The sequence below is a fragment of the Pleurodeles waltl genome, chromosome 1_1, assembly GCF_031143425.1.
Source record: "Pleurodeles waltl isolate 20211129_DDA chromosome 1_1, aPleWal1.hap1.20221129, whole genome shotgun sequence".
In the NCBI taxonomy this organism is placed as follows: domain Eukaryota; kingdom Metazoa; phylum Chordata; class Amphibia; order Caudata; family Salamandridae; genus Pleurodeles; species Pleurodeles waltl.
The window spans coordinates 116,593,616-116,665,704 of record NC_090436.1 but is presented as its reverse complement, the minus strand read 5'-3'; positions in this window follow the sequence as shown (position 1 = coordinate 116,665,704).

Genomic DNA, 72,089 nt, shown 5'->3' with positions numbered 1-72,089 from the left:
GGGCTTTTTGCCACCCCGGGTGGAAAGATTAGGGGCTATTGCACCCATCTGCCCCCCAGGCAGGGTAGAAATGCTGTGCTGCTTTTTGGGAGGTGTGGGGTCATTACAATGCCCATTTAGTGCAGCCCTCACTCCTAGATGTATGTAAAAAATAAATCCCTTGTTTCTGTTGGGCTTTCTGTCCCCCAGTGGGGAGATCAGGGGTTCCTGCCCCTATCTTCCCCCTGGGGGGAAGAACGACTAAATATGCCCAAAATACACAGGAGGAACAAACACCCTTGCCCAGGGGGCCACTCCCTGATGACTAGTCGGTGGATCCCTGCTTGGGGATTGCCTTCCTGTGGCACTCTACCCCACTAGGGGTACCATTGGAGAGAGGAGATTCCCCCCTTTCCAATGATACCTCTTCCATCTGCCTCTGTGCTTGGGGGGCTGAGATAGCCCCCTGCCCACTGAAGAAGTGAAAGCAAAATTAGCTAATCGGCTCATTTTACTTTCAGTTTTAGTGAAATTACGTAATTGCACAGCATGTGCTGATCATCATTTCACTGAAACAAAAGAAACAGCCTCAGGAGCTGGGGAGGCTCTCCCCATCTCCTTAGACTGTTTCTTTCTAAAAGAAATCCTTCTGTTGCCCACACCAGAGGGATTTTAGGTGCCATGTGCACTGACGCTGTAAATCAACCGACGCATGTGAACACTATAGTGTTGGATGGCTCCTTGCCATCTGACGCACCAAAGTAGTTAATCAAGTCATGAGAAGTTTTTTGGGCAACCCTGAACTGGGCCAGATCATCTTTTTTGGAGGTCAGACACCTAGACTGACTGTCTGGGTGAATTTACATTGTGGTCAGTTGGTGAGTGTTGTTGTAAGGTGTGACATCTCTTTCTGAGAGGGCAATGTTACTTAAGGCTATTGGTGAGTAAATGGTGTGAGCAACTGGTTTTGCTATGGATTGGTGCTGATGTAAGCATGTGGGTGAATGGTGCTGCTAAGTTTCATTGTGAGTAATTGATGGAGTCATTGGCGGATGACTTATGGCACAGACATCTGTAAGTAAATAGGTGGTGTCAAAAGAGGGTGAGTGGTGTTATGGTGTAGAGAATGATGTGGCAGTTCAGTGTCAGATTGTGAGTAGTAATCAAATGGTGTTAAGTAGTATCATGAGTTCATAATAGCATTATATATTTCTCCAAGTTTTACTTTTAGCCACTATGTGCATCTAAACATCACTTCCCAATGAACCATCCAGATATGAGAGCGGGGAATAATGTTTATGGAGATGTTGTGTTCATGGACAGTATTTTCAGGTGAGATTTGTTAAGAGAATGATGCACAGACTGTTGTGTAGGAAGGACACCTGATACCAGGAGGTGAGTCTCCTTACTGGGTTGAGGTGACTGCTGCAGCAGCACCACAAACAAAGTGTTAATCTGGCAGGCATGCTGTTCACAAGATTAAAATGCTATTTGTCAAACAACTTCCATGTACACATGCAAGGAATCTTATCCAAACTGTGGTTAAACATACTTTGGAAAACAGGGCTTTCTCTTTAAGAATATGCTCATTCTCCTTCAATTCATATTAAAATGTACAGATAATACCATGAAGCTACAACTGGTGCTGAGCCCTTTAACAACAGATTCACACAATACTGGATTCAAGCTCCTCTACATTTATGTTGAGTTCCTCCAGCAGTTTGGAGGAGTAAATTAACAAATTGTAGTGCAAAAGTGGAATTAATTGAGTAATATTACTAATTTCAGATTACTATTCAAACTGACCCCCAATATGGTTTACGTACTAACGGTGTCTACAATACGAGTAAGAAGGAATTGTTGAAGCAAAATAGAAGAAAGTGGGTTATTGGTTGAGGAGGTTGGAGAACCCACTGAGGCAACAATCACAATTGTTATTGTGGTGATCCACAAAAGTCACTAAATTAACTGTGCTTAATCCTCTGGTAGCTTGGCACAAAAGCAATCAGGCTTCATTTAGGGGCAAACTGTAAAGTATTTATGCACCACACAAACAGTAATATAGTGAAACCATAGCAATAAAAAACTCAAACCAATTAAGAAAAATATAATGAGCCCAGTATTAACATTTCAAAGTTTTAGGTAAGTATAGCACCTAAAAGCAGCAAGAGCTACTCACAGTCATCTGGTCATGCTAGACCAGGGGAAAGTCACAAGTTCAGGCCAACCATGTTGGAATACACGGAAAGGGGTTATTCCCACTGGAAAATTTACCTTCTCAAAGTTCAGCACAAAGACTCCACCTCATGTTTGGGGAGGCAGCTAGGAACAGGGAGAGCATTGCCCATAGTCATCGCTGTAGTGTGAAGATCCGATTGGGCATTGCAGACGGCGGTTGCTGAAGCTTGAAGTCGGCAACCATAATGGGTTATTGTTGCTGTAGCATGAAGTGCAAAGATAGCATTGCTGGCCATTGCTGGCAGTCGCAGCAGCAAAAAGAGTTGGATTCACCGGACCTTTGTCTTGGCAGTCATCATGAGCAACAGAGTCTGAGTGTGAACAGGCCTGTTCTCGAAGCCCAAAACTTCAGAAGTTCTCCTTTTCCTCCAGAGGAGTTTACTCTGCTGCAGCGAAAGGGTTCAGGACCTGGGGAGGCACCTCTTGAGTATTAGAAAAGCACTTTAGCCAAGGTCAGCAGGGCTCAGGCAAGTCCAGTTACATGTCCAGGTAGGTCTGTAGGTCCAGGTTTGTTGTGTGTCCCTGTAGCTCAGAACAGTTTAGTCAACTGAGCTGGAGTCACTCGGGGCAGCCTGAGATGATCCAATCTTTCTTCTCAGACAGCAGGGCAGGCCTCACGCAGCAGGATAGCCCTCCGGGTAACAAGGTAGGCCTCTGTGATAGAAGGGCTGTCTTCTAGGGATCAGGGCAGGCCTCAATCAGCAGGGTAGTCTTCTGGGGAACAAAGCAGTCTTCTTTAATGTTTACAGGTCTGGAAGTATACTAATGAGTGGCCCGGGGTGTCCAATATATATACCTGGTGCCAGTCTTTGGAATAAGGGGATTTGCTATGCAAACACACATCAGGTTCTGGAAAGTGCTTTCTTCCCCTGTCAAGACACAAAGAAGTCTGTGGTGGCAAAAGACTAGTGTCAGATTCCTTTGTATGTGGTGGAGGCAAGCTCTTTAAAATGTAAAGAGGATTTTAAACTACAATCTATTTGAGTGTAAACACCATATTTCTATCCATTCCCAATCAAAAGTTATCAAGGGTTTTCCACTACCAGGATATGATATATACAACTTATACCCACATGTCCCACTTTGTAAACACAATGCACCCTGTCCTATTAGCCTTTAGAGTCTACCCTAGGGGTGACATATATTTTGAAAAGGAAGGTTTGGGCCTGTCAGAAGGAATATTTTGCCAGATCGTAACATCAGCTTGAAACTGCACACAGGCTTCAGTGGCAAGCCTGAGACATGTTTTAAAATGCTACTTTAGCAGGTGGCTCAATAACTGCTGCAGGCCCACTAGCGGCTTTAACTTACAGCCGCTGGGTACATGTAGTGCCATATACTAGGGACTAGTAAATGAATTGTGCCAACTCAGTGTAGTACAGTTTCACATAATAAAATAGAACTACACCTAATTGGCACAAATCAAACACAAAAAAACAAATTCAGTAAACAGGAGGAGTGAAGACAAAAGGTTTGGGAGAATACAGCACCAATGATGTCAGATCTAACATGTGCCCTACGGCCAAGTTGAAAACAGGGAGGATTACTCACCCTCATGGGCGTTCTCATGACTAAGGGAGAAAAACCTGGAAAGACCATCAGCATGGTGTTGTTAGTTCCAGGGAGATGTTCCACCATAGGGTCCATTTACTATCGGGAAATGGACACCTCATTCTCACATCTAATCTGCTTTAGCCTCGTGTGGGGTCTTTGGTCTGTCTGAACACAGATGAGAATCCAAGCTAACTTGGTGTCCCTAGTAGATCAATGTACCCTGCCCTATTTGGCACTTACTGGCCTTGATAATCAAGCCTTAAGATTGGTCTAAAACACATGATATATTTGATGTGTGAAGCACCTTAATGGTATTTGTGTGGAATGAGTTAACTTGTGTTCTTCTTTTGTATGTCTGCCATCTACCCTGTGCACCATGCCCTGTCTCCACACTTGAATAGAAGAGAACCAGATGCTACCTATGCATGGGCGAAGTGTTGTGGTACTGATCAGCTTGCTGAGGATTGTGACACTTTCTCCCAGCCCTACTTTACAAGACTGAGAAGCCTTCTGACAGGGTGGCCTTAGAGGAGTTCAAAGAGACTGAACCCAGCTCCCATCTGTGGCACCCCCATGTATGCAAAGTCCATGGTAAGTGAATGTCCAATGTATGCCTTATGGAATCTTACAGACCCATAATCATGCCTTTGTGGGGTTATTGTTGAATCGTTCAACAGGCCTGTTGGGCTTGGGATGATAGCGTATGGAGTACTTGTAACTTACTCCACACTTATCTGATATGGGCTTCATGTACATTGACAAGACATTGGCACCCCAGTAAGATACTGCCTCCTTCAGAGTTAATATCACAATCAATGCCCTGTCCACTGCAGGTTCAGTCACTGTCCTCATGTACATAGCCTCTGGGTACCAGGTGGGACAGTCCTAAAAAAACTGGATGAATCTGTTACCTAGGTCAGTCTTGGAGTTTAGGGTCCCAACAATGACAGGAAGTGGAGGCAGGGGAGCCTTCTGCTTTCCCTCTGACTTCCCACTGGCTTGGAAGATTGGACAAGAAGACCTGAAGAATGCAGCTGGGCTCACTCTAATCCAGGGCCATTAAAAGTGGGTGATAATCCTGGCAAAGGTCTTGTCTTGCCCCATATGGCCTGCTAGGAGTATATCATAAGGCAGGTCTATAGCATTGGGGACCATCAACACATGGGTTATACCAGGCTCAGGAACCTTAGGCTCACTGTCCAAGAGGTCATTCTCCCAGTAAATCAGGACATCACCAGAGGTGTTGTCAGCTTCCTGGGCCTCAGCCTACCACCATAGGCCCTCATGAGTGGACCACACTTTCTGGGCTTGGCAGAATTCCTCCCTGGAGTACTCCCTTTCTACTTGCCAGACGGTCAGCTCAGGTTGGTCCTCTAAAGCAGCAATGCCTTCCCCAAAAGGCTCCTGAGAGTTTCCCAGAGACCTCCACTTGCACAGTGGGAGTTTAAGAAGCATGTTTTACGGCCCTTCCTCTTTTTGACAGGTACCTGGCCTGTTCTTCTAGGCTCCAAGCCCTCTTGACTCCTTTCATGTGCTGCCATGGACCCTGTGGTCAGGCATACCTACTCAGGCAATTCTAACATCTCCCGGTGAGACTGGAGCTCCACCTCCTTCCAAATTGTATGCTCCAAGTTTTTGCCAAGCAAACAATCCACAGACATGGCTAGTCTTACAGCTACCCTTAAGGACCCCATTCAAAGGGCACCATAGCCAAGGGATAATGGCTGTCATGGTTATCTGTTATCACAATTTTGTGGAATTTTTTAGGGATTACCTCTTCTGAGGACAACTGAATAGAAAAAAGAATAGATAATAGACAGAATGTGGAATAATGTCAAACATTCATTCCAGTCACAGATCTGTGCCTAAATTCATCATTATTTTGCTCACCATACCATTCCAGTTTGGACCCAACCACATGCAAATAGGTCTTGACCCTGCTCCCCAGTCAAACGATCCAGTCTGAACTACCAGACCAGATCCTCTCTTGACTGGAAACAAGCATCCTGCGATCGGTTTTGGGTTATCACTCCTCATCAGTCAGCCTAGTTTGAATCTGGTGGCATGGTGAGCACGGGACCCATGTGTGAGCATTCCCTTCCACTAAGGGCGACAAATGCAAAAAGAACAGATGATGCACAGAATGCGGAAAAATGTCAAAAATTCATCACCAGTCACAGATCTGGGCATACATATATTTCTTTTTTGTTTGCCACGTCATATGTAAATCAGTCTTGACCCTGCCCTCCATGGGAACATGGTTTGCACCCCGTCCAAGTAGGGGCCCTTACCATAGTCAGGGTAAGGAAGTTAAACAGCTCAGATAACCCTTGCTCACCCCCTTGGTAGCTTGGCTCAAGCAGTCAGGCTTAGCCGAGAAGCATTGTGTAAAGTCTTTGAACGCACTTACAGTAGCACTGTGAAAACTCCACAAAACTACTCCACACCAGCTTAGGAAAATAGCCAATAATCAACTGGGTAAAACAAGACCAAAACAAAACAAATCCAGCACACACAAGTATGGATACCACCTCTTCCAAAAGTGGAAATGATTCTGAATTCCTAGGACTCAAAGATCATATCATTTTAGCAGAAAGTACCTGGGATGCATCAAAAACAAGGACGATGTGGGCCACAGGGAAGGTGAGAAGCCAAAAACCAAAGAGTAAACAAACACAAATGATGGACAGAATGCGGAACCAATCAAACATTCACCCCAGTCACAGATCTGGGTTTAATCCATCAATTGGTTTGCTCACCATGCTACCCCAGTTTGGACCCAACCATATGCAAATCAGTCTTGACCATGTTCCCCATGGGATCAGTCCAGCCCAAACTGCCAGGCCAAGTCCTCCCTGGATGTGAAACAAGCATCCTGGGACCGATTTCAGGGTAGCCTCCTTCATCAGCCAGGCTAGTTTGAATCCAGTGGCATAGTGAGCACAGGACCCACGTCTATGCATTCCCAACGCACTTAGGGTGACAAAAGCAGACAAACACAAATGATGGATGGAATACAGAACCAATCAAACATTCACCCCCAGTCACAGATCTGGGTTTAATCCATCAATTCTTTTGCTCACCATGCCACCCAAGTCTGGACCCAGCCATATGCAAATCAGTCTTGGTGCTGTTCCCCATGGGAACAGTCCAGCCCGAACTGCCAGGCCAAGTCCTCCCTGGACCGGTAACAAGCATCCTGTGACCTGTTTCAGGGTATCACCCTTCATTAGCCAGGCTAGCTTGAATCCAGTGGCATAGTGAGCCCAGGACCCACGTCTGGGCATACCTGGCTCACTTAAGTCCATCATGTGTTGTTTTTGAAAACCAAAGAGATGCAATGGTTCTTTACTGAACAGGGGAGGTTATGTGTTGATTCTTTCCTCACAGGAGAGGTGATGCGTCAGTTCCTTAATGCCAGGGGAGGTGATGCATTGATTTTTTCCTCACAGTAGATGCAATGAATAGGTGTGTGCGGGAAGCTCCACTCCACTGGAAGAGCTAACTGAGCTTCTGGAACTCTGCGCTCCACTTGGGTCGCAGAGTTATCCAAAAAACTCCGCTAGCCCTGCCAGTGGAGCGGAGCTCACACGGTGTGCCCTGCAGATCAGTACGGGCTGCACCGGGCAAGGTCAGACAGTCTGTGCTTGTGCTGTAAAGCCCATCACTATGCTGTAATGTGCACTAGAGCAGACCCAGAGGGAGGCAGCTGCTGAAGATACGTCACTGTCAGAAGACAAGGAGAGGAGGACCCTCGGGAAGACCCAGGTAAGTCCTTGTCTCTTTCTTTTGTTGTCGTTGTTTGTGCACAGTACTGCACAAACAATAATTGAATTGGCAGCTTTTGCTGCCTATGGCCCTGTCCTGAATTCTGGCTAGGGCAGGCAGTAAAAGCTGCTGTTTCAGGCCTCTTATGCACCAGCCTGTCCAGTGTGCGCTGCACATGGGGTAGTCCAGTGCACAACAGGCCTGGCAGCTTTTGCTGCCTACTGCCCTGGCCTGAGTTCGGGCCAGGCCCACAGGCAGCAAAGAAAGCTGCCTTTTTAGGCCTCTTGTGCGCCCACCTGTCCCGTGTACACTGCATACAGGACAGGCAGGTGCATAAGAGGTCTGAAATGGCAGCTTTCACTGCCCATGGCCCTCCTGATTGCTCCTGATCTCAAAAATGATAAGCAGGGTCAGGCCTGGCTGGTCAGTCCCGACCCTGCTTAGCACTTCCAAGATCAGGCGCATTCAGGACTCCGCAGGTCACAGAACTCTGCCACTACGGAATTAAACTCCACAGAATTCCACTGAGTCGGACTCCGTCAATTCTGCCCGGGCTAAGCAATCAATCAATTTCCAGACACACAGCCTTGGTTCCTTACTGCATGCGGAGTCAATGAGATGCAGGGACGATGCATGGAAAATTAAGACATGGTATGTTGATGGAGCTGTGGAGAGACAGGCACTGCATCGAATCTGCAGCCACGAGACAGACACTGCATTGATTTTTCAGCTGCATGACAGGTGCTTCATTGATTCTTATGCTGCAGCGCATTGGTGCATGAATTTTCACCAGTTTACACTTCCATGGGCCCAGGGACTGGAGTTGGCAGGGGAGTTTATGCTTTGGTTCTTTTTTCCTCACTGGAGAGGTGATGCATCAACTTCTAAACCCGCAGCCTTGGTTCCCTACTGTGGTGCAGGGTCGATGAGAAATTGACACCCACGGGACGATGCGTGGAAAATCCAGACCTGCCGTGGGGAAACAAGTGCTGCATTGATTCTGCAGCTACGAGACAGGTGTTGCATCGATTCTATAGCTGTAGGTCAGGCGTTGCGTCAATTGTTCTGCTGTGGCGCATTGGTGCATGTGTTTTCTCCTTCAGGTCACCAGTTTACACTTACATAGCCAAAGACTGGATTTGGCAAGGTAAGACTCTCAGCAGAAGAGCCCATGCACTGGCAGATGAAGTATTTGATGTCCCTAAGACTTCTTAATAGGAGGCAAGCTCAGGTCAAGCCCTCTTCGAACCTTGGAAAGCAAAATGTAGAAAACATAGTCCAGTCCTTCACTCACAGAACGGAAGCACAAGCAGCAGGCCAGCACAACAAAGTAAAAGGCAGAGTGTCAGTCCCTCCAGTGGCATCTAGCTCTTCTTCTAGGCAAAATGTCCTCAGTCCAGAATTGTTCTAAAGTTGTGGTCTCAGAGGCAAACTTTAATTGAAAATCTTTGTAGAGCACAAGATCCTGCCTTTCCTACCCTGGCCCTAGACATACTGCAGGGGGTTGGAGACTGCTTTGTGTAAGGAGAGGTACAGCTCTGTTCAAGTCAGCCCCACCCAGAACTCTAGCCCAAAAAGACTCGTTAGGATATGTAGGGCATACCTTAGCTCCCTTTGTGTGACCGTTTAGAGTGAATTCACAGCCCAACTGTCATCCTTACCCAGACATGTATTCCACATCCAGGAAGAGTCACAAAATAGTTAAGCAAGACAATGTACCACTTTATAAGAGCAGCATTTTCAAACTTACAAATAAAAAAATAACTTCACCAAAAGATGCATTTTTAAATTGTGAGTTCAGGGGCCCCAAACTCCATATCTCCATTTGCTCCCAATGGGAAATTACATTTGAAAGATATTTCAAGGCAATCCCTAGGTTAACCTATGGGAGGGATAGGCCTTCCAATAGTGAAAACAAATTTAGCAGTATTTCACTATCAGGATACGTAAAACACACCAGTACATCCTACCTGTTAAATACACTACTCTGATGACACTGCCTTGGGCCTACCTTAAGGGTGACTTACTTGTAGTAAAAGGAAAGATTTGGGCCTGACAAGTGGGTGCACTTGCCAAGTTGAAATGGCAGTTTGAAACTGCTCACACAGACACTGTGTGGCAGGTCTGAGACATGTTTACAAGGCTACTCATGTGGTTGGCCCAATCAGTGCGGCATGCCCACTAGTAGCAATTGATTTACACACCCTGGGAACACACGGTGCACTGTACAAGGGACTAACTAGTAAATCAAATATGTCAATCATAAATGAACTAATCACCAATACTATTTACACACAGAGCACTTGCACTTTAGCACTGGTCAGGATTGGTAAAGTACCCAGCAAAAACAAAATTGAGCACAGGATCAAAACAAGAGGGCAGAAGCCAAAAAGTCAGGATAAACCGCACCAAGGCCTGCCAGGTCTAACATCTTACTACTTAGGACTAGGTCTTAGGAGAGTGGGCAGAGTTGCACTATGTGGAACTCCTCAAAGTAGCAAAAAAACTCTGCTACGCTATGTGGAGTTCCAGGGTCAGACTGAGTTCCCTGTCACATCCATTTGCATTGCATTTACATCAAATGCAATGCGAAGTACGTTCTTATATTCAAAATTGCACACAAATGGCACCACATGGTTGGAATGGGTGCGGCCATCTTGTTTTCCACTCTGTTTATGGTGCTGGATCTCTTTTTTCATCCTTTGCTATTCTTTTCAATACTCCACCCTTCTAATTATTCTACCCCTCTTTTTTATTGTATTACTGTGTCTTTTTGTGGCAGACTAGTTTAATGTATTTTTTCCCAGTTTTTTTTACTTTTGTTATTTTGTTTATTTTCCCATTATTTTCTTTCTTCCTTCTCCTCCTGTTTCTTTTCTTCTTCACCCCACCATCCAGCACCATAGCATGCACTGCAGCGCAGGTGAACAGGGGAGTGCCAGCGCCAGCTCCCCTCCAGTCTGCCAGCAGCAGATGTCTTACTTGTGGGCATCGGCACTGCCAAGGGGTGCACTCTGAGACCATCTTTAGTGAGGAGAAGGTAGCAGCACCACCTCCCCTCCATGCTGGCAGCAAGTGGCAGGCCTAGAAGCAGTTACCCCCAATGCTAACATTTTTTTCTGAATAGCATGCTGCTTACAGTCAGAGGTAAACATTTAGTTACGTTAAAAATATTATGTGATCCAGTTTGAGCTCGGCAGGTGCTTGGTGCTACCTAATCATACTCGTCTTTGCTCACTTTGGCTGATTATTTGAGAAACCATTGTAATGCAAACTCCTCTGTCCTCTGGTTACCATGGTGAATTAGTGATATCAGTGAGTTAGCATTCCCTTTGACATTCTTTATCTAGCTCATACAGTCCCAAGTAATTTCACAGCGATGTGTAGTACTAGTATGCATCTATGCATTGCAGAAAAGGGGGACTAAGTTGGTCCATCATGGCGGTTGAGAAATTAGAATAGAATCAAAAATCATTCATTGCAATGCATTAGCCCTGAATGTAGTTTTTGTTAAGGAAATTTGGAATAGGGATTTTAGGATTATAGCCAACGCAACAATAGCTGATCATTCTAGCACCATAGGCGATCTGATTTAGTTAAGTACAATGTTACTGCGTTTGCCTGTTATAATAATTTTGTGGAGATTAACTGTACCACTAATCCATTTGCTTGATCTTCTTTATCTTTTACATCAGCACCCAAGGACATGAAGAGGGGCACCAAAGAGGTGCGTACAGCAGGAGCTGGTGAGGTGCTGACCACCAGCGCAAATGCTGTAGACTTTGCTCATCTCAGTAAGTCCTATTATTTAATGTCATTATTATTTCCCTAACTTTTACTTCTGACCACTATTATACTACTTTTTATTTTGCATTGTTTACTTTTTTAATTTTGTCTCCTTTTTTCCAATTCTCCAATCCAATTTTTGTTAAATTCATGTTATCTCTTCATTATCATTTGTTTTGTCCTTGATTGACAACTTATTCAACACCTTTATTGTGCTTCGATTATTCATCATAAAATTCTATAGTTCTGGCCCTCCATTATGCAAAGTTTTTGGTTTGCTTGACTACCTGGCTTTTCTAACATTATGATCTAAAAAAATGTCCAGAGTGATATTTTGGGTTGAAGATACTACAATGTTGAGCGAACTGTAACAATGTAATGTGGTTGCATTTTTTTGATCTAAAAAATTAAGGGGAGGTGTACCTTGTATCTAAAAACTGTATAATTTTTTTTTTTCTAACCACATTGACCACCAGTGTAGCCGGCTCACATTCCACTGCAAGACCAGATGAGGCAGGACAAGAAGCGGCAGCAGGGATGTGTGGTGGTAAGTCACAATGCTTGCTTATTGACAATTACTATTACTCATTAGCTAAAAGGGAGTCGTTGTGATTGTGAACTCCTTGTGTTACAGTTGCAGCAGTGGTTGGGTTGCTTATGGCCTCTTCTATTTGCAAGTCAGCAAAAGCAAACATAATGTACGCTAAAAATGATGGCTTGATGAAAACGGGAAAGAACAAAAGGATAAGGAAACGGATTAGTGAAATGAGCGAAAGGGAAGGATACGTGGGTGGGTAAATGGATGCTTGGGTAAGTAATGGCAAATGGATGGATGGTGAAAGGATGATTGAAGGAAAGGGTGGACAGTGGATATGAAATGGATGGATAATTGATTGTGAATTTTGGTGAAACACTTGATCATGGTGTCTCTAGGTGAATATAGGAGAAAGAATGTTAAGGATGATTGAGTAATTGCTTGGATAAATGAACAAGGGAGCTCTTCTGTAGAGGGGCATGCTGCTCACCTATTTTATGGTTTATCGAAGCTATGGTTCAAAGTGCTGGGTATTTTAATTTGTGTTCTATCCCTTGGCTCATTGTATTTGTAAAACAAGGCAGATATGTATCCTACCTATCATCATCATTTATGACCCCCCTCCCTGCCCATAGCATTTCACCATCTATGACCGAAAAAAGTGCAGTATAGCCTGCAGTGTTGGCTATGCATTGTGCGTCTGCTTCCGTTAATGCAGCCTTTACAAAGTTTTGAATGTATTCCAAACCAAACACATAAGGGGTGGTGTTTTCCCTTTGCCCACTCAGTCACCTCTTGGTACTTCACTCCTTAAGTCTTTCCTAAGTTCTTCCATTCCAGCCTGCCAAATACATTTAAAAATCCATTTTTAGCATGTGCCACTTTTATATGGCTAGGTGAAGTGTTTCCAACGTATATTTCATGGTTTCCCATAACAGATTTATATTACACAACTCTTCAGATTTTTCCCTTTATACTTTCATTTGCAAAGTGACTGAATACACCAAAGCTTAGGCACATGATAAATCGGTGATCATTGACACCCCTCTCTTCTACAGCAAAAGCTCTACCTACCCACGTAAGCCCTCTGCCTTACTCTGCGGTAGAGTAAGCCAAGCTTCCATCTCCTTACTGCCCAACAAATTAATTTGTTGGAAAGAATTTGTGGTCGTGGGTGAGGCCAGCAAGTAATGCAGTACTAGTGAGTGCCTGATTTGATTTTAAGTTTGGCATAAGGGATTCTCTGTGACGAAGATGCCAAATGCAATCTATATAGCCCATTCCTTTACCTGTAGGTCAGTGCATTGTTTTCCCCACTGTCAATTTACGGCAGATATGATATATAATATATTGGCATTGTATAAATGACATGTGTGTATCTTATTTATTCATTGACCTCTAAGTGTAGGGCAGGGTTCTGCAAAGTCAGTCCTGGAGAGCCAGGTCCATGCCAGATTTTTAGCATATCCACATTTAGAAAAAAGATGTTTCAGAAATCTACAGTTTTCTAAATGTGGATATGCTAAAAACCTGGCATGGACCCAGCTCTCCAGGACCGACTTTGCAGAACCCTGGTGTAGGGCATTTTGAGAAGAGCAGAGCTATTGGAATTAAAGATAATTGCCAACTACAGCTGCCCTAGATGCATACAGAAGCAAAGTACTCGAAGCAATGGCTAGCATGCCTCCATTGATTAGGTACAAAAACTTGTACTCCAAAGTGCATAATGCCTTACTCATAAATGAGAGGTGATTCATTTTTATTTTTCCACTAAAAGTGTTTGTTTAGTTACTATAAAAGCCTTTAAAAGAAAAAAATTAAATCACTGCTTTTTTGATCTGGTGTTATTCTGCCTTAATTCTTTTCTACCAGGGAGTCAGTGCTTTTTATGTGAGGCATGTATAAAATTGACCCTGTGACTCTCCTAATCACATCAAAATCCAATGTCCCTAGGACACCAGCAATGTAGTGCTACTGTGCCACCCACTACCTACATTTGTAGAAGTGTTTGTTCAGAGCATTGTTTACAATTTTTATTTTTTTTATTTTTGTTCTTCTCGTTATGGACACTCCTGCTGGATGACCAACAACCAGGCAGGAGATATCGGCTCCTCTGCGGTGGCAGAGGGTGGATGACATCTAGGCACAGTACCTGTAGCTGGCGGTCCTGGATGAGGAAGAAGCTTAAATATCTGCCTTGGACCGAGGACCCATTCCAGCAGCACTCCAGTGCAAGCCTCCAGCCTCCTGGCCACTACATCATCGGTTCCGCCACCAGCAGTCAGGGTCCCTGAATTCCTCTGTTATCACTCCTCCCCGTCAGGAAGGCTAGCTATGAAAGCCGGCTAGGGAGCATAGAGCAGAGCCTGGGCCAGCTCTAGACCCGCATGGACAATACCTTCTTCTAATCTTTTTTTTTTTATTTAGTGGGAGGGACTTGTTGTGGGTGGGGAGGAAGTTGGGACCGGACTTCTCACTGAAGAGTTCTTCCCAAGGTGGCATCTTAAGGGTGTGGTAGGTAGTAGGAGTAGTAGTAGGACTGCACATTGAAAAAAAAAAAACGGTATTGCAGAGTAATGGAGAAGGACAAAAGGAAGCAAGGTAACCTTCATGAGGAGTCAGGAGTGTACCAACAAGACACTGAGGCATAGCAAGGACATAAGAGGAGTTTGATGTTCGAGCTAACTATGCAGCAAACACATACTCAGTAGCATTTCCCAACAACACACACTTCTCCAGTCCACAGATGAGTAGGTACTGGGCCTCAGAGTATTTGCCATTATCATGGTTTCTCTTTGAAGTTGGTAACTTTCTAGCTGTTGAGTTAGTCCTGCCATGAGTCCTTCTATCCTCCTCCTTCTGATTCAGAGGAACTCAGTCCCTGTCTCAAGCCGAGCGAGTTGGGCCTTTGTAGTCAAGTGCACTACTGCTGTTGAATAACAATGAGAGAAATACAACTGGAGTATTTTGTGTAGATTTGTGTTTGGTAACTTAAGTGACTGGTCTGGCCTGTGGATCCAGAACAAAAGAAGTGAACCCTGCAGGTAAATTTCACTAAGTTTGAAAAACCAATCACTTTCTGGAAAAATATATCACCAATCAGCCCCAAACAATGCAAATCATCAGAATAAAGTTTACTCATTTGTTAAACTCCTTCCCTCACTGTCAGCCAGCACATTCATCATCACTCATCTCTCACAATCACTCAATGTTTCAAAACTCATTGGTGCAGTAGTTAGTAGTTACTTCTTCCAACTCAAGCATGTGGTTGAACAAAATATTATCTCCTCCAATGGTAGCATGTAGCAACACTTGGGAATTTGGCATTGGCAAAGGAATTAAAGAGGAAAGATTTTTGTTGTAATGTGGATTAAGTAGTGTGACACAAATGTAGTCTTTAGATGATATAATGTCATTGTGCAGCCTTTCATTACAAGTCAAGTGATAGCTTAGGCTCTCAACTAAGGCATGCGCTTATGGGTTTTCTTTCACACCTCTGAGTGCAAAACCTTCAGATACCTTCTTTAGTTGGTCCTGTAGCAGATGCAAAAACAGGCCATCTCACTGTCATCCTTGCTAACCTCCTGTGAGAAAACCTCAAAAAGGAGCAGCATCTGTGTCAGGCATTTGACTAGGCCCCATTTCTCCGCATCCATGCTCATAGCTTTCCCAATTACACTCCCTCCCCTTAAAATTACATAGGCGGTCATTCTGACCGCGGCGGTCGGCGGTCGCCGCCCACCAAGCGGTTCCCGCCGAAAGACCGCTCCGCGGTCAAAAGACTGCGGCGGCCATTCCGGCTTTCCCGCTGGGCCTGCGGGCGACCACCAGAAGACCGCCGGCCGGCCCAGCGGGACAGCCCCTTCAACAATGAAGCCGGCTCGGAATGGAGCCGGCGGAGTTGAAGGGGTGCGACGGGTGCAGTGGCACCAGTCGCGATTTTCACTGTCTGCACAGCAGACAGTGAAAATCTTTGTGGGGCCCTGTTAGGGCTGCCCATGCCAGTGGCATGGGCAGTGCAGGGGCCCCCAGGGGCCCCACGGCAGCCGTTCCCACCATCCTGGTTCCGGCGGTGGACACCGCCAGAAACAGGCTGGCGGGAAGGCGCTCGGAATCCTCATGGCGGTGCTGCAAGCAGCGCCGCCATGGCAGATTCCCTGGGCCAGCGGGAAACTGGCGGGAAACCACCAGCTCCCCTTTTCTGACCGCGGCTTTACCGCTGCAGTCAGAATCGCCCAGGAAGCACCGCCAGCCTGTTGGCGGTGCTTCCGCCGCCCTCCGCCATGGCGGTCATGGACCGCCAAGGTCAGAATGACCCCCATAGTCATTAATCTGTCTGTACTGCTCAAACAGGCGTTGCAACATATAATAGGTTGAGTGCCAATGTGTTGGCGCCTCCCGTATCAGGGCTTTAACTGGTACTCTGTTACCTCGCTTAATAATCTACAAATGTTTCCAGGCTTTAAAAGAATGACTGAAATGAGTGCAGATGTGTCTGCAGGTGGTTAGTATGTTGCTGACTATTGCCCTCATTATGACAATGGCGGTAAATGCCGCTTACTGCCACGCTGATAGCCACCATCATACCGCCACTGTGGCGGAAATCTGTTCTCCATATTATGATACACACATAGAGCAATCAGACAGAATACTGCCACACACACAAATCCGGCAACCGAAAAGTCAGTGATAAAGTGTCGGTACCAACACCCGTACCGTTACGCGAGCAAAAAAACGCCCACCAAATAATGACACACGAATCATCCCGGCAGACATTCAATGGCGCTAAACCATTGGCGGTACATACCAACGCGCTCAGAATGGACACCCACAAACAAAACAACACTACATTGGCCAATACTAAAAACACACACCTGACATTCAGACACACACCACACCCACACACCCACACCACTATAAAACACACACCCACATTACCCACAACCCTTTGCCAACACCGAAAGACTGCAAGAGTTAGCCACGGACATCACAGAGACAACTACACACGCCACTTTCACCCATACATCCCTCACGCACCCCACATCACACACCCCACCACATTACTCAACACACTCTCACCAACACACAACATACAACACCCATGGCACCACAAAGGCACCCCTGTTTCACTGAGGAGGAGTTAAGGGTCATGGTGGAGGAAATTGTCAGGGTAGAGCCACAGCTCTTTGGAGCACAGGTACAGCTGATTTCCATTGCCCGGAAGATGGAGCTATGGTGGAGAATCGTGGACAGGGTGAACGCCGTGGGACAGCGCCCAAGAATAAGGGACCACATCAGGAAGAGGTGAAACGACCTACGGGGAAGTTATGTTCCATAGCACCAAGACACCAGCTTGCTATACAGAGTACTGGCAGTGGACCCCAACCTCCTCCCCCACAGCTCACAGCATGGGAGGAGCAAGTATTGGCATTACTGCATCCTGAGGGACTTGCTGGAGTAGCCAGAGGACTGGACACTGGTAAGTCAACATTTACTACCTATCACCCCTCAATACCTGCATGCCATCTCACACCCTCACCCTCACTCCCATCACTCCACTCCATCCCACGCACTGCACCTACACATATGACTAACCCCAATGCCAACCCCTTCATGCTATACCAGTGCATGGACAGCCCTCCCAGCCCTGCATTTACACCCATCACCAAAGCATGCACAGCATAGGAAAACTAACAATCGCACAATGCATCACCATACACAAACAAAAGGTGCCAGGGCAACAGCAACCATAGAGGGGAAGCCAGGGATGTACAATATATCATACACGTGAAGCATCATACATCACTTACATCCCCACAGGTACCCCAGCCAATGTCAGTGCACAGGAGGTGACATGGCTATCCAGTCCCCCAACATAAGATGCCCCCAGTGATGACTGTAACTTTGGACTTCTGGATCTGGATGACCTACCTGGCCCATCAGGGACCACTGGACAGCCGGTCACCCAAGCCCACCCACAAACCACCACAGAGCCTCCCCCATCAGGATCCAACAGCACAGCACCCACCCAAAGTCCCCACACCTCTGTCCCCAGGACACATCAATCAGCAGTGTACCCACCTGTACAGGGACCCCAGGCCACACCTCGCCCTCCAAGACAGTCAGGGACCTAGGGTCAGTGGTAGTGGGCACACCGTTCAGGGGACAGAGGCACAGGCCAACAGGGACACTGGAAGTACTGCTGTGCACCAGGGGGAGGACAAGAGCAGTGAACCGACTCTCCAGGAGGCACTCTCCGAGTTCCTGGGAGCCTACCAACATTCATAGGCCATGATGGGCCAGATCCTAGACAATGTGTAGGAGAACAGGCGGCTATAGAAGGGACAGTATCAGGGGATCAGGGAGGACTTGCAGGCCATTAACACCACCGTGATCTCCATAGCAGCAGTGCTGGCAGACATGGCCAACATCATGAGGAAGGAATCAGCACATCACCGGGCCCCTACCACTAGCCAGTCTATCGACCAGCCCTCTGCTTCCGCTGCCACTAGTGGGCAGGAGGTCCCACCACAGGACCCACAGACCACCAGCATCCCTCCCCTGCAGAAGGTGAACCACCCCACAAACGTTCCCTGCAAACCAGACAGAAGCCAGAGACACATTCCAAGACCACCACCAGGAAATGAGACTCTCCTGATTGTTCCCCTTGAGTCTCACCCTGTCACCTTGTCTACTTTGAACTGCCGTTGCTGCCCTTCCTACGGCCCCTTGGACACTGGACCTGTATGATAAACAGACTGGAACAATACCCTGGACTTTCCTCCATCATCATCCCATTCCATTGCAGTTTCCCCTCAATTTCTTAGCACTACAATAAACACCCTTAGACAAAATTTAACTACGTGTATGTCATGTGTTGAAAATGTGTATTCAAGGAAACAGTTTTATCTATTTCAAATGTACTGTTCATTGTGAGAGCATAGAAATAATGACCTGTAGCTGGCTGTAGTCAGCACATCTGTACACAGTTGTTATATTACCAACATCTTTAAAATGACAAACCATAGTTGACAGTAAGTAAAGGTAAAAGGAAGTGAATGTCATCATGCCACAGCCACACAGAATACACCAACAGTCATAGAAATGTTACAATAACCACGGCAGCGTTATCAGGCGCTGCGCATGATCGTGCTGTTTGGAATTTCCCGTCCCTGAGTCTGGACGTTCTTATACACAGACTTAGGATCACATCTGAGTTATTACAGAAGCATTTAAGTACTGATTCTCTCTCTAACTTCTATTGTTGAGCCTTGAAAAAGTCAGAGAGGATGAAACACGTGTTGGCTGTTTTCTGTTTTCTTATATACCCGCTTCTGCTACATGGACAATAATTATACTTTCGTTTGAATTTCTCGTCTTCCAGTTTATAGAGGATTAAAACATCTTCTGCAACTTGGCTTTCATGGACTCTTTGCATTTGTTTGGGAGTGCCCTGGTTTGCTCTTTTTTTGCAGGTTGTTATCCACAGCACATGACATAGGTTTTTCCGTCTGTCACACCTGTGTTTGTGTGTACTTTTAAAACCCTTGGTAGTTGGGTTTCCGTACCAGGTTGGCACCCTGTATATTACTCTACAGATGAGACATTACTTCTATGTACTATTTTTTCAGATGTGCAGCTATTAGCATCAACTACCACCTCTTCTTTTTGAGTCATAGAAATGTTAATATGCAGTCTCACCTGTGTGTCATTGGAAGTACTGACAGATAACTGATGGTCTGTTGTCCTCATCCTCAGCCTCTTCATCCTCACTGTCAGCAGGGTCTACTGCTGCCACAGGGGCATCTCCAGTCCCTTCCTCCTGCAGAAAAGGTACATGGCATCTGAGGGCCAGGTTGTGCAACATGTAGCATGCCACAACTATCTGGCAGACCTTCTTGAGTGAGTAGCACAGGAATCCACCTGTCAGGCACCTGAACCTGGCCTTCAGGAGGCCGAAGGTCCTCACGATGATCCATCTGGTTCGTCCATGTGCCTCATTATAATGTTCTTCAGCCCTTGTCCTGGGATTCCTCAAAGGGGTCAGCAGCCACAATAGGTTTGGGCAACCAGAGTCACCTGCAATAATTGAAGGACAACATTTAGCCACACACAATCCTATGGGGTTGACACCAAAGGCATACACTAACATACAGTGGGTGGGGACCAAGGCTCACCAATTAGCCACACCCTGTGCCTCTGTAGTTAGCCCATCACATTTGGGATGCTGCTATTCCTCATAACAAAGGCATCATACACCGACCCAGGATACTTAGCATTGACGAGGGAGATGTACTGGTCCGCTAGGCACACCATCTGCACATTCATTGAGTGGAAACTCTTACAATTCCTGAACACCTGTTCATTCTGTCAGGGGTACAAACGCAATATGTGTCCTGTCAATCGCCTCAATAATATTGGGGCTATGTCCCATTGCATAGAATCCAACATTCACAGTGGCCAAATCTTTCACGTGTGGGAAAGCTATATAACTGCACATGTGTTTTACCAGGGCAGACAAAACTCTTGCCAGCACGATTGAAAACATTGGCTGTGACATTCCTGCTGCCAAGCCCACTGTCATTTGGAAAGAACCAGTTGCCAGGAAATGGAGCACTGATAGAACTTGAACAAGAGGGGGGATCCCAGTGGAATGACGGATGACTGATATCAGGTCAGGCTTCAACTGGGCACACAGCTCTGTGATCGTGGCCCTGTCCAGTCCATAGGTGAGTATTATGTGCCTGTCCTCCAGTGTAGCCAAGTCCACTAGAGGTATAGACACGGGGGCATGTCTCCACCTCCTATTCATCCGCAGCAGTAGGTATCTAAGGGACACAAGAGTGAGTAGGGTGTCACAATCGGAACAACAAAACCACAAGTGCAGTCCACATGGTGCACTTATGTATTGGGACAGTGTAAATGGTGAAGTATGTGCCAATCTAATCTGTGACACAGTAATTGTCGATAGGCCTGCCCCCCCCCCGAAATGACGACCACCTGTCCTGTATTTAGGTGGACGTGAGGTAATTCCACCAACTTTGGGCGTTGTGGCAGAAGGCGGTCTTGCTCCGCCATGCAATTCCTCAATGGATAATATGGGGCTCTATGGAATACAGTGGCCAATGGGGATCTGTGCCGGCGGTGACGGTGTACACCGCCACGGATGTGACCACCATTTTCTATCTGATTCCTCACTTGTTTCCTGACCTTCATCAGGAGAACTCCTACACTGCATGTGGTGCTGTGACCTGCGTCTGGAATCTACCATACCTGTGTGACCAGGGAAAGAGCCCCAACCTTCACTTCGGAGGAGTTGGAGTGACTGGTGGATGAGGTCCTACCCCAGTGCGGACAGCTGTATGGGCCTCCAGACCAACAGGTGAGTACATTTTGGGCACGATGGATGTGGGAAGCATGCATTGAGATGTGCGTGCAAGCATCGTGTGAGGAGGGGATGAGGGAATGTCTAGTGGTGGTGTACATGGTGTGCGCTGGGCTATGTGTGTGCCAATGGTGATTGAAACAGGTATACTGGGCCATTTGTGTGACAGGCTGAACTGTTTGTCTAATGGTGCTCTCCTGTCTGCATTGTTTCTGCAGGTCAGCACCTATCAAAAGAAGGGAATATGGCGTGCCATTGCCAAGGACGTGCGGACCCTGGAGCACCCACTGTCGGAAACAGTGGGAGGACCTGAGAGGCTGGGCATGGAAAACCGCAGAAGCCCAGCTGGGGATGGCCTCCCAAGGAGGAAGAGGTGCCCGATGGACCCTGACCCCCATGATGGCCCGCATGCTGGCGGTGGCCTACCCTGAGCTGGATGGGCGCTTGAGGGAATCACAGGGGTTGAGTTCAGTAGGTATCATTACATATTTTGGCTGGTGGGATGGTATCCGGGTGGTGGATGTGTGTTAGTGGGTGCTCCTAAGGCCAGGCGAGACATTGCAGCTTGGGTCAACTAAAGGGTAATAGGTGGATGGCAAACGCAGGTAACCTAGCTTGTTAGCAGTCCATTTCAGCCAGGGCATTGTGGGTCCCAGGAGTGCTGAAGTTGGTGGTGTTTGCTCCTCATCTTGCCTTAGTGACTAGCCATATCACTGGTAGTGCAATGCATAGTGCTTAAGCCTATTCCCAGTGTGTGACAGTGATGTGCATGCCAATAGTGGTGTTGGCGCAGTCATTGACCCATTGTATCCTTTGTCTCCCTCCCTTTCCTGTCATCCTGTGTGCATTAGCATCATCTGTCGGAGGAGCAGAGGCACCGGCGACGGAGGGAGCTGCACCCTACAGGAACGTGGAGACAGAGTCCACCGCCGCCAACAGAACCAGTGGGATGGAGGGCAAGGGGAGCACCACAGCGGAGACTGGAGGAGACAACACAGACTCAGATACCTCCTCTGATGGAAGCTCCCTGGTGCACCTCTGGGACCACCCCAGCTGCAGGTACAGACCACCCTTGTACCAGCACCACCTTCCCAGTAGCCACTCAGTGAGTTGCCCATGCTCGCTCGCCCAGGAGGGTGGGCATCTCCTTCACCACAGGCACCTCAGGCCCTGCCCCAGTGAGCCTTGCTGCCCTGAGTGAGGAGGCTATTTACTTCCTGAGATCTATCTCTGTAGGGCAATCAACCATTGTGAATGCCATCCAGGGGCTGGCATCCCAGATGCAGCAATGCAATGCATTCCTGGAGGGCATTCAAGGTGGATTGGCAGCCTAACAGAGATCGATCTGGGCCTGTTTCTACCATCCCCCCTCCAACTAACAGTTCCCAGTCCCATTCTCCTCAACCCCAACCATCCCAGGCACACATACAGACGAGCATGCACACAAGGCAACGCCCAAGAGTATCACAGGCACACACAAGCACCGAACTTCATCCCACAAGCACTCACTCAAACACCACACAGTTGCAGACACAACCACATCCACTACCTCCATTGTCTCCCCCTCCTCCTCCTCCTCCGCCTGCCTCCCAGTCACATCTACACACTGGCATGCACTGCCTCAACATCCACCACCAGCATCACCACACCAAGCAGCACTCACACCTCCCTATCAGACACCTCCACAACATCCATCCACTTGTCCCCTGTGTCCTCTCCCACTGTGTCTGTCCCCCCTCCTAAAGGACACAAACACAAGCATTCAGACACCCAACAGCCATCCACCTCCAATACGCACACTGCCCATGCACCTGCACCCAAGTCCAACAGACGTACACCTCCAAAAACCACTCCCTAAACCTCCATTACCATCCCTCCTCCCTCCTCCCACCCCACTGTCCCTAAGAAGCTTTTCCTTGCACAACTTGACCTCTTCCCTCGCCCTCCCCCGTCCTTCCTATAGAACCAGGGTGCCAACCAGCCAGCCTAGCGCCTCAGCCAAACAGTCCACGGGGACAGTGAAGGCACCTCCTAGTCGTGGAGGCAGGGCTGTGAGGGATTCCACTCCAACAGCCAGAAAGGGGAAGGAGCCCACAACACCTACAGCCAGGAAGGGGAAGGAGCCCACAACACAAACAGCCATGAAGGGCAAGGAGCCCACAACACAAACAGCCAGGAAGGGGAAGGAGCCCACAACAACTGCAGCCAGGTAGGGGAAGGAGACCTTGACACAAACAGCCAGGAAGGGGAAGGAGTCTACAACACAGACAGCCAGGAAGGGGAAGGAGCCTACAACACAAACAGCCAGGAATGGGAAGGAGTCCACAACACAAACAACCAGGAAGGGGAAGGTCCCTGCACCTCATGCCATGGAGAGAATGAAGGCATCAACTCCATCATAGGGTGAAACCACTACCACCACTGCCACCACCTGTGGTCACGGAGCCCTCACTGCCAACAGAGGCAGGCCAGGAGTAACCATCATCTGTTGCCACAGAACAGCCCTCGCCACCAGCTGAGGCAGTGCAGCTATCACCGCCAGCAGAGGCAGGCCAGGAGGCACCATCACCTGTTGCCACAGAGCAGCCTTCACCACCAGCTGAGGCAGTGCAGGTATCACGGCCAGCAGAGGCAGGCCAGGAGACACCATCACCTGTTGCCACAGACCACCTGTGGTCACGGAGCCCTCACTGCCAACAGAGGCAGGCCAGGAGGAACCATCATCTGTTGCCACAGAACAGCCCTCACCACCAGCTGAGGCAGTGCAGCTATCACCGCCAGCAGAGGCAGGCCACGAGACACCATCACCTGTTGCCACAGAGCAGCCCTCACCACAAGCTGAGGCAGTGCAGCTATCACCACCAGCGGAGGACATGTAGGCTATCCTCCAGGGACTGCTGCACAAGGGGCCACCTCCAGAACCAGTGGGAATGTCTCCCAGCTCAGAGACTGTGACCTTGCACTCCCCAGCAAAGAAAAATGCGCATGGAGCCCCTTCCAAAACTAATGGGCATGTTCCCCAGCTCAGAGACTGTGACCTTGCACTACCCAGCAATGGGACATGGGCATGGAGCCCCCTCCAGAATCAGTTTGGAAGTTCCTGTATTCGGCTGAGGTGCCCACCCATACCCCTGAGGTGCCTGCCCACTTGCAAAATGATGCCTCTGCAGTGTTCTCTCCAGATGATGTCAGGATACAAGTTGGGCATCGGACTGTGCCCTGTGGCCATGTGTGCCCTTATGACTTTAGACTGGGCATTGGTCCTTTGTGAACATTTGTGTATATTTGTATATATTTGGACCCCATAAGGAGGCACGGTGGTAACACAGAAGAAAACTCTAATATCAATTCAGCAATCCAAAACATGAAAATGATCTCAGCTATAAAACTTTCACAGCAACAGTACACACATCCTCCTATCCCTTCAAATATTACCACTTAAAACACATACAATATTTGCAAAAAAGATGAAATGCAATAAATACCCAACATTTTTAATTTAATCCAATGCTATGCCTGCCCTAAATGAAGACCTTCTGGCTGGATGGCCCTTTGGATTTCTAGGCCACATAGTAAAATATTATTGCAAATGTTACAAACATGTAGAAAAGCTACAGAGCTGTGCAACAATTTTCCTTTATAAAGGATGAAAAATCAATGAAATGCAAAATAAATAACTAGGCCACCCCACTAACACAAGACGATCAGGTACCTGGGGGCAGTGGCAGTGGGCACACGGTTCAGGGGACAGAGGCACAGGATAACAGGGAAACTGGGAGGACTGCTGTGCGATGGGGGGGACAGGCCCAGGGAACTGACACTCCACGAGGCACTCTCCAACATCACGGGAGCTTACCATCTTTCCCAGGAGACCGTGGCAACGGTACTGGCCAAGTTTCAGGAGACCCTGCAGCTGCAGGAGGAACACTACCTTGGGATCAGGAAGGACTTGAAGTCCATTAACCCAACCTGGTCACCATTGCAGGGGTGTTGGCAGACCTTCTCAACACCAGGAGGGACACAGTGGCACAAGGGGCCCCTGACACTAGCCTGGAGGATGAACAGCCCTCTACCTCCGCCGGCGCTAGTGGACAGGAGGCACCGCCACAGGAACAACAGGTCACCAGCACCCCACCCCCTGCAGATGGAGAACCACCCTGCAAACGGTCCCTGAGATCCAGGAACAAGACAGAGAACATTTCCAAGACCCCCGCCAGGAAATGAGACCTGAATGTCACCCTTCTGTCCCACTATGCCACCCTGTCCATCCTTAAACTGCCATTGCTCCACTTCCTTTGCCCCTTTGGACAATGCACCTGTGAAACAAATAGACTGGACTCTGCCATGGACATACCTCCACCATCACCCCAGACCATTTTACAACCCCCTCCACTTATTTGCACAGGAATAAACACACTTAAATCACAAAACAATCTGGAGTCAGTCTGTGCTTTCACAAATGTGTAATTGCAATAACTATGGAATATAGCAATGTCAATTTACTTGTTCACATACCAATGTAACACAGCTGTAGGCCAGGAGTAAACAGAGCAGAGGGCACAAAGTGGGACCCAGATCTGTGAAATGGAAAGTCAAAGTGACAAGTCAGGGTCCATACACTGAGTGAAAATGACAGACTTATGCTAGCTCAAACAATAGTATGAGATGTGGGAAGCAGTGACATCTTCTTACCTGTGTCTCACTGGAAGTATTGCATGATGATGTTGTTTCGGTTGTCGACATCCTCTTCTTCTGCCTCCTCTTCTTCACTGTCCACAGGCTCCACACTGCCACAAGACCACCATCTGGCCCATCCTCCTGCAGAAAAGGCACCTGCTGTCGCAAAGCCAGGTTGTGCAGCATACAGCAGGCCATGATTATCTGGTACACCTTCTTCGGTGAGTAGTATAGGGAGCCACCTGTCAGATGGAGGCACCGGAATCTGGCCTTCAGGAGGCCAAAGGTGCATTCAATCACCCTTCTAGTTCGCCCATGTGCCTCATTGTAACGTTCCTCTACCCTTGTCCTGGGATTCCTCACTGGGGTCAGTAGCCATGACAGGTTGGAGTAACCAGAGTCACCTGCAACTGTCGAGGGACAACTGTTAGTCACACACTAACTCGTAGGGACAGCCCCATACTCAGACACCTATGTCAACTGTATTGGGACCTTGCCCTCACCTATTAGCCACACACGGTGCCTCTGGAGTTGCCCCATCACATAAGGGATGCTGCTATTTCTCAAAATGTAAGCGTCATGCACAGAGCCAGGATACTTGGCATTGACATGGGAGATGTACTGGTCTGCCAAACACACCATCTGCACATTCATTGAATGGTAGCTCTTCCGGTTTCAATACACTTGTTTATTCCTGCGGGGGGGGGGTACAAATGCTACATGTGTCCCATTAAAGGCACCAATGATGTTGGGGATATGTCCCAGGGCATAGAAATCACCTTTCACTGTGGGCAAATCGTCCACCTGAGGGAACACGATGTAGCTGCGCATGTGTTTCAGCAGGGCAGACAACACTCTGGACAACACGTTAGAGAACATTGGCTGGTACATCCCTGATGCCATGGCCACTGTTGTTTGAAAAGACCCACTGCCCAGGAAATGGAGTACAGACAGGACCTGCAATAGAAGGGGGATTTCTGTGGGATGGCGGATAGTTGAAATCAGGTCTGGCTCCAACGGGGCACACAGTTCCTGGATTGTTGCACGATCAAGTCTGTATGTGACTAGGATGTGTCTCTCTTCCATTGTCGACAGGTCCACCAGGGGTCTGTACACCGGAGAATGCCGCCATCTCATCACCTGCCCCAGCAGACGTGCCCTATGGAGGAGAACAGCGAACAGAGAGTCATCCAACACTGAGGTATCACAATATGTTATTTGCAGAAACGTTATTTATCCGCAATGTGCCTGTATCTGCCTTTATTCCAGGCCTAGATAGGTGTGACGCAGTTAACATCCATCCCATGTGGCCTCCTGAAATGGCGGCTGCCTGACCTGTAAGGTGGGACAAGGGGATATGAGGTAACTGCGCTGGCGTTGTACACCGTCACGGTGGGCGGTCGAAGACCACAGCGCAATTCTGCATTGGTTAACATTGGGCCCTATGGGTCCCAGGAGCCAATGACGATGTACGCCGGCGGTGAAGGTACGCACCAGCGCGGACGTTACCGCCATATTCTGTCTGTTCCCTCACTTGATACCTGACCTTCAACAGGAGAGGACCTACACTGCAAGTACTGCTGTGACCTGTGTCTGGAAGCAACGATGGCTCGAGTGCCTGTGGAAAGGGCCTCTGCCTTCACTTCTTAGGAGTTTGAGAAACTAGTGGATGGGGTCCTCTCCCAGTACACACAACTGTATGGTCCTCCAGACAAACAGGTGTGTACACCGTGAGCATGCTGCATGGGCAATGCCTGTTTTGAGTGGTGTGGATGGAAGATACATGGTGGGGGGCCGAGGCTTGCATGTGCGGATGGTGAGTGTATGTGCGTTAGGGCATGGGTGGGAAATGGTGGGCAAAGAGTATGACAGTCCGGACGGGTAAGTAATTTCCTTTTCCCCTGTACCATTCCTCTAGGTCAGCGCCCACCAGAAGAAGGGTATTTGGCATGCCATCGCCAAGGACGTCCGGACCCTGGGGGTCTACCACAGATGGAGCACCCACTGCCGTAAAAGAGGGGAGGGCCTGCGCCACTAGAGCAAGACGACAGCGGAGGCCCAGCTGGGGATGGCCTCCCAACGTGGGAGGGGTGCCCGTCGCACCATGACCCCTCTGATGTTCCAGATCCTGGCGGTGGCCTATCCGGAATTGGATGGGCGCTTGAGGGCATTGCAGCAGCCACAAGGGGGTGAGTACACTCTCATTCAGCTGACTCTGCGCGCATTATGAGGTGCCTGGGTGGGGGAGGTGGGCAGTGGGTAGGCCAGGGCGAACTTAGTAGGCAAGGTCCCTTGTGAGGCAGGCTATGTGGCACCCCAACCCCACCAGTGGTATGAGCCATCTACACCTAGTCAGGCTCCTGTGACTTAGGCCTCGTACCCCTCGTCAGCTGAAATTTCTAGGAACTGCCAGTGCATGGCGTAGTGCAGAGGGCTGCTCCATGTGTGTTGTGTCCGCCAACGGTAGTGGTGTTGCATGCACTGAACATGTCTTTCTTCTGTCTCTCCCCCCTTTTTGTGGTCTCCCTGTTCTTGTCTGCAATAGCATCATCAGGTGGAGGAGCATTGGCACCGGAGCAGGAGGGAGCTGCAACCCACTTGGCCCTGGAGGATGAAGCAACGGAGTCTGAAGGCACCAGTGGGATGGAGGGCGAGGGGAGCATCACGGCGGGGACAGGAGCAGACAGCAGTGACAGCGACTCCTCCTCTGATGGGAGCTCCCTTGCGGTGGCGGGCACCTCTGAGCCGACTGCATCAACAGGTACAGCCGCCACCCCCCCCTACCAGCACTGCCCTCCCAGCAACCCCTCACTGTGTGTCCTGTGCCCGCTCACCCAGGAGGGTGGGCATCTTCTTCGCCCCAGGCACCTCAGGCCCTGCCCCAGTCAGCCCTGCTGCCCTCAGTGAGAAGGCTATTGACCTCCTGAGATCCCTCACTGTTGGGCAATCTACCATTGTGAATGCCATCCACGGTGTAGAGAGGCATTTGCAACAAACAAATGCTTACCTGGAGGGCATTCATTCTGGGCAGGCAGCCCAAGAGAGGGTATTTCAGGCTCTGGCCTCAGCACTGATGGCAGCCATTGTGCCTGTGTCCAGCATCCCCCCTCCAACTTCCTCCACCCAGACCCAACCCCCTGTACCTCAGCCTATCCCAAGCACACCATCAGACCAGCATGCACACTCATCAACACACAAGAGTTTGACATGGCAAATATAAGCACCACACATCCCACAGGCACTCACACAAGCACCATCCCCATGCAGACACAGCAACAGCAACTGCCTCCACTATGTGTCTCCCTCCTCCACGTCCTCCTCCTCCCTCCCTGTCTCGTCTCCACTCACACCTGCATGCACTGCATCCTCAGCCACTACCTCCATCACCAGCACGCTCATCTCCACACACCGCTCAGGTGCACCCACCACCCCCACTACCATTCACACATCCCCAGTGTCCTCTCCCAGTGTGTCTGTGAGCCCTCCTCCCAAAGTACACAAGTGCAGGCACCCACCCACCCAACAGCCATCCACCTCACAACAGCCTCCGGCCCATACACCTTCACCCAAATTCAGCAGACGTACACCTCCTACAACCACTACCTCTACCTCAACTCCCAAACCCCCTCCATCTTCCCGTCCCAGTGTGTCTAAAAAACTCTTCCTGGCTAACATTGACCTCTTCCCTACACCTCCCCCCGTCCTTCCCCTAGGGCCAGGCTTTCCAGGTCCCAGCCCAGCACCTCAGCCACCACATCCCCAGGCACAGTGGTGCCAGCAACTGCGGGGTCATGGAGTGCGCCACCCATCAGGGCTGCCAGTGTGCCACATAGCGAGGGCAAGGACATTCCGCCACCTGCCAAGTTGAAAAAGGTGCCCACATCCCCAAGGGAGAAGACGAAACTACCAGCCACTAAGGGCTCAGCAAAAACAAAAGGGGATAGTGGCAAGACAACTGCGGAACCATCAAAGGTGGGGAAGGGCCAAAAGCAGAAGAGCAGGGCAGGAGAGGGCATGGTGGCACCGACTGAGGGACCAGTGTCACACCTTCTGTCCACGACCACGCCAACCTGTACGGCGGTGAGCACCGCTAGCTACCCCGCCACCACAACCGCCACCTGCACTGCCACCTGCACTGCCACCTGCACTGCCCCCGGCACGTCTACAGCCTCAGCGACAGTCCCCAGCCTCTTCCCCAGTGGGCAGCTGTCCGAGGCTGCAGGAGACGTCCTGCTTTGTCCCTCAGCAGGTGCTGACCCATGCCCCGCCGCCAGCACTGCCGCCAGCACCGCCGCCATAGACACGGCCGCCAGCACTGCCACCACAGACTCCGCCACCTGCACCGCCACCTGCACCGCCCTTGGCACGCCTACAGCCTCAGGAAGAGTCCCCAGCCTCTTCCCCAATGGGCAGCCATCTGAGGCTGCAGGAGAGGTCCTGCTTTGTCCCTCAGCAGGTGCGGCCCCATGCACTGCCACCACAGACACCGCCGCAAGCACAGCCACCGGCCCCGCGGCGTCCTCGGACAGTGGCACCACCGCTGACATGGCTACCATCTCCAGTGGTCAGTCGTCTGAGGCTGGAGGAGAGTTCCTGGACCCTGGGCAGCTTCCATGAGGCATGACTTCCATCATTGCTTGCACCTGCAGGTGGAAGGCGAAGCCGCAGCATTGTGGGGTATATTGCTGCCTCCATGGCGTCTCATGCTACCTGAATCTCGCCTATCTCGTGGCACGCACACCCAAGTGAGGGAATTGTACCGGCCACACTGCACATGGAGCACTCTGGGCACCATGCCCCCTCCAAAACCAGTGGAGTATCACATCCACTACCTCAGTCCTTGGCAGGATGAAGCACTCTGGGTACCAGCCCTCCTCCAGAACCAGTGGAGTATCACATCCACTACCTCAGTCCTTGGCAGGATGAAGCACTCTGGGCACTAGGCCCCCTCCAGAACCAGTGGAGACTGTTATCCACTTGATAGACTGTGGCTTTGCACTCCCCAGGATAAAGCAGTGGGCAAACCACCCACTGGAGAGACTTGAGAGACTGTGGCTTTGCACTCCCCAGGATAGAGCAGTGGGCATGGAGCCCCCTCGTGCAGCAGTGTTGTTGTGCGTTCATCAGGCTGAGGTGCCTCTCTTCCCCCTCCCCCTGAGGTGCCTATGCATTTTCGATCTGATGCCCCAGCAGTGTTCTCTCCGTTTCAAGTCAGGTATCATGTATGGGCTTCGCCTATGCATTTTGGGCCCAGTGGTCCACCGACAATGATTGGTACACTATCCGGACTTGTGTATTTGGTGTACGTATTTGTATATACTGAATTTTGACTCTTGATGAATGGATTTTTTATCATTACAATCGTTACAATCATTTCCTTTTGTCCTTGCGTTCTACCGGGGTATGGGGGGTGTATATGTAATGTTGATGCATGTATTTGTGTGTATGTTGTTGTGTGTGAGGGTGAGGGTGAGGGTGGGGGTGTTGCGTGCGTGTTGCATGTGTGTGTCACTCTCTTTCCTCACCCCCTCCCCTGTGATGAAGGTGCAGTACTCACCGTAGTCGCCGCCGCCATTCGTACTCCTGGTAGAAGAGGAGGTAAACCAACATAGGTAACACCTGAAGTTCGGGCTCCATGGTGTCCTGGTTCCTCGTTGGGTGTCGAGAGGTGAGTGGTTTCCCTTCTGTGTACTGTTTCCGCCGTGCTTTTGATAGCGTTAGTTCTGCCCCGGAAAAGGTCGCAGAGAGGCGTCTTGAAATACAGTGGGCGGTACTTTGTCTTCCACCTGTCTGTTGGTGGTTACCACCGCAGTGTTTGTTTCTACCACCATGATGGTCAGAGTGTTAAAGTGTCTGTCTATGTTGGCGGTTTCCGCCACTGTCGTAATCCCATTTTTTTTCCGCCGGCCTGTTTGCAGTATTACCGCTGTTTTAACACCGACCGCCAGGGTTGTAATGAGGGCCAAAGTCTTGCGTGTGCACTAGTGGCCCAGGAGTATCATGGTGCATGCCAAAACCCAATCTTGTGCATGCAAACATACTCTGCTCTGCACTGGAGTGCAGAATTTGGGAACTCTGCACTATTCCACGTAGCACAGAGTGCCCAGATGTTGAAAACTCTACCTGGGGAGAGGATTTCTACTCCCAGGCCACGACAGGCCACAAAAACGAAAAGAACAGATGGTAGACCGAATGCTTAATAATGTAAAACATTCACCCCCAGTAACAGATCTGAGCCTATATTGATTGTTTTTGTTTTCACTACAGCATTCCAGTTTAGGCCCAGCCATATGCAAATCAGTCTTGACCTGCTCCAAAGTGGGTGGCATGGTGGGCAAAAAAACACTGGATTGGGAAGCAGCCCAAGCGATTGCTAGTGGCAGAGATTAATTCAAGTATTTAATCCATCATCTTGTCATTTTTTAAACATACTAGTATTCAGAATGGCTCCATTGTCTCTCAGAGCCTCACCCAGCTGCCAATTGATGTTGACCCACTGCCAGTACTTGAAAGTATTATTAGCCATGTTGGCCTATGGCACCATCCCTTTGTCACCCAGGGACACCTGCTCTACCCACTCTCTAGCACCCCTTACTCCCCCTATTTTAGCTGTGACAACCTTCTCCCCAGGTGCTACACTCTCCAGCTCTGGTGTCAATCCTCTAGTGTGGATATGTGCCCCCTTACCACATTGAGGGGCATATTTATACTCCGTTTGCGCTGAATTTGCGTCGTTTTTTTCGACGCAAAACTAACTCCATATTTATACTTTGGCGTTAGACGCGTCTAGCGCCAAAGTTCATGGAGTTAGCGTAATTTTTTTGTGTGAACACCTTCCTTGCGTTAATGATATGCAAGGTAGGCGTTCCCGTCTTAAAAAATGACTGCGATGCATATGCGTCGTATTTATACTCCCGGGCAAAAATGACGCCCAGGAGTGGGCGGGACTAAAAAAACAGCATTTGCGCCGGATTTTAGCGCCTGGGTCAGGGCAGGCGTTAAGGGACCTGTGGGCTCAGAATGAGCCCAGAGGTGCCCTCCCAAGCCCCCAGGGACACCCCCTGCCACCCTTGCCCACCCCAGGAGGACACCCAAGGCTGGAGGGACCCATCCCAGGGAAGAAAAGGTAAGTTGTGGTAAGTATTTTTTTTAATTTTTTTTTGTGGCATAGGGGGGCCTGATTTGTGCCCCCCTACATGCCACTATGCCCAATGACCATGCCCAGGGGACAGAAGTCCCCTGGGCATGGCCATTGGGCAAGGGGGCATGACTCCTGTCTTTGCTAAGACAGGAGTCATGTTAATGGCGTCTGGGCGCCCAAAAAAAATTGCGCAAATCGGGTTAAGACGATTTTTTTGCCTCAGCCTGACTTGCCCCATTTTTGGACGCCCAAACGCCATTTTTCCCTACGCCGGCGCTGCCTGGTGTACGTGGTTTTTTTTCACGCACACCAGGCAGCGCCGGTCGGCTAACGCCATTCAATAAATACGGCGCCCGCATGGTGCTTCAGAATGGCGTTAGCCGGCGCTAATTTTTTTGGCGCAAAACTGCGTTAGCGCAGTTTTGCGTCAAAAAGTATAAATATGGCCCTGAGTATTGAGCTTGATGTGCATATACAGCTGGCATTCATAGCATTTGGTGGGAAAGTTCCTTTGAATTTTTTCTCTGGAAACCACTTTTCTTCTGATTGGATTGCGACTGGGAAACCTATCCCAGCACAATGTTTTGGGGACCTTTAAAGAACTTCTTGTTTTTATCTTTGTCTCCCTCCTCCTGCATCTGGTGGGGACCCCGTCCACTCTTTTTGTTATCCCCACAGATACCTTCTTGTGGTCTCTGTTGCTAACACATAGATCTGCTGCCTTAGCAATTCACTGTTGACAATGAACTTAGAATCATTAGGGTGTTGCTGGGGCATGCCAAAACAATGACTGAACTTTTGCTCTCTAAGAACAAGATTGAAGAGCTCATCCTAATTGTTAGACATTTGGTTAATTGTTGACTGTAGTGTGAGCCCTGGTTAAGCATCAGCCACAATGCTATACAGGGTAAGGCACAAGCAAACTCCAAATCAACCTGTACTCATCCCCTAGTAGCTTGGCACAGAGCAGTCAGGCTTAACTTGAAGGGAATGTGTAAATTAACAGTTCAAACTGTAAACCAGTGGAAACAACACACAAAAAGGTTAGTCAGATAGAGTTTGGTTTAATAAGTAAATAAGAACAAAAGAACAAAAATCCAACCAGTAGATCTTGAACTATGAGCTTTTAAAGAATAAATAGACTGTATTATAGCACCTAAAAGCACAAAGCACCTACCGCAGTTATCTGGGCATGCTGTATTGGGACAAAGTCAAAAGTTCAGGCTGCGCAATGGAGAGTGGGCTTGCTACAAGGGACCCACTGGGGCCCGCTGAACAAAGTCTCCTAAATACTTGTTGTGGAGCATTACTTGGATCTGACTCAAAGATGTATTTAGCAGCCAACACAATGTATTGGTTCAGAGATGCGAGAGGTTGCAGTGCAAGGTCCTGTTACTTCAACATCGAAAATCCCAGTGATGGGGTTTGTGATGCAAAGACTAGATCTGGGGATGCACTTTGCAGTTGAGATGATCTGTTGGTTCCATTGAGCAGTGAAGCTGCTATGCAGAGCTTTCGCCATAGGTGTCGAGGCTGCCACCGGTGAGGGATGTGAGGATTTGCTCGGGGGAAACATTGTGCAATGGCAATTCTAAAGGTGATGAGTCAAGCCCAAGATGTGGGTTGTGGTGGCAATGCAAGTCTTTTTCACAGTCCAATCCATGCAGCAGCTGTGTGTGTCTTAGGTCTACTCGAGGATGCACCGCTCAGCTGAGGAAATACATAGGTTCTGCTCGAGGATGCTCCGCTCAGCAGAGACAATATGTCGGTTCCACTGGTAAGCACCTTTGGCCTGCTTCCAAGATTCCAGGACTAGGGTTGGCACCACTTTCCAGGTTATACTTGCAGATGGCAAAGTCCAGGCACAGAAGCAGAGTGAATGGATGCATTTTATGTCCCCGGGAATTCAGAGGCATAAGCCAACTGGTCCATGGAGTCACTCTGGATTCTGAGTTGGAAAGATGCAGTTCCAGCCCTTCTTACTCACAGGCAAGAGGGCAGCAGGCAACAGTTCAGTACAGCAAATCAAGAGTTCAGCAGAGTGAAGTCCAGCAAAGTGGCAGTCCATCAGCAGGACAGAAATCCTTCTTCCTGGCAGAGTAACCATAGGTCGAGAAGTGTACAGAGGTGGTGGTGTCTGTGGTTCAGTTCTTACACCCAGTGGTGTCTTTGATATGGGAGAGACTTCAAAGACATGCTTTTGAAGTGCACAGAGGTCCTGCCCTCCCTATCCTGTCTCCAGAATAACTACACGCAGGAGATGTGTCCTGTTGCCTTTGTGTGGTGACAGGACACAGACTACATCGGTTTAAGTGAGGCTGTTTCCAGCTCTTCCATCCCATCTGATGCAGGTTAGCCCAGGACGTTACAGATGATCCATCAAGTCACTCCTAGGCTCCCAGTGTGTATGGATGTCTAGGAGGAATACACAAGCCAAGCTTCCTACTACAGTCATGTGACCAGAGACAGGCTGCATGCACCAAATGGCTAAGGCAGGAAAATGGCAACTTTCTAAAAGTGGCATTTTCACAATTGCATTTTAAAATCTGACTTCAAATAAGGTAGGGTTTTAAGTTAGAACTCCAGAGACACCTTCTATCAATTCGAAGATAAACTTATAAAATGTTAAAAGGCAACTCCCATGTTATCTTATGGGAGAGATAGGCCTTGCAGTACAGTGTTTCACTACCAGGAAATGTAAACCATGGATGTTCATGGCCAGCTTTTTAAACACTGCATCCTGAACTTGGGCTGTAGAGGGCCTACTTTAGGAGTGACATATGTATTAAAAGGGAAAGTTTGGGTCTGGCAAAAAAGTTTATTTTGCCAGGCCGACATAGCTTTTTAAAACTGAATGAACAGATTCTGCAATGGCAGGCCTGAGACATTTTTAAATGTCTACTTAAGTGGGTGGCACAATCATTCCTGCAGGCCCACTAGTATAATTGAATTTGCAGTCACTGGGCACATGTAGTGCACTTTACTAGGGACTTATAAGAAAATTAAATATTACAATTGGGTATAAGTCAATGGTACCATGTTTTAAGGAGGGAGCACAAGCACATTAGCACTGGTTAGCAGGCCAACAAAAACAAATTCAACAAAAATAGGAGACGTGAAGGAAAATGGTTTCAGGATGACCCTGAAGAAAGGGCGAGGCCTAACACAAATTACCAACATTGCTGCTCTTCCACAATCCCTCGAGTGCCTATTTGGAGTAATACATGAACTCCATCCAAGAATGACCTGACAGCGTCTGGCTCTCCATAAATTTCAATCTATAATTTTCAGGGGTAAGACCATACTTCTTGACAAGTGTGTCCTTCCTGAGGGTATGCTTCATCCTGTCCTCATTCCCTAGAGTCATTAGTGAATCCATCCCTTCTTTGGGAATATGCCTCCAGAGACTGGCTCCCCAATCCTCTTCAAGGCCCTGTGCATCTCCAGGACAACCTCATAAGCCTCGATCCATGTGTTGATGTCATCAACCACAACAAAGTTAGACACCAGATCCTTGGGGATGTGGACCCTCATGTCTCAACTGGACACTAGGCTTTCACTGCCACCATTACTGTTGGATGCAGTGTACTCTTTGGCCTCTATATCCAGCTCCTCTTTCTGCCTAGGCCCTTTCAGCCTCAGCTTTCTCCTTGGCTAAGGAGATCTCTGCATCAGCCCTCCTCTCTTCCAAGACCCTCTTGGCAGGTGCCTTTTCCTTGATAGCCTCCCTTTTGGCAGCAGCCTCCACTTTTTCTACTTCCATTTTTAGCTTGTCCAGCTGCAGTTGAAAAACTCTTTCTGGTCTCCTGTCCAGTTCCTCTGGGAACAAGTTACAGGACATGATGCTGCTGCTGGTCCTGGATCTGGCAGAATACCTCACTCTTGTAGCCCTGTGCTCTTCTGTCTCCTCCTCCTGAGCTGTGGATTGTAACTGGTGGGCCTCCTCCCTGGGCCCTGCTATCCTTCTGGGGCTCCTGCTAATTAGAGTTCTTGGTTAATGGAAGACCCCACTTCTTGCAGAATCCATTGAGCTCTGCCACAGTGTAGCATTCCAGGTTATTGAGTTTAAACTCCATGCTCTTAGGCAGAGTCACAAGTGCACAATGTCAGGTGAAAAAGGAGTGAAGTTTAAAAAAAGGCAAGAGATGCCAATCAAGGAGAATACAAAAAAAGTTGAAATCTATTCTTTCTTGGATTTCAATGTTTGCAGAAAATCATTAAGTGGCACTGCTCAAACACAAGTACTGGATCCTCTGGTAGCTTGAAACAAAACCAGTTAGGCTTACCATAGAGGTAAATTGTACAGTTTGTACGCAGCACACAAACAGTAATAACGTGAAGACACAACACAATACAAATCTCAAACCAATTCAGGAAAATATAATAACTTTTAATAAATGAAATGAGACCAAACATAAAATGAATTCCTCAAACAGAAGAAGTGAAGGCAAACCATTTGGGGTAATACCAGGCCAAAGATGGCAATGCTATACAAGTGACAGATGATTTTGAATCTAGATACAGTGTGTGGAAATAGAATCCATTACTCTTTATTAATCAGTAGCGATACTCAGCATGTAAAAGGACAGAACTACTTTGACTGTTTGCACCCTAAAAGGCATGAGTGCCCTTCTCATACAATTCTTTCACCAGCAACTCCATTTGATTGGGACAGTAGGAAGAGCTACCATGTGCCAATCACACACTTACCTGTTCACACACCTAATAGCTACAGTACAAGTGGGGCAAATCTACTGCATCTGGGAAGCTGCAGGCAAAGCATATTTTACTACAGATCACCATGGCTGCACCCTTAATGAGAAACCAAATGATACTGCACCAAATACTAATGCACACAGAGCCAGTCCAAGGATGCAAAGAAGGAGGGGACACAAGATTCAGACAGTATGATTAGAAGGGGTGGGTGGAACTTGTGGAGTTTCACTCAGCGGAATTCTACAGAATTCAATAGAACTCACTTAGTGGAATTCTGCGAGCAGGGGAATTCAACATGTCACATTGCTTGAGTTCATTTTTAGCACTTGAAGCTTAATCAGCACTGTAAAATCAGCGCAATTGGCAAGAGTAGATTTTCTACTTGAGCTGCAAGTTTCTCAACCTGAATGGAAGTGACCTACCCTGACCGCCCACGTTGAGAAATCTTGCTGGGGAGTGATCTTGTGCTCGATTTTCCTGCTTGTACTCGCCAACTTAACAAATTCCACGCTCCAAGTGAAGTGCAGAGTGGGCAAAACTCTGCAAACTCTGCTGGAGGAGCAGAGTTTATCGCCTGCCCCTAATGATTAGATCCACTCAAACTGGCATGTACAGAGACATTTACCACCTGCAAAATGAATATGGGCACCATAACATATTTGTTATGCAACCAAGAAGATATGATGAAGCCCATTGTAGGCATTTGTACTGCTGTACCTTCATTCCCTAAATTGATGTCAGTCATTGAATTCTTTGCAACAGACTGCATGGGGCACACACTGTCAATTGCTCATGGATTGAGAACCCACATCTTAAAAAATACTAAACAGGGTGATGGCAGCATTACTTAACATCTTAATGAAGACCATTGTACTCTATCTTGAGTCACATATAACTAATGCAATTAATGAAAAGTTGTGTGTTTTTTCTGGGTTCTCGGATGTTCTATGGCCATAGGCTTTACACACTGGCACTGGCTGTCCCATATGCACATGCACAAGTGTTCCACAATCATAAGACACATCACTCCCTATCATGCAGATGGTTTGTGACAGAGATGCATGTTGTACCAACTGCTACACAGGTGACTCAACTCATGATGGTATAGTCCTTTTTTTGAACCTGCTTTCCCAACTCCATTGAAAAAGAACCACCCACATCATACCTGCCCCTTGACTGGTGTATTACATATATGACCATGAGCAATATCTCTTTTTTCTACACAAAGCAAGTAGAAAGATCATGCCCTATTGTAATCATGAGTCGCCGACTTATGAAATGTATCTACACCTATGCGTGCCTATCACAGCCAGGCTCAGTACGAGTGCTAATAACAATTCTTGTCATACACCATATCCACATACAGGATACCCTCTGAAGTCATGATTAATGAGCATATACGAGACCCAGTCATTGTCCATGAGCTGTCATACAATTGTTCCCATGGCAGGACTTGAAATATATTTGAATGGTTTCTTGGTTTGTTGATGGCACAATTTCGATGTTTGCATTGGTATAGAGTGCATGCCTGGCAAAATGTTTTGCCTAGTTGTAATTTTTATCATGCTATACATTTTGGCTATCCGGCGGCACCTTCCCTTTCCTGACAACATGGAAGACAGTGATGATTATGATAATTCAGAGGAGGAGCATCAGCATCAGCATTGTGATGTGAGTGCAAATACTACTAGGGAGAATTTGAATATGATTTTTTAAATCCTGTCTGATTATCATGTTTAATATCCAGTTTAAACATAAATATAACACACTAATGCTTGACTTCTAATTTTACTCAAATCAATAAATTATTTGAGAGACTCTCTTTTTAATTATGGCTTAAAGAAAATAATTGGAGGTAATAGAACATTATAATGCATTGAAGGTTGTGCTTCGTAGCACATGCTATAAAAACAGAAGTCCTCCATCAGATTTCAAAATAACTATGTAGTGCATATGCAAATGTGCAATACAGAATTGGCCAGCAATTTAAATTAAGTGACCATGGAGTTCCACTTGTTCTATGTTCTTTGTTACTGGCTGGCTTATCTGGAGGTCACCAACTTGGGCTATGCATGTGGATCCTCTTTTAAACATTTGAACGGGATATTGCAGGAAGTGGGTGGTACACTTTATGGATTATTACTGTCCCTGGGAGCAAACTGTGTTATTTGAGACTGTACCAACTCCTGCATCTCCATCAAGGGTGATAAATGAGGCATATATGAATGTCTGACCTAGGACCACCTGTGGCTTAAAGTAAGCACAGATGCTGTTAGAACTGCACAGACCCATACTTTGAGTGGTATTTCATGGCTGTGTAGATATGGTGCAAGCAAACACAGTGCAAGTGACTGATTACAGTGCGTCAGGGAGGCATACCATGAGCACTGCGATGTGTGTCTCCACACCCATGGGTTTTGATGCATTTTCAGATTAACAAGAATCTCTAAACCTGAGAATGCGTCAAAACTGTGAGCTGCACAAGAAATAATTTAATTTTTCTCTTTGTTTACTCTTTCCATGTGTGCTGGATTCTGCAGCACACATAGCGGGAGGAAACTGATTCTCTGGATTGTTTTTGTGAAGGAAGGTGTCCTTTCCTGCACAAACAGAATCCTGCTGACAATGCAGACACCCTTGCACCATGGTGCAAGGGTGCCAGCATTAGCGCTAGGCAGCAATTGGTGTGCCAATGCAGGGGTACAGGACAGAAGTGTACTGTTCTTGTAAATACAGTGCATTTTTGCCCTTTCCCTGTGGTGCAGGACAGTGCAGCAAGGTCACTTGCTGTGTTGTCCTGGGCCCCAGGGCTTGTAAATATACCACTTAGCGCAAATGGCTAGAACCTATCCGAGCACCTCTCTTGCTCCCTCTACATTCTGGTTGATTCCCTTCACATATTTCAACTATGGATGACAAACTTTTAACTGTCTGTCATGGGCCTTAATCCAGGTTAGTGATGCTCCTAACAAGTTTGTGAACTGATGGTATTTTGCTCACCAATAGCACCTTCATCTGCATTAGAAGTAGCACGATTTTCATGTTCAGATGTTAGATGTGTAGGACTACAGTCATTTTTTGTTTGTGATGGGGCCATTAGTTCAGTTTCTGTGGAGCATCTCCACACGCTTCACAGGGGATTACAGCATGCTCTTTGGCCTGATGTCAGCATCAGCTTCAACAGTGATTTCAAGGGGAGTCACTGTGTTGGTTTTGTCACAGTAGCAGATACTGTGATGGTGTGCACTGATACAGATGGTAGTAAATTTGTAAGCAATATGATCAGTGATGGTACAGACACCTGAGTTATAGCTGTTGATGCTGTGCAGACAGGGATCAAAGCATTTTCAATGGTAGGGCTCTCGACAATAGGTGATGTTTCATGAGTACTCCATATTATAAAAGATGCTGTGACTCTTGCTTTCAATCCATGTTGTTATGGTGTGGCTTTTCTGCTTCTTAGGGTTGTTGAGATTTATTTATAACTAGGTGGGTGTGCCTTGCATGTCCTTTGATGTCAGAGAAGGATGTGTCTTGTTTGAACATGTGCTTTGGAATGCATACATATGAGTGTCTTCATGATCCTTGGTGAAGGTTCCTTTGACGGGCCTGCCAAATAGGTTATCGTAGCCACTGTGGACATAAGAGCATTTGCACTGATGCTTGTATTGCCTGTGAAAGTGTGGAGCTTGCTGCAGACTGTTTTTTAGCTGTGATGAGGCTGTAGGTTCCTGTCTATTTGACACTGTAGGTTGTGAATCACACATGGTTATAAATGTTTCAGTGAGTATAGCATTCCCATATATGGTTTTGCACTGTTGTAGCAATTTTACATGTATTTCATTTTTGTACAAGATATTTGACATTGCAGGTTAGCATATGTATTAATTATTGGGACAAGAATATGTAAGAGGTATACTTAAGACATTATTGCAGGTTAGCAATTCGCCCACCTGGAGTGTTGTTGTGGTGCTTGTGGTGTTCATGTTTAACAAGTATATTGTTGCCTGATTCATATATTTTGGATTGAAGAGATCTCTCTAGCTTCCATAGGCCATATTGCCACACATCAAAATGTATGTTTTTAAAACTTGGTTACCCAACCCCCAGGGTTTGTGTTTTTGGTAAATTGGGTTCTACAACATATGCAACATGACACCATGACAATACTGCATAATGTGTTCCACATAGGGCAATGCCTGCCCATGTAAAGATGTACTGAATGCACTTACTATGCATGCTACTTTATATTCATATTTATGTGTCCACAGTAAATAGTATTTTATTGTCCTCATTCACCTTCAGAAAAAGTCCCATTGAGATCCTCTTCCAAAAAATTGCCCTTCTCCTAAATCTCAGATGGGGGAAACGCCTGCCTTCCTGGAGTGGCTCAATTCTCTGATTCATCCAGGCCTTGCAGCCCAATATCAGAGCATCACAGGCAACCATTTTGTGTAATCACAGGATAATATGTGTTTTAATGTCCACCACGATGAGATTGTTTTCTGCAGGTTTTTCCCAAACAAATCTCAGAGTTTATCTTTCCAACCACTTCATTAATGGGAGCCAGGACTTATACCTTCTGTTTATTACATCTCCCGGCTGATAGGACCATATTGAAAAGTAATTTGGCAATGTCATTGATCAACTTGTCTTAATCTTGTAAGCTTAAAAAAATAATAAGAGAGTGGCTTACCTGAAATGTTATAAAGGAAATCTCACTCACTGCAGTGTGCACCTCCTCCCAAAATGTGCTGATTGCTGGGCATTCCAGAAACATATTCAAATTGTTAGCAGCATCATCCCCACATGTCTTACAACTGACCACACTGCCAGGAATCATTTTGGATAATCTTTCTGAAGTACAAAAGGCCCTGTGGATGGAAAACAAGTAATTTCTCCTTAAATAGGGGTTAACTGTGGCATACAGAAGAGTAGAAGATACTTGCATTAAGTCTCTCATCTGGGTCCCTGGCAAACATTCTCCCCATAATTCCGCTGGTAACAGGAAGTCTCAACTGTAAGGTCCATCACCAACCAATACAACCTTGTGACTTCCTTCTTCATTGGAGCCTTCTGATATAATAGCTCTTCCAGCTCATTCACATCTCCTACCTTCTCATTCAAACTCTGCACCCAGCTCTTCACTTGGCGATATTTAAACTTAGATGCTTTTCCACCAATCTCCGAATTAAAGTCCTACCAAGACTGAAAGACCCCATGATGGCAATGTTGACCCCACTCCTAAAGTCCTGCCTCCCTCATGGGAATTACCAAGCTATCACCAGTTCACTTTGGGGAACCTGTGGAGGCCTATATATGTGCGTGCTTCCTATAATACAGTACGTTGTTTGCCTTCCTAACCTGATGCCAAAGTTCTGTCTGGTCTTGCAGCATCCTGAATCTCACCTTTTTGAAAAACTTAGGGTCACCAAATTTTTATCAGAAGCCAGTGTCCTCTTCCCAGTTGTTATCATAGTTGTTACCATAGCCCCCACCCCTTACTGCCCCAGTCTGCTCAACAACCATTTACCCTTCAAAAAAAAATTGACAATACATAATAATGGAGATCAGAAAGTGTCAGCCTACCTTTCTTTTTTTTAATCCCCTGTATTTTCCAGGCAATATGTGCTCCTTTTAAGGCCCAGATAAAGCTGTTTATCCTGCCGGTACTTTGCCCAACCACTCCTTTCTTAACATCATTGTCACTGAATTAAAGATGAAAGGGAATGTAGGCAGAATAGACATCATAATCAGGTTGATACTCCCTACAAAAGTACAATTAGTTATATTCAGGCACACATCTAGCTGGTATTAATTCACAGTCTATATGTTTAATTATATACAACCAGTATTTATTACATAATGTTCATTCATCCCTGATACCTCTTCTAAACAAAATATACTACATACTGTGACTTTTCAGTGTTGAAGTCAGACCTTGTAATAGCCTCATCAATTCAAAAATTGTGGTATAATTTGTATTTTAGCTTCTCCAAATCCACACATAAGCCTTTACGGCATCCACACCGAACCTTATAGCTTCCCAAAGACCAAATAGGCTTTTACAGCATCCCCACCAAGGCTTAGTGTGGATGCCATAAAGGCTTATGTTGGACTTTGGCTTGGTGGGGATGCTGTAAAAGCCGATTTGGACCTTGGGAAGCTATAAGGTTCGGTGTGGATGCCATAAAGGCTTATGTGTTACCTGCGGCCTGAACCTAGTACTCTAGCTGTTAAGGAATGCTTTAGATCTCAATCCCTCCTCTCCACAAGTGAATTACCCTCCAGATGGTAGGGTGAGGAGTAGTGGAGCTCAACACCCATCGTCCTCATGGTGTTCCTGAATGCCTTATAGGCGAGCGCAGGGCCCTGGTCCAAATGGAATGCTGCAACCGCATATGTACCAATAAAGATCAGCAAGTCTTCTCTAACCGTTTGAGTGTCAGCCAACCGCTGTGGTCATACCCAGAGGAATCTAGAATATGAATCACCAGCGACTAAGATGTATTTGTATGCACCATCAGGTTGTAGGGGACGACAACGGTCCATGTACACAAATTGTAGTGGCCTGTTGGACACTAAGAGGGGCGTCTGCAGAGGGCATTTGATGTTTGAGCACTTAATGTGCTGACAAATGTCCCAACAAATGACATATTGCTTGGTCTGTTTGTATTGACCTGGCCACCAGAAGCATTTCTGTAAGATTGATATTGTGGCTGCAACACCAGCATAAACATATGTGATACCCTCATGCGCTGCTTTGATGAGATCTAATCTCTTGTCTTCGTTGGGGATCACTCAATCTCCCACCCCACAAATTGTTGAAAAGGCAACATTATGTGCACTGATAAGGTATGAATATTTTATAGCGTGTGCTTTTGAGAGAGGCTTGCCTTCAGCCAAAGCTTTCACGGCAGCCAAAATTTAATTATCCGACCTCGTACGGGAAGGAGTCACTGCAGCAACAGAAGCTGTAGCTACTGTGTATTTGGCTGCTTCATCAGCCAAGGTGTTGCCAATAATCTGTACACCTATATGTTGGTGGCCCAATGTATGGCCTACATGAGCATCAGGTAGCTTTTCCTTAAGATCAGCCACCCTCCCCCACAGAGTTCTGTGTTTTATGGATGTTTCACTTGAAGTCTGTGAACCCGTTCCACTGCCAATGATTGAGATAATCATTGTAGGACTGGACACAGTAGTACGAATCACACACTATCAATGTAAGGTGTCATGGATCTGTATGTTCCAGTGCCAAGATGAGAGCTTTGAGTTCATCCAGCTGTGCTGTGCAATCCCCTAGGGTCTGTGTGTAGGTATCATTAGGGTGGAATACACCATCCTTCAGCACTCCGCTTCCGGCTGTGCAAGCAGCTGAATTTTGATGTTTTGTACCTACGGCGGTTATGCTGAACCATCAGTGTAAATGACAGTATGGTATCTCTCAAGTGGCAATATGTTTAGAGGTGTGGGGTACTCCTGTTCATATTGGAGAAATTCTTGTGTTTGAAGTTTTAGGTCAAGGAAGTAATCAACATCCGTGGCAGTCAGGGAGGTTGCCCATTGGATCCAGCGTGGATGTAATGCTTTAGAGTTAGGAACGCTTGCTTTGGTGATGGCCTTTAAGACTGGCACAGGGGTAATGACAATAATGTGTTTCCCTTGGGCAAGTGGCCTTTCCTTGATGACCTCCATCTGTACTACAGTTAGAATTGTTTCTGTGGGTGCAAAGCATTGCTCTGCATTGAAGTATAAATGTGATTTCTATGCTATGGCACTGTGTCACCTTCTTTAAAGGTGACATAAGTGAACCCAATGAAGTGAACCCAATGGCACCAGCAATTATTCTGAGGATCAAATTTGTTTTGTTGTCACAGGTGTGTAAGTGTTTTGCTTCTGGTATTTCCTGTTGCATTCCTCTAAGTATGTGTGTGTGTTCAACTGTCCATCTTCTGCTTGAGAAATCTGGGCGTAATAAACCATAGAGTGGCCTGATACGTTGTACATAGTCAGGAATGTATGCTTTGCCAAAGTTGAAGAAACCGAGTAAAGACTGCAGTTTCTTGATAGTATTTGGTGCCTGGAGTTGAAAACATTCTCGAAAAAGAGCAGGGCCAGGCTGTTACCCTCATTTGATAGCTCGTACACTGAGAAAGACTATTTTAGCTTTCTTGAAATTGAATTTATAGACATGGGTTGCAAATCCTGGGACAATCTGATTGACCCTGGCAAGATGAATGTTGAGGTCGTCATCTCTGAGATAGATGTCATCCACATAGGACAACGCCTCAGGGTAAATATCATGCAGTATTGATGTGGCACGGGCTGAGAACAGCCCAGGCCTGTTCTTGTAGCCTTGGGGCAAACAACAGATGCGTTTTTGTGAGGTAAATGAGAAAGCACTCAGTTCCCGACTTTCATGTGCTAAGTTTTGGCAGAAGAAACCTTTGGAGATATCCATGTATGTTTTGTATTTTTTATGTACTATGTTCTTAATTAGGGCTGTGCTGTGTGAATTTTGTATGGTGTATGCGCATGTGTAACTGGTTAAATGTTTGTAATTTAAGACTATTCTATATGAAGGGTCAGGTTTAGCAACCGGGAATAACAGGTTATTTATTGCAGAGACACAACGATCAATGACACCCTGGTTCTTGAGCTGAGTGAGGATCTCCCTCACTGGAGCTTTTGCCTTGTGTTCAACAGGATATTGGAGCTGATGCTGAGGTGTAGAACTAAGAAGAATAACATCGTAGGGAGAATCCTTATCCCAACCTATATGGTTGCGGTTAGCGCAGCTGCCTGCACTAAAGTCCAATTGCAAGCATAGGCTTATTTTACGGCCTCTGGAATAAGATCAGAGAAAGAAGGCAAAATTACATCTTCCCCATGTGGGAGTTTACCTATGTGTTCCGGTGGCTAGTCCCTTTCAGCCAATAGGATAGCACAACTAAATTCATCCCAGAATATTATACTAGTTGTGTGCCTTATGTCACCCTCCATTTGGATGTTTAAATCATGAACGCTGTGGGGTGGGAGAAAAGACTTGTCTGCAGTCTCCACTGCAATAAACTCGCTAGTTTCTGTCGCATCCAGGTGACCTTTCAGGCTCTGGTGACATATTGTGACTTCTGCTACATTGTCCAGCAGGGTCACTGCCCACGTCTTGTTCTCCAGCAATGTTGCTAAGTTTGCTGGCATTTTTAATTGAAAGTGCTGCTACCTTTTTCTTTTTAAATTGTGGCTTTTGTTGTGGGAACTTGTCCTCTTTTTTGCCTTGTGAGTCTCTTCTGTTTCACGTAGTCAGGACGTTGCTCTGACTGGCCCACTCTCTCGCTAAGTCTATCCGGTGCGTCCTGTAAGAAACAAGAGGGACGTGAATCAGTATATCTATCAGGAGCTTTTATGTTTTCTCTATGTCTGAGATTATATGTCCTTTCGCAGTTCTCCAGGTGTGGAGAGTCTGCTCTCTGACTTCTCCTGTCTATACTTTGTTTTTGTTTATCCCAGCGCTTTTAAGAACCCTCCTGTGATTTTTTAGTACCTTCCTTTGGAGTGGTACTCTGAATTTCAGCCTTTTTCGGCTTGACTCTCAAACTATCCAGTCCTATACTAGTATAGGTATTCTAAATAATTTTGGGTAGCTTTTGCTCCTGTTCCACGTGTGGAATCTCCCAGAGTTGCTGACTTATGACCAAACCTACTGCTTCCCCTTTAATGTTACTGAGTATTATTGCAGAGACTATGCAGCAATTTCGTACCCAAGTCTAGGGCTGGTGCAGCCCTGTGTTTGTTCTTAATTTGTTTTAATACTTCCCTTAAATTGGCAAGTGTCGGGGTACCATTTGTGGTAGTGTAAATTGCAACAAAGACTGTACTCCATGTGGTGCAGTCATCCACTGAGGGAACCATTCCGAATGGCAAGCACATCATGAAAATTCTGTTATTCTCCTGTGGTCCTGTATGGGGAAAGACAGCTTCCAGCTGTTTCATTTTTTGGGCTACCAAGAAGGGATTTCCTGTCATTCCGTGGGCACTTTTCCCATGATAAAATGTACTGTTTGTGGGTTAATCTCAGTTATGGCCAATTGCTATCCAGTGGGTGCTGGTGGTGCTGGGCACGCTTGTATTGTGTTCAAAGTTTGCATTATGAACTGAACAAGCTGTCTATATAATGTTAGAAGGTCATTGTAAACATTGCGTATATGTGGCAAAGATTGGCCACTTTTGTCCGTCATTACCTAAGGGACATAATCTCATGGGTTGTATTATGTGTGGTAGGGCTCCATTAAACCAGTTCTGATGTCCTTGATCAGTAATCGATATTTCAAGAGACTGGAATGCTTGGTACTGCTGTGGTACGTTTTCAATTCTGTATGTGTGGAATGTGAATGTAGTCCCATCTTCTTCAGGAAACCTAACCCAGGAGTAGAATGTTTCTGTTTGGTAAGCGTTGTTGGCTTCTACTATGAATGTGACATCAACGTCCTAATCTGTTAAGCCATGCCCTATTAGATGTAGTGTTCATGCATGTCTGTCATTCTTGGGAATGTCAATGGTGTTAGCCATGTAGAGAAATTGGTAAAGAGACGGATCACCAAATGGGTAGAAAATCCTTTTAAGAATGTAAACTCAAACAACCTACAGCCTAGTTAGGTGCTCTCTGTTCTGCTGAGGAGGATGTCCCAAATACTATAGACATCTCTGTATAATGGTGTGTGAGACAGAGATACTCAGGGCATCTGTAAATTAGTGCCAAAACACCATTGTTGGCGGTACCTTGTTGTAGTTGGAGTCTCACTCTAGGCGAGACTGCTGGTTTAGGGATTACAGCACTTTTGTTTGTAGGTAACTAAGCCAGTGCTACAAAAAGTTGCAAGTGTTGGCCAACCCTCCTGGCTCACAAGCAGTAGCTCACCAAAAATGTAAACCGTAAAAGCCGATTTTTGGCAGCCTATGCGCATGGACTCTAAAATGTGACATCTCAGGGGAGCAGTGGTGGAACAGAGCAGCAAGCAAGTCTCAGTCACACACAGGAAATGAAAGAGATGCAGGGAGGTTGTTAATAGATTTATTTAAAAGACTGCAATCTTTGATAAAATCATGAGCTGCAATGAGTAGGATAATGCACAGTGCAAGAAGCATAATTGTAAAAATGAGAGCCGTGAATACAAAGACCCCCACCATCTTGCCATAAACATAGGATGTAAACTAGGCCCTAAAATCTAACACGGGGAGCCTAATCTCTAACCTAAAGAGCTAGGTTTGATAACCTAAGCTGCCAGTCCCGTGTCCACGATAAGCACCCCCCGCCCCCCAACCCTTATTACCTTGGAATGAGGCCTCTAGGTCAGACGCTGTGGGGACACGAAGGCTCGAGCTGCATCAAGGCGACATGTAACATAGATAGCGTTTATGGCATCTGGTAGGATTCCCTTTGATGACCTTGTCTGCGTGAGATGTATTTATACAGATCTTGTAGGACCAATGATGCAGGTATGTTCCCAAACAATAGATAAGGAAGCATGCTTGGGGTGGCAATTATGTCAACAATTACCTCCAAAAGTACATTATGTTCCTGTCACATGTAAGTGGGAAAGGGACATGATGTGAATACCTACGTATATCACTTGTCTTTGACGCTGTTAGTGACACCTTCACAGAGTTGCACAGATAATGTGAAATCAAAACATTTTCCTAACTATAAACATAGCAGCCATCTTGAAAGAAATAATTAAATAAATGCGCTAAAACAGAGCGAGCTAAGTAGGTTAAAAGTAATTAGATAATGGGACACAGGCCTGCTAGCCAGAAAGCTAAGTGAACTCCTGATTCCCAATAAAACTAAATAGGATCCACTACAACTTAAACATAATAAAGCAAATAAAAGTAACAATTGCCCAGTACGTTACATCAAAATCTGACTGAAATATACTAATGAATGTAGAAAGAGGGAGGGTGTTGCATTTTTAGGTCGAGCATAGCAGTCCTCAAGCAATGCTTTTCTGATACCTTGCTATCTATTTGGGCTTTTAACCACACCCACCTCACACCCATCACTATTGTTCATTCATGGGCTTGACCTTCAAAAATCCTTTTTTATCATTGGTAAATGCTTTACATTTGTCCCTCCTTGAGGTGGTTTGGTTACCGCCTTAGACATCAACCCTGTTACATGGCTAATTGCACTTTTGCTGGTACGTTTGACTGGGAGGGAACTTCTTTTTCTTTTTGTGTCTCACCTTCGCGGTCATGCTCAATGTGGCTGTGGTGCTTTGAATCGGCTTGCATATGTGAAACTGTTTTACTTTTCATTTTCAATTTATGTGGCAAGAAAAGTCTGGTTAGGAGTTTACCGCACTAATAGCTCTATGCTTGACCCATTGCATTGCAAATGCTTGTTGAGTATTATGGTGGGGTTGTGTCAAATTAGTGTATGTTGCTTTTTCTTAATTATGTGATATTTCGCAAAAATTATACAAAATTATGTCTCATAGGCAAATTATAAAATCCAGCATTTACCACGATATTTCAGTGTGAAATACGCCATTAAGACCATTTTAGATGTGAGAATGTGTTTACCAATGTAAAAAAGCACCAAAAACACAAGCGTCACAAACACAATCTTCTTGTTTTATGGTCCTTCCTGTTGCTTCTGCGCTCCGACACTACAATTTACCTGAGATTGCTGCAATATTTATATAACGTGGTAGGATGGCGTAATATGAAGAATGTTGCATAGGAAGCCTAATGCAAAATTTCTAGCATTATACAAATTACTCCTGCATAATTGAATTTCGACCGAGGCCTAATACATGGGGCTCTGTGTAGAAGGGAAAGTCATGCAAGAGACTACTTGGTACACACGAGCAACTTAAAGTGTCTGCCATTAGTTCAACTGTGCACCTGAAGGAGGATAGATTCGCAACTTTCATTTTTCAATAACATTTTTGGCAATATTTGTTTCCATTAACCTGCAAGTGCTTCTAACTTATTTGCTCTGTTTTTGGGACAATTAAGCTGATCAAAACACTTTTATCCTAAGATCACAGCAATGCTGAACTGGCAATTAAATCACCACCATTGCAATATTTCCACATATATTGCTTCACATTAGTATGGTTTAATGTCCATAGCCAATTGCAGTCATAATAACCAAAAGAGACTTGGACCTATTATTTTCAGCTCTGGGAATGTAAATTGAATGCCATAGCTATAACAATATTCCGCATGGCCTACCAACCTACACAGGTAATTCTTAATTTGCCGGGTTCACACATACAGAAATCTGCTTTAGGTCGTTGCTTTATGTGCGAGGTTTAAGGCATATTATTTTTATATGATATCCATGCACAATAATGAGGGGGGAAGGAAATCTTATTTCTTAGACAATGGCAGGACCAATTTATGTAATCTATATATTGAGAAACAGTGATAGGGATACACTTAATTAGTGTACACAGGTGTAAAACTCCACACGGTGAATAAGCTTTACTTGATTAATTCAAATGCTTCAACGGAGGTTGAAATTGAGGACACAGAAATCTTTATTTACAGAACCAAATGTAGGTTGCTTTTACAACGGATACTGTCATAAATTCCATTTTGTAATTGACCGATGGTTTTAGTTGTAAAATAAGTATTTCAATTAATTTTCGAAAAACACGTGTAACTATATAACTGCTATTAATAGAGACAGTTGTTGTAACATTATTGGTATTATCACAAATGCCCCTAAGAATCCGGATTCAGGCAAAGACAAGCATTTGGCCTCTGGCATGGATTCATATTCAAAATGCAAAGCCTCTGTAATTCTCCAGCAACTCATTTCTACTGGAAACAACTGCCCCAATTTGCCTGACTAAAATGGTTGCGACGAAGTGAAACGTGGTAATCCATGTGCACATTTATATACCACGTTATGCCTCGTTCTCACTAGGCCCGGGAAACATTTACAGTACGGCAGCATAATTGGCGTAATTTACACAGTTTCATGTTAAACCTGCTACGTGAAAAGCCTCAGATAATTTCAATATGCCCTCAGCTATGACAAAATATTAAAGCTGTGCTCTACAGGTACATCTTTTTCCAAATATTGGTTGTACTACTAAATAATGACCCCCAGAATATTGTGACACAAGAATATTTAGGACAGAATATCGACATGTAAGTTCATATAGAGAAGTATCGATTTACTAGTCCTATTTCCCCATCTTCATACCTGGAAGAGAGATTGTATATGTATATATATATATATATATATATATATATATATATATATATATATTTCCAGCAATATTTTCAGTTCAATACTCTGTGATCAATGTTTTCGTTTTGCTACTCAGGGTGCACACATTGTGATTCTATGTGAAGAAATATGTGGAATGTTTTAGGTCCATATTAAAGCACACTCAATCAGCTTTTTACAATCCAGCATTAAGGGGGTCATTATGAACACGGTGGTAAAAACCGCAGTGTTCATGCTGGCGGTCTTTCCATAGACCGCCAGCCCCCTTGAGACCCGCCGGCCCCATTAGGAACATTCTGCTGGGCCGGCGGGCGATTTTTTTTTTCCACCCACCAGTCCAGCAGAATGCAGGGCTGGGACATTGCCAATGGCTCCACATGGAGCCGTCGTTAATGCCTCAGTGCAGTGGGTGCAGCAGCACCCGTCGCGCAGATCACGTTACGGGGCACTGCATGGAGGCCCCTGCAGTGCCCATGCCAAGTGAATGGACAGAGCAGTACCCCTTCTGCCAGCCTTTCCCTGGCTGGGGAACACGCCAGGGAAAGGTTGGGGGAAACAGGGAACATTATCCCTTGCAGCGCTGCCCTGTCAGATAATGTAATCCGCCATCGTCAGGCTGCCTGGCGGCGGTAGCCTGGAGGTGGCGGAGGGCAGTCACAGGCGACCCTCCCTGTGTTTATTATATGGCACTTCAGACCACCATGATGGTGGCAATCTTTTCCGCCACCGCTGGCATGGCGGTCTGAACCGCCAGGTTTGGAATAAGCCCCTAAATACTATCAGTCAAATTGGATTTAAAGTAGAAGGATATAAAGTTGTAAAGTCGACTGACTGGTAGCTTTGTGTATTTTCTAAAATGTTCAAGCTTTGTTCAATGCAAAGCTAATCAAATTATGTTTTTTGAAAAAACTAAGCTGATCTCAGCTCAGAGCCCTCTTACCTAAGGTGCTTGATGTGCAAGCTCAACACTCAATTTTTTTTTCTGTAGGATGTCTTACCTTGAACCCAGAGAAACCTTCCAGGCCCAACGTTGTTTGAAAACAACTACCAAGGGAAGTCTGGGGTGGTGTAGTTTGCATGGGTTCTGATACTGTTTCTTACCCCCAATGGCCTTCAAATTCAAACATTGGCTATTTTTTTTATTTTCCTCATATTTCTGTGATGAAACATTCCAGAATCGGTGAAGATTCCTAAAATTCCTACCACAGTTCCCACATTTCTCCCAATAAAAAAAATACTTCAAATGTTCACCAACTATTAATTAAATTGGACCTCATAGCAGAAATGTATCTGCTATGGCCATAAATTAGATAAAGATAAAGCAGAATTTCATAGAAGTCAATAAAGTTCATAAAGCAGATTCATACTATGCAGCTCTTAAATTACATTATACAAAAATAAAAACATGTTTGTTGATGCTCTGCAGAGATGTCTAGAGAGAGGTCAATTATAATGCATATGCAGTCAACCTCAAATGCCCTGATTAAGGTTTCCACATTATGGCCCTCATTACAACCCTGGCGGTAAATCCCACTTTCCGCCGTGCTGAAGACCGCCAACATACTGTTGCGGCAGTGGAAATCCACTACAGGTATTACGACCCACAGCTCGGAATCCGCCACAATACAGACACCCACACAAGTCCGCCACACCAAAGGTCAGTGATAAACTGGCAATATCAAAACCTACACTGTCACGCCAACAAGAATACGCCCACACTATCACGACCCATGAATCAACACAGTGGTCTTTCAACCGCGGTAATCCATTGGCGGTACACACCATCGCGTTCAAAATACACACACATGTACAAAACACAACCACATCGGACAATTCAAAATACACACACCTGATACACATACACACACCACACCCACTCATCCACATTACCCACAATAAAACACACACCCACATTACCCACAAACCCTTACAACCAAAAATTTCAAAGAAGGCTAGAGAGAGAGATTAGCTAACACAACACCAGCATCCACAGACACACAACACCATCACTTATACAACATCCACACACCTTAAACAACACACACCAACACATCCCCCCAGACATCACAACAGACAGCACCTCACACATCACCCACACCACATCATGGCACCTCAAAGACACCACAGGTTTTCAGAGGAGGAGCTCAGGGTCATGGTAGAGGAAATCATCTGGGTAGAGCCACAGCTATTCGGATCACAGGTGCAGCAGACATCCATTGCAAGGAAGATAGCGCTATGGCGGGGAATCGTCGACAGGGTCAACGCAGTGGGACAGCATCCAAAAACATGGGATGACATCAGGAAGAGGTGAAACGACCTACGGGGGACAGTACGTTCTGTGGTATCAAGACACTAGATTGCTGTACAGAGGACTGGTGGCGGACCTCCACCTTTTCCCCCACAACTAACAACATGGGAGGAGCAAGTCTTGGCAATAATGCATCCTGAGGGCCTCGCAGGAGTAGCAGGAGGACTGGTCTCTGGTAAGTCATATCTCAACTACTTCATCCCCCCACCCCACCTGCATACCATCACATACTCCCACTCTTACCCTCACCCCCATCATACCATCATCCCACAATCACAACCCACACATCTCAATACCAAGGCCCTGCATGCAACACCTATGCATGGACCACCGTCACCAAAGCATGTCCAGTGCAGAAACCCACACAGACCCCAAACCAACTATCACAAAGGGGCTAACACAATGACGCAAGCACAGGAGTAGAGGGTACCTCACCCAATGCACAACATGGCACTGGTACTAAAACTATACATTTACACCCCAACCGGACCCATACCCAAGGTCACCGGACAGGAGGTGCCAGACATATCCAGTCCCCCACACAGAAGAGGCCCACAGTGATGACAGCAGCTCTGCACGCCTGGATCAAGATGACTAGCCCAGCCCATCAGGGACTTCGGGACAGTCGGTTCCCCTGACACAGTCCCAAACCACAACAGAGCCTCCCCTCTCAGGAAACACCGCCACAGCACCCACCCAGTGGGCCCCACCCTCTGTCCCCAGGACACGACAAGCAGCAGTGTGTCCACCACTACAGGGACCCCAGGCAAACCCACTAGCCCAAGACAATCAGGGACCTGGGGTCAGTGGCAGTGGGCACACGGTTCAAAGGACAGGGGCACAGGATAACAGGGAAGCTGGGAGGACTGCTGTGCGACAGGGGGAGGACAGGCCGAGGGAACTGACACTTCACGAGGCACTCTCCAACATCATGGGAGCCTACCACCATTCCCAGGAGACTATGGGCACGGTACTGGCCAAGTTTCAGGAGACCCAGCGGCTGCAGGAGGAACACTACCTGGGGATCAGGGAGAACTTGAAGTCCATTAACACCACCCTGGTCACCATTGCAGGGGTGCTGGCAGACCTTGTCAACACCATGAGGGACCCAGTGGGAAACAATTGGATGGGGTCCTCCCCAGTACACGCAACTGTACGCCCTCTGACACTAGCCTGGACAATGAACAGCCCTCCACCTCCGCCGGCACTAGTGGACAGGAAGCACCACCACAGGACCAACAGGCCACCAGCACCCCACCCCCTGCAGGAGAACCAGCTCGCAAACGGTCCCTAAGATCCAGGAAAAAGACAGAGAACATTGCCCCCGCCAGGAAGTAAGACCCTCCTTAATGTCATTCTTCTGTCCCACTTTGTCACCCTGTCCACCATAAACTGCCATAGCTCCACTTCCTATGTTCCATTGGACAATGCACTTGTGAGACCAAGAGACTGGACTCTGCCATGGACATTCCTCCACCATCACCCCAGCCCATTTCACACACCCCTCCACTTATTTGCACATAAATAAACACCCTTGAATCACAAATCATTCTGGAGTCAGTCTGTGCTTTCACAAATGTGTAATTGCAAAATCTCTGGAATATAGCAATGTCAATGTACTTGTTCACATACCAATGTTATACAGCTGTAGGTCAAGAGTAAACATAGCAGAGGGCACAAATTGGGACCCAGATCTGTGAAATGGAAAGCCAAAGTGACAAGTCAGGGTCCATACACAGAGGTAAAAATGCAGACTTAAGCTAGGTCCTACAATAGTATGACATGTGGGAAGCAGTTCCCTCTTCTTACCTGTGTCTCACTGGAAGTATTGCATGATGATGTTGTTTCAGTTGTCTACATCTTCTTCTTCTGCCTCCTCGTCTTCCCTGTCCACAGGCTCCACAGCTGCCACAAGACCAGCATCAGGCCCATTCTCCTGCAGAAAAGGCACCTGCCGCCGCAAAGCCAGGTTGTGGAACATACAGCAGGCCACGATGATCTGGCACACCTTCTTCGGTGAGTATTAAAGGGAGCCACCTGTCAGATGGAGGCACCGGAATCTGGCCTTCAGGTGGCCTAAGGTGCACTCTATTATCCTCCTAGTTCGCCCATGTGCCTCATTGTAGCGTTCCTCTGCCCTTGTCATGGGATTCCTCACTGGGATCAGTAGCAATGACAGGTTGGGGTGACCAGAGTCACCTGAAAATATCGAGGGACAACTGTTAGACATCCTCCAAACATTAGGGAATCTCCCATACCCAGACAGCAAATGAACCTGTGTGGGGACTTTAGGCTCACCTATTAGCCACACATGGTGCCTCTGGAGTTTGCCCATCACATAAGGGGAGCTGCTATTCGTTAAAATGTAAGCGTCATGCACTGAGCCAGGATACTTGGCATTCACATGGGAGATGTACAGGTCTGCCAAACACACCATCTGCACATTCATAGAATGGTAGCTTTTCCGATTTCTGTACACCTGTTCATTCCTTTGGGGGGGACAAATGCCACATGTGTACCAGCAATGGCACCAATTATGTTGGGGAAATGTCCCAGGGCATAAATGTCACCTTTCACTGTAGGAAAATCCTCCACTTGAGGGAAAACAATGTAGCTGTGCATGTGTTTCAGAAGGGCAGACAACACTCTGGACAACACATTAGAGAACATTGGCTGGGACATCCCTGATGCCATGGCCACTGTTGTTTGAAAAGACCCACTGGCCAGGAAATGGAGTACAGACAGGACCTGCACTAAAGGGGGTATTCCTGTGGGATGGCGGATAGCTGAAATCAGGTCTGGCTCCAACGGGGCACACAGTTCCTGGATTGTTGCACGATCAAGTCTGTAAGTGATAATTATGTGGCTCTCTTCCATTGTCGACAGGTCCACCAGGGGTCTGTACAGCGGAGGATGCCACCATCTCATCACCTGCCCCAGCGGACGTGCCCTATGGAGGAGAACGGTGAGCAGAGGGTCATACAACACTGAGGTATCACAATGCTATTTAGCGAAAATTTAAACATTTCTCAATGTGCCTTTGTCTATCCGTATTCCTGGCCTAAATAGGTGTGATGCAGTTATTTAGCCTGCCATAATGCCCCCTGAAATGTCGGCTGCCTGACCTGTAAGGTAGGACAAGGGGAAATGAGGTACCTGCGCTGGCGTTGGACACCGTTGCGGTAGGCGGTCGAAGACCGTGGCGCAATTCAGCATTGGTTAACATTGGGCCCTATGGGTTCCAGGAGCCAATGACGATGTACGCCGGCGGTGACGGTATGCACCGCCGCGGACATGGCCGCCATTTTCTATCTATTCACTCACTTGATACCTTACCTTCAATAGGAGAGGACCTAGACTGCAAGTGCTGCTGTGACCTGTGTCTTGAAGTGACAATGGCTACAGTGTCTGGGGAAAGGGCCCCTGCCTTCACTTCGGAGGAGTTGGGGAAACTAGTGGATGGGGTCCTCCCCAGTACACGCAACTGTACGGTCCTCCAGACAAACAGGTGAGTACACTGTGAGCATGGTGGATGGCACATGATTGTATGGAGTGTCGTGGATTGAAGAGGGAGGGGAGGGGGACAGGCCAGCATGTGAGGATAGTGTGTGTGTATGTATGTCTGGGCCAGGGTGGGAGGTTTTTAGGCAATGCGTGAGAAGAACAGTACGGGATAGTAACATCCATTATTACATCACTTTCCCTCTAGGTCAGCGGCCACCAGAAGAAGGGGATTTGCCGTGCAGTTGCCAAGGAAGTGCAGACCCCGGGGGTCTACCATAGACGGAGCACCCACTGCCTGAAAAGATGGGAGGACCTGTGCCGCTGGAGCAGGAAGACGGCAGAGGCCCAGCTGGCGATGGCCTACCAACGTGGAAGGGGTGCCCTTTGCACCATGATCCCCCTGATGTACGGGATCCTGGCGGTGGCATATCCGGAGTTGGATGGGTGCTTGAGGGCATCACAGTAGCCACAAGGGGGTGAGTACACTCTCATTCAGCTGACTCTTGATGAGGTGTCTGGGTGGGGGTGGCAAGGGCATACGCGCAAAGGTAGATCCATTGTTTTGCAGCCCGGTCCAACCACAAAGGTGGTATTTGTCCTCTACACCTAGTCAGGCTCTCATGGGTTCCAGCTGTGCATGAAATGGGTCTAGACAGAGTCCCCCTTGGGCATGTGCTTTTCCACTGCACTGTTAGTGCATGGCTTATTGCATAGGGCTGCTCCCTGTGTGTTGTGTCCGCCAACAGTAGTGGTGTTGCAGGCACTGACCATGTGTATCTTCTGTCTTTTCCCCCCTTTTTTGTTTTGTCACCCTGTTCTTGCGTACATTAGCAGCATCTGGCGGAGGAGCAGTGGCACCGAAGCAGGAGGGAGCTGCATCCCACATGGCCCTGGAGGGTGAAGTAACAGAGTCTGAAGGCACCAGTGGGACTGAGGGCGAGGGGAGCTCCACGACGGGGACAGGAGCATACACCAGTGACAGCGACTCCTCCTCTGATGGGAGCTCCCTTGTGGTAGCGGGCACCTCTGTGCCCACCGCATCAACAGGTACAGCAGCCGCCACCCGCCCTACTAGCACCACCCTCCCATCAGCCTCTCAGCGCATGTCCCGTGCCCGTTCACCCAGGAGGGTGGGCATCTCCTTCGCCCCAGGCACCTCAGGCCCTGCCCCAGCTAGCCCTGCTGCCCTCAGTGAGATCCCTCACTGTTGGGTAATCTACCATTTTGAATGTCATCCAGGGTGTTGAGAGGCATTTGCAGCAAACAAATGCATACTTGGAGGGCATTCATTCTGGGCAGGCGGCCCAACAGAGAGCATTTCAGGCTCTGGCCTCAGCACTGGTGGCAGCCATTGTCCCTGTGTCCAGCCTCCCCCCTCCAACTTCCTCCAACCAAACCCAACCCCCTGTACCTCAGCCTATCCCACGCACACCATCAGACCAGCATGCACACTCATCAACACACGAGAGTTGACATGGCAAACATAAGCACCACACATCCCACAGGCACTCACACAAGCACCATCTCCATGCAGACTCAGCAACATCCACTGCCTCTACTGTGTCCCCCTCCTCCACACCCTCCTCCTCCCTCCCTGTCTCGTCTCCACTCACACCTGCATGCACTACATCCTCAGCCACTACGCCCATCACCACACAACCCTCACGTGCACTCACCACCCCCACTACCATTCACACATCCCCTGTGTCCTCTCCCAGTGTGTCTGTGAGCCCTCCTCCCAAAGTACACAAATGCAGGCACACACCCACCCAACAGCCATCCACCTCACAACAGCCTCTGGCCCATGCACCTTCACCCAAATTCAGCAAACGTACACTTCCTACAACCACTCCCTCTTCCTCCACTCCCAACCCCCTACATCTTCCCGTCCCAGTGTGTCTAAGAAACTTTTCCTGGCTAACATTGACCTCTTCCCTACACCTCCCCCTGTCCTTCCCCTAGGGCCAGGCTGTCCAGGTCCCAGCCCAGCACCTCCGCCACCAAATCCCCAAGCACAGTGGTCACAGCAACTCCGGTCTCATCGCGGCTGCCACCCATCAGGGCTGCCAGTGTGCCACCTAGCGAGGCCAAGGAGCAGGCCATTCCGCCACCTGCCAAGGTGAAGAAAATGCCCACATGCTAGAGGGAGAAGTCACACCTACCAGCAAGCAAGGGCTCCTCCAAACCAAAAGGGGACAGTGGGAAGACACCAGCAGTAACATCAAAGGTGGGGAAGGGACACGAACCGAAGAGCAGGTCAGGACAGGGCACAGTGGCTCCGGCTGAGGGACCAGAGTCATCCCTTCTGTCAACCAGTACACCAATCTGTACTGCGGTGGACACCGCCACCTGCACCGCCACCTGCACCACCACCTGCACGTCTGCTGCCTCAGCAACAGTTCCCACCATCATCCCCAGTGGGCAGCTGTCCGAGGCTGCAGGAGACGTCATGCTGTGTCCCTGTGCAGACACATCCACCACCGCCAGCACCTCCGCCACAGACACCGCTGCAACCAACGCCACCAGCCCCATGACGTGCTCAGACAGTGCCACCACAGCTGACATGGCAATCTTCCCCAGTGGGCAGCCGTCTGAAGCTGCAAGAAATGTCCTGGACCCTGCCCAGCGTCCATGAGGCATGACTCTCAGCACTGTTTGTACCTGCAGGTGGCAGGCGAAGTTGCAGCAGGGTGGAGTGTGTCTCTGCCTCCATGGCGTATCATGCAACCTCTTCCCAGGCAATCTCGTTGCACACACACCCAGGTGAGGGAATGGGACCTGCCACACTGCATGTGAAGCACTCTGGGCACAAAGCCCCCTCCAGATCCAGTGGAGAGATACATCTACTTCCTCAGTCCTTGGCAGGATGAAGCACTCTGGCTACAAAGCCCACTCCAGAAGCAGTGTAGAATAGCATCCACTTGAGAGACTGTGGCTTTGCACTCCCCAGGATAAAGCAGTGGGCAAACCACCAACTGGAAAGACTTGAGAGACTGTGGCTTTGCACTCCCCAGGATACAGCAGTGGGCATGGAGCACCCTCCCCCCCTCCCAGCAGTGGCCTCTTGCGTTCATCTGACTGAGGTGTGCCCTCGCCCCCTCCCCCTGAGGTGCCTGTTTCATTTCTGATGCCCCTGCAGTGTTCTCTCCATTTCAAGTCAGGTATCTTGTTTGGGCTTCACCCATGCATTTTGGAACCACTGGTCCACAGACAATGATTCGAACACTATCTGGACTTGTGTAGTTGCTATACATATTTGTATATACTGATTTTTTAAATTGCACTATCTGATTTTTATTGATTACAATTGTTACTATCATTCCCTTTCGTCCTTGCGTTCTTCCAGGGGGTGAGGGGTTGTAAATGTAATGTTGCTGCATATATTTGTGTGTATGGTGTTGTGGGTGAGGGTGGGAGTGGGGGTATTGCGTGTTGCGTGTGTGTGTCACTCTGTTTTCCCTCCCACCCTCCCCTGTGTTGTAGGTGCAGTACTCACTGTGGTCATCGACTGCGTCTTTGCTGCTCCTGATACAAGTGGAGGAAGAGCAGCATGGGCAGGACCTGTAGTTCGGGCTCCATGGCGTCCTGGTTCCTGGTTGGGTGTCGAGAGGTGAGTTGTTTCCGTTCCAAGTCCTGTTTCCGCCGTGCTTTTGATGTCGTTGGTAGCGCCCTGCAAAAGGTGGCGGATAGGCCTCTTGTAATAGTGTGGGCAGTACTTTGTCCTCCGCCTGTCTGTTGGCGGTTACCGCCGCAGTGTTTGTTTCTACCGCCGTGGAGTGTTAAAGTGGCTGTCTATGTTGGCGGTTTCCGCCAATGGTCGTGATTCCATTTTTTTTGTCCGCCGGGCTGTTGGCGGTATTACCTCTGCTTTAACACTGACCACCAGGGTTATAATGAGGGCCTATGTGTTTTAAGAAGATTAATCCTCTGTGTGTTGACTCTGGCAGGGTTATCTAGATATTAATTTTTTTTTTAAAGATAGTCTATTATAGCAGCTCTTTGTGACATGACATGTGATTGTGGGTTACTTCAGATTCACACTACTGCTAACTTATGTATTTCACCCCTCTGCAGTAGGCACATTAGCCTAATAAACTATGTGGCTCCTGCAATCAAAAATGAACCATCTGTAGCGCAGATACTTAGGCCCATATTTATACTTTTTTAGTGTTGCATTTGCGGCATTCTTTGACGCAAAAGCGGTGCAAACTTACAAAGTACTATTGTATTTTGTAAGTTTGCGTTGCTTTTGCGTCAAAAAGCGCTGCAAATGTGGGATTAAAAAAGTATAAACATGGGCCTTAGTCTCACTGGGCTATATTTCACAACAAGCCAGTGTAGGTCAGAGCAATGTCAGTCAAATAGAAGTTGTACTTGACATGTGATAACCCTACCCTAGCACAATAGGCTAATCAGCGCAACATGCTATATTGGAACGTGGAGTTTTCTGATTGGCCATTGCTTCTAAATGATTGGGAGGTGTGGGTTTCCTATCAGCTCCTCACATACAACACTGTGTTACCTTAAACATTATCTTCCTTGTGATAGTTATTCAATGGAGTGATTGCAGGGCTGCAGTCGTGTTCTCTTGGGTGAAGGCTTAGAATAAATACAGCAGCCCTGCAGTCACCCCACTGATTACCTATCACAAGGAAGATAATGTTCAAGGTACTTTGCATTGGTCACAGAGCCTCCAAGGAAAGTAACTTCAATACTTGCAAGCTATATTCAAGCAATACAAACAAATCAGGACACTGTACTCCAGGCTTGCATCACTTATCATACTGATTTCCCCTTGGAAGTCCGTATGGGACACTGCTTTCTCAGTACAAGCCACCAAGATCTGGAACACCCTACCAGTCAACATTTAAAGAATCTAAGAGCCTATACACTTCAGAAGACTGTTGAAAACATGGCTATTTCCAAGACAACTACATTACCACACATCCCTACAACAGAACCTGTAAAGGCAATAGAACCTTCAAACCTAATCTTCTGGTTAAAATCCACAGATTGGAAACAATCAAAACAGCAAACTAATTTTGTTAGGCAGGTAAGTTAAAGAGAACTTACATATGCTTTGTTGGGGCATTGTATAGTTATGTAAGTTCATACCTACCATTTCTGTCCCACACTATTATTAATACCATAACACTCAGTGTTTGACAGCCAAATGTAACTTACATCTCTTACATTCACATGAGACATATCTGCTACGAGGTTGCCCACCACCAGTACTGTGCAGCCATTAAACCAGCCATCAGTAAATGAAAAGGCATGGAAAAACTGAAGAGAAACGTCACACACTGGGGGTCAATTAAAGGACCTTAATCTATTCCATGACTGCAAGTCCCACATATCTATACACTATGGGTGATTCTTCACATCTCACAATGGCTTTCAGATATGGGTTGATAGTAGGAACACACATCCTGGCATCATTATCCACTTCTCTCTCCCTCCAATAATGCCAATTCAGGGCCGGAACTGCACTAAGCGGGCAGATTTACTAAGATTTTGCATCAAGATTGTATCAGTTTTGTGGTGCAACCCGACCCAAAATCACTTTTGGTATTTACTAAGCAATACAAAGCCACCTTGTGTGGCTTTGTGTAGTTTAGTAAATACAAAGTAATTCAAGGCAGCACATATGCTGGCTGGAGTTCCCTTGCAGTAGGAAGTCGTTCCATGGGTGGAGCATGGACAGTCTCATACATCACTGTTGGAATTCAGTGCTTTTCCAGATTTAAGAAAGCTAGAAAACTGAAGGATGCATCACAATGGTATGCCTTCTCTAGTGAGGGTTAACAAAGAGAAATGTCTTTATTTATTTTTGTTACTTCCTCATTCCATGTCGGCTGCATTGTGCAGCACACATAGAAAGAGGAAAATGCCTCCATGGATTGTTTTTGTGCAGGAAGTTGGCCCTGTTGTAATGCAGATACCTTTGCCTCATGCCACAACGGTGCATGGTGGAAATGGTCTTTCTGCAGGGTCACCCCCAAACGTTTTGCCTTCCTCCTTCTCTTTTTCTGACCTCACTTTTGCTGACTTTAGGACTCTGCACACTTTACCCCTGCCTATCAGTGCTAAAGTACATATGCTCTCTCCTTAAAACATCGTGACTTTGGCTCATACCCAATTGGCTTTTTTAATTTACTTGTAAGTCCCTAGTCAAGTGCACTACATGTGCCCAGGGCCTGTAAATTAAATGCTACTAGTGAGCTGCAGCACTGGTTCTGCTACCCACATAAGTAGCCCCCTTACCATGTCTCAGGTCTGCCTCTTCAGGGCCCGTGTGTGCAGTTTCACAGCCACCTCGACTTGGCATTTAAAAGTAATTGCCAAGCCTTTTTCTACATATAAGTCATCCCTAAGATAGGCCCTAGGTAGCCCATAGGGCAGGATGCTATGTAGGTAAAAGGCAGGACATGAACATTTGTGTTCTATGTGTCCTGGTAGTGTAAAACTACTAAATTCGATTTTACACTGCTGTGAAGCCTGCCCCTTTCATAGGATAACATTAGGGCTACACTCATATACTGTTTGAGTGGTGGATCCTCATCTGAAAGGAGTAGCCAGGTCATATTTAGTATGGCCAGAATGGTGATACAAAATCCTGCTTAATGGTGAAGTCGGATTTTAAATTACTATTTTAGAAATGCTACTTTTAGTAAGTGAGCATTTCTCTACACCTAAATCCTTCTGTGCCTGCCAATCCACTTCTGGCTAGGTTTAGTTGACAGCTCCCTTGTGCATGCACTCAGACAACCCCAAACACAGGATGCTCAGGCACACTTGCACACATCTGCATATTGAATGGGACTTCCTTTGCTGGGACGGTGGAGGGCCTTACACTTACATGTCAAAGGACAGTAGCCTGCCCTCACACAAAGGACTGCCACACCAACTACTGGAACATGGCAGACATGATGGAACTGAAAGGGGACCTTGTGCACTTCTAAGCCACTCTTTGAAGTCTCCTCCACTTCAAAGGCACATTTGGGTATTTAAGCAGGGTCTCTGACCCTACCAATTTTGACACTTCTGTCACAGACACTTGGTGGAGACGAACCTGAACCAGAACCTGCATCCTGCCAAGAAGAACTGCATGGCTGCCCAAAGGGCTCACATGACTGCTTTTTGAAAAGGACTGCTGCCTTGCTGAATTCTGGCTGTGCTGAAGAAGTGCTCTCCAAGGGCTTGGATAGAGCTTGCCTCCTGTTCCCTGTATTTGTGCTAAGTAGCATACAGTGCACCAATGCTGGGAGACAGCAAAACTGTGCCATATCTTTGTGAAAATGGAGCATTTCTGCTATCTGCCTTTCACACAGCGCAGTGCAAAAAGTTGTTTCGCTGAGTTGCATTTCATAAAATGTAAGTAAATCTTCCCCACGAGTGCAGTAATCGTCTAAGCAGACTCTAATCATAAGAAATACCATAATGGTCCCACAAAGCTTTTCAAAGCTGCCAGTGCACTGAAAAAACATTAATTCCATATCTGTCTTACTCACACCTCATCATCCACTGCACTGCTATGCACTGTGTCTCATAACATGATAACTTTGGTGGTCATCACGCATGACATGGAAACATTTCCCACATTGGATCACCAAACAAAAACAATACCCTTCTAACCACATACCACCCTATCTGGTGTAGCTGTGTAGATAAGCACTTCAGTGCCACTCATATGGGTACTAAGTGTTATACAAATGCACAATACAATACAAAATGTATCACTTGTGCATCACCAAGGTTTGTTTTGATCCTACTAAAATCTTTGTTTTCATTACACTTCAGAAATATAAAACAACATGTGTTGAATTTGTTCTTTTATAACTGCTGGTGTACATTGAAATATTTGTACAGTTCATTTACAGGTATTTAAATTGTATGTAAATTAGAAACAAACTGACATTCCACTGTATTTCTTTTTGTTCTCCCTGTACACAAGGTCACTGGAATTATGCAATTCTGAGGACGCAGAATTATCCAATTCTGTGGCTGAGGTGTTTACAGCATAATTATGAATTCATCTCATTTGCCACATAGGGCCTCATTCCGACCCTGGCGGTCATGGACCGCCAGGGCCAGGGACGGAGGAAGCACCGCCAACAGGCTGGCGGTGCTTCAGGGGAAATTCTGACCGCGGCGGTAAAGCTGCGGTCAGAAAAGGGGAACCGGCGGTTTCCCGCCGGTTTTCCCCTGCCCCAGAGAATCCTCCACGGCGGCGCTGCAAGCAGCGCCGCCATGGGGATTCCGACCCCCTTCCTGCCATCCTGGTCCTGGCGGTAAAAACCGCCAGGAACAGGATGGCGGGAACGGGTGTTGTGGGGCCCCTGGGGGCCCCTGCACTGCCCATGCCACTGGCATGGGCAGTGCAGGGGCCCCCTAACAGGGCCCCATAATGATTTTCAGTGTCTGCCCAGCAGACACTGCAAATCGCGACGGGTGCCACTGCACCCGTCGCACCCCTTCAACTCCGCCGGCTCCATTCGGAGCCGGCTTCATTGTTGAAGGGGCTTTCCCTCTGGGCCGGCGGGCGGCCTTCTGGCGGTCGCCCGCCGGCCCAGCGGGAAAGTCAGAATGACCGCCGCAGTCATTTGACCGCAGTACGGTCTTCTGGCGGTACCCGCCAGGCGGTCGGCGGAAGCCGCCCGCCGGGGTCGGAATGACCCCCATAATCTATTATCTGCTACATAATCTGCATAACAAAAGTTACTATAAATATTGCAACGCGTGCTGCTGTGAAGTGGAAGGTCCTTCGCAAAGATTTCTCTTTCTGAAACTTACAGTGAGCTGCATTTGGATATGGAACTGGTGTTAATAAACTAAAACCTTTTCCCAGACAGTGCTAGCATGTGCAAAAATGACAAAATAATGAAGCAATACTATTAAAAAATGTGCCATATTAAACTGAAATAAATGTGTTGTCTTGCCACATAATTTAGTCAATATTGCTGCATTATTTGGGCCTCCACTACTACCTAAATCCAGTGGCCCCGTCTGTACAACAGAGATTGTCACAGAGTTCACTTTAAAAAATCCTCTCACTTTGCAACTTTGCAGTCAAAGGGAGAAACTTAAACAACATCTCGAGAATAAAGTGATAAGCATTCATTTGTCAGATGACATTTATTTAACCTGTCTTGGAAAAACATAGCAAATGTAACAAGATAAAAACAAATGTTAGATTTGTTTTAATGCTCATTCACATTCTGAACTCGTGTATCTCAATACTGTGCCAGGTGCCTTGGTTCCTTGGGGGTGCGGCAAAGATTCTAATGGACTGGCCTGCCCCTCAAATGGACCCTGTGGCTATGGCCCTGATTATAGCGTAGGAGCATGGGAAAAAATGCAAATGACTAGAACACACATGGCACTTGAGGTTGTGGTGCTATTTGTTACCATAAAATGCATTCCTGCTTCCAATATCAATACGAAGGTACATTTTCAGCTACTAAAGGCCATATTTGCATTTTAAGTAATTATGTGTAATTTCATGCAATTGTCCTGAAATGTCAAATAGCTATGCAGAAGTGAATTACATGAATTTCACGCACAAATAATTATTCCCTCATAATCACAGAATGATGCATAAATGGCACACCTGGTAAGTACAGCACCCCTAGTAATAGGTTAGTGGGTGATCTATCTGCTATCAGAATGAAGCTCGTTAGTGCTATGGTAATTAATATTGTTAGCTATTCAGGGCTCAAATACTCAACTAATCCATAAATGAGGCCCTCGAAATGCCCCACAGAGTTACTGGCTGATCATATAGCCAGATACAAATGGGGAAATCTTTGCATAAAAATGTATTATTTCATCTTCAAAAGTGGGTAGAAGAAGTCAAGAGATTCACTTTTCACCAGACTGATTTTTGCTGGAAATGTTTTACCATAGACAATATTATGGCTGTTTTCATTTTAGCTCAGAAAGCAGGAAGGTTTAAAGAGAACAAAAAGCATGCATTATTGATTTCTCGAATGCATTCAATAAACTAAATATATCTGTTTTTGATGTCATGTTGTATTGCTTTGTTTAATCCACTAATCACCCAAGAAAGTATCCAGGCACTTGGAAAGGTGTGTAGGTTTGTGGTCTCCAAGGTGCTTATATGAAGAGCTAGGTCTTCAGCTTCTTGCAGAACTCAAAAAGTGAGGATGGGGCTCTGATGTGTTGTGGGAGGTCATTCCATATATTGGGTGCAATATAGAAGAATAAGCAACCTCCTTTTGTTTTTGCGGCGGATGCAGGGAATGTGTCCAAGTGGGAGGGAGGCAGAGAGTAGGTCTGGTGGGTTGGTGAAAGTGCATGCAGAGGTTCATGTATTCTGGTCCTATGTTTTGTAGGGATTTGTATGTGTGCGTGGGAGTTTTGAATTGGCTGTGCTTGTGAATGGGGAGTCAGTAAAGTTTACTGAGATGGGGTGCAACATGGGAGGTTGAGTATGAGTCTTTCAGCAGTGTTTTAGATGGTCTGGAGTCTGTGTAAGAGTTGTTTGGAGATTCAGGTGTAGAGAGTGTTGCCATAATCCAGCCTGCTGGTGATGAGTGCTTGAGTGACAGTCCATCTGGTGTTCTGAGGCAACCACTGAAAATTTTTCACAGCATGCAGAGGATGTGGAAGCAGGAGGTGCACACTAAGTTGACTTGAGCCTTCATGTTGAGCTTGTCATCTAGAATGATCCCTAGATTTCTTTTGTGGTCTGTGGGTGTTGGTGCTAGCCCCAACAGCCAACAGGAAGGGTTTTATGGGGATGTTTTGGTGCAGAAGACAAGTCCTTCTGTCTTGTTGGAATTGAGCTGCAGGCAGTTGTTTCACATCCAGTTGAAATCGGTTCTGGGGGTGGTTGTTTTGGCAGTCAGGGAGAGGATGAGTTGGGTGTCATCGGAATAGAAGATGACGGTGAGTGGTGTCATGTATATGTTGAAAAGGGTGGGACTGAATGACGATCCCTGACCTTGGTCTCTGATGTGAAGGCCTGAACTTTTAGGCTCTCCCTATGAGGAAGTAACAGATCTATTGAGAGAGGATCTTGTATGCCAGTCTAGTGGAGTCTTCTGATGAGGGTTTTTTGTGAGACAGTGTCAAAGGTCACAGAGATGTCGAACAGGATGAGGGCTGCTGTTTCTCCTCCATCCAGGATGATTCAAATGTCATCAGTTGCCAGGATGAATGCTGTTTCACTGCTGTGGTTTATGAATCCTGATTGGGTGATTTAATGCTGTGGGCCAAGCTTGACTTGTGGGGAGTGACTAAGGCCTACCAAAAATCATAATTGACCTCCACAGTGACCTCTGGATATTGGTAAAACTATTGGATGACAGAGGTCTGGCACCAAAAATTAACACCTTTAATGGATTAAAACAAGGCTGTCGTGGTCCCGCTATTTTTCAGCTAATACACCTCAGACCTTGCAGCTGTGAGATGCACACAAACTGGCTAACAATAAAATCCAATTTATGACATACATTGATGAATTATTCTTTCTACCACAAAGTGCGGTCTACAAGCGCAACTGGCCAGGAAACATCCCTATAACATTGATAATCATTTGTAGATCAACATCAAGTAAACAAAGGCCATGTCATTTGGCTGCCAAAAGCCAAAATATATTTGGTCTATAGGCCTGGACAAAAATGAGAATGTGTCAGACTACACATATTTATGGGTCATAATAGATAATAAATAAAATTGGATCTCTTAGTTGTCACACATCCACAATAAATCAGTGTCAATAAGAGGAGCAATAAAAAGTTTTGCATCAAAATGTGAAGGGGGTGCAATGGGACTCACCTTAACAGTTATTAATATTAAATTAGTCCCAGAACTTATTTATGATTCACTGTGTTGACCTCCAGATAGAATCAGTAGAGCTGGATTTAATGAGCTCTACAAAATGACTAGGGCTACACAGAAACTACTGTTAAAACAAGAAATGAGAACATCTAGTGCCTTTTAGACACTGAGAGGTCAACACAATATAAAAACATGAAATATAGATGCAGGGACAACCATATTTAGATTTTAACATAGAAACAAAGGATTCAAACTTTTTCATCTACCCTTCAATTTAACAGTCTATGGAAAAAAACAAGATCTACCAGAATGTGCTGGTTTTGTAATTTGGAAAGGGAAACTGTGGGACAAGTTGTCTGTCTATGTGATATGTTGTTGGCCATCTGCAAGAATGTTTTTAAAAAGATTGTCAAGACAGAAGGGATAAGAACAATGCTGGAAGCAATTGTATTCTGCTTTAGGGATATCACAGAACATGTGGGTCATATAACAAAATAGCTATTAATATAAATTAGTAGGCTGAAAAGTGTTTTTGTTGTGAGCTAAACATGGTAAAAGGTTGACTTAGTGGTATTAACTTTGGTGTCTTTTACTCTGTCTCAGATCCTAATAATTTTGATATTTAATTATAATATTAAATAAGGTTTTAAGAAACAAATAATAATTACCTACCTATGCATCTACTCTTTTTGTTTTTACTCTTAATTGTATTACTTCCTTTAACTATATAATCATTTAAAGACCATTACTTGTTTCTTGTTAGTAAGAATAATTCAGCGAGGCAGTCAGGTGTTAACTAAAATGTGTTGCTCATAGCAGTTGAGATTACTTAGTTTCTGGTATTCTACTTTGGACCTCATTACAAATGAGTTGAAAAACTCCAAACTATGCGTAAACCTGTGCTTATGTATTGGCCGTAATTATCAGTTTGAAGGCATTTAACATATCCAATAGTTATTGGATGCATTAAATAACTCAACCTTTATTAAATTAAGGCACGTAAAACCTGCTGAAATTTAACAGGAGAGACCTTACTTTATCATTGCAGATTTCGGTCTGTTAAATACCACAATCCGCATGTTATTCCCCACAGGCTCGTACTAGGTGTTACTTATTGCACCCAATATATAACCTAACCCATGGTATTGTCGTAGACTCCCACTATGGTAAGGAGATTGCTGTATTTTGGGTGGCAGCACCACCGAGTATGGGGGACTGAGTCTGATCCCACACCGTGTGACAGCTGCTGGCCTAACATTTTCGGCAAGCTTGCAGCACCTCACCAAAACCAAAGGCAAGAGTAATTTGTGGTAGCCTATCTCATGACTCCTCAGGGAAGTTGGGGTGGAACAGATCATAACTCTTTCTCTCAGTTATATAGGTCTCATGCATGCAAGGACAAACAGAAGCAGAATCTTGGTTCAATGTGTATTTTATTGAAGTAACTGGCTTCTATGTAAAAAGGCGTGATTTGCAATTATGAGGATAACAAAACACAGCATTATCACTGAAGTGAACAGGAAAGTGAAGCACAAGAAGAATCCTACCATATCTTTACAATTGTGTCTCTAATATCCCTACCTACACTACTACTTTTCTATGTGATAGAAAATAGCAGTAGTAGTCCTAATCTGCCCTTCTAGTCTTGGAAACCCAACCCCCCTACCTGCATTCAGAGGTTAAAAATAGGTCTGTTAGTCTGCCCAGAGTCCTTCCATGTTGATGAAGGGGAACCAAAAGGTTTCTGCAGAAACTGTGATGATATGCAGCATGAGATAGCAAGCTGGCTGGAATGTTCCCTTTACCCTGGGTGGGCAGTGAGGTGTTTTATAATAACATATCTGTTATTCTAAGAACTGCCCTGATGTGACAACACATACTTTTCTGTGTAGGGTAGACAATGAACTCTTTGGACCGGCAATACCCGATAAATATTGTGTACAGCCTTGGGATGAGCAAAGGATGAGAATGTGGTGCAAAGAAATGAATAACAAATTCTATGTGGAAGGACAACTGATAAAAAAATAAAAACATCTCCATTAAAATGAAACTTTTCTAAAATAATAAAAGGAATAAAAGTGAAATGTAACTAGGTGAGAGGGCACAGGCCTCAGGCCCGGGGCTAAATAATGTGCCCTTGTAAAATCTAAAAAAAGCACTCACAACAGTATCATTATTTATCAGGTGCGTTAAATAACACCTAACCGCATAATCAGGCCTTTAGACTGTGGATGCTAAAGTAAGACAATATTTAAAGAAACAGGTATTATTCAGTTGGTAGCAAATTAGGTAGCCTATCTATCCAAACACAGCTTTCCATTTAATCAGTTAATGTAATCAAGCAGTGGCATGAGTGGAAATTATTTTTGCTGTGAGGTTGGGGCATCATTAAAGACTGTGCCATGAACGTAATCCTTTCAGGTATGTGGTCCATACAGT